Source organism: Bufo gargarizans, unplaced genomic scaffold (assembly GCF_014858855.1).
Source record: "Bufo gargarizans isolate SCDJY-AF-19 unplaced genomic scaffold, ASM1485885v1 original_scaffold_847_pilon, whole genome shotgun sequence".
In the NCBI taxonomy this organism is placed as follows: Eukaryota; Metazoa; Chordata; class Amphibia; order Anura; family Bufonidae; genus Bufo; species Bufo gargarizans.
This window is the reverse complement of record NW_025334726.1, coordinates 1-72,089: the sequence shown is the minus strand read 5'-3', so window position 1 is coordinate 72,089 and position 72,089 is coordinate 1. Positions and strand designations below refer to the sequence as shown.

Sequence of the window (72,089 nt, the reverse complement as noted above, 5' to 3'; positions counted from 1 at the left end):
CCTGTATCCCCGATGTTATATATATATATACAGCTCTGTATACATCACATGACCCGGCCTGTATCCCCGGTGTTATATATATACAGCTCTGTATACATCACATGACCCGGCCTGTATCCCCGGTGTTTATATATATATATATACAGCTCTGTATACATCACATGACCCGGCCTGTATCCCCGGTGTTATATATATATATATACAGCTCTGTACACATCACATGACCCGGCCTGTATCCCCGGTGTTATATATATATACAGCTCTGTATACATCACATGACCCGGCCTGTATCCCCGATGTTATATATATATATATATACACAGCTCTGTACACATCACATGACCCGGCCTGTATCCCCGGTGTTATATATATACAGCTCTGTATACATCACATGACCCGGCCTGTATCCCCGGTGTTTATATATATATATATATATATATATATATATATATACAGCTCTGTATACATCACATGACCCGGCCTGTATCCCCGGTGTTATATATATACAGCTCTGTATACATCACATGACCCGGCCTGTATCCCCGGTGTTATATATATATACAGCTCTGTATACATCACATGACCCGGCCTGTATCCCCGATGTTATATATATATATACAGCTCTGTACACATCACATGACCCGGCCTGTATCCCCGGTGTTATATATATATATACACAGCTCTGTATACATCACATGACCCGGCCTGTATCCCCGGTGTTATATATATATATACACAGCTCTGTATACATCACATGACCCGGCCTGTATCCCCGGTGTTATATATATACAGCTCTGTATACATCACATGACCCGGCCTGTATCCCCGGTGTTATATATATACAGCTCTGTATGACCTGACCATGTGAGCTCTCACCTAAGGACCAGACTGCTGACTGTCTCATTAGACGGTCTCTTCTCTTCCAAGCTGCCTATGAGGATTGGAGGAAATCTTCTGGAGGAGGACGTCCCAGGCTGAGTCTCTTTGATGATGGATGTTCCTCAGATGCTGGATGTCTTCCTAATGTGTGGTTTCTCCAGACTGTCTCTACAATGCTGGATGTCTCCAGGCTGTCTCCATGATGCTGGATGTCTCTACGATGCCAGATGTCTCCAGGCTGTCTCTACGATGCCGGATGTCTCCAGGCTGTCTCTACGATGCCGGATGTCTCCAGGCTGTCTCTACGATGCCGGATGTCTCCAGGCTGTCTCTACGATGCCGGATGTCTCCAGGCTGTCTCTACGATGCCAGATGTCTCCAGGCTGTCTCTACGATGCTAGATGTCTCTAGGCTGTCTCTATGATGCTGGATGTCTCCAGGCTGTCTCTATGATGCTAGATGTTTCTAGGCTGTCTCTACGATGCTGGATGTCTCCAGGCTGTCTCTACGATGCAAGAGGTCTACAGGCTGTCTCTACGATGCAAGAGGTCTACAGGCTCCCCTACGATGCAAGAGGTCTACAGGCTGTCTCTACGATGCTAGAGGTCTACAGGCTGTCTCTACGATGCTAGAGGTCTACAGGCTGTCTCTACGATGCTAGAGGTCTACAGGCTGTCTCTACGATGCTAGAGGTCTCCAGGCTGTCTCTACGATGCTAGAGGTCTACAGGCTGTCTCTACGATGCTAGAGGTCTACAGGCTGTCTCTACGATGCTAGAGGTCTCCAGGCTGTCTCTACGATGCTAGAGGTCTCCAGGCTGTCTCTACGATGCTAGAGGTCTCCAGGCTGTCTCTACGATGCTAGAGGTCTACAGGCTGTCTCTACGATGCTAGAGGTCTACAGGCTGTCTCTACGATGCTAGAGGTCTACAGGCTGTCTCTACAATGCTGAATGTCTCCAGGCTGTCTCTACGATGCGGAATGTCTCTAGGCTCGGTCTCTATGATGCTGGATGTCTCTAGGCTTAGTCTCTATGATGCTGGATGTCTCCAGGCTGTCTCTACGATGCTGGATGTCTCTAGGCTCGGTCTATATGATTTAGGATGTCTCTATGATGCTGGATGTCTCCAGGCTGTCTCTATGATGCTGGATGTCTCTAGGCTTATTCTCTATGATGCTGGATGTCTCTAGGCTGTCTCTATGATGCTGGATGTCTCTAGGCTGTCTCTATGATGCTAGATGCCTCTCTGAAGCTGTATGTCTCTATGATAATGGATGTCTCTATGATACTAGATGGCTCAAGGCTGTCTCTTTGACGTTGGATGCCTCTATACTGTCCGCAGTCTCTCTCATCTAGACGTCCCTTATCTTGCAGTGACAGCCGTGGTGCTGTCTCTCTGAGGGCCGCTCTATCATCACCCATAAAGCGGTCTCTCTAATCTGCCTCTGGTGGGCGGAGCCTCCCTGACAGCTGTCTAAGTCTTCCGGAAGTGGGGCTAATCCGGAAGTGACGCGTCCCTCTTTTGGTTGGCGGATGTACCGGAACTATTGTTCTCTGCGGAGGATTCTGGGAGGGACCGCAACACGTGAGCTCCGAGAAAATGGCCGCTAAATAAACACCAGTCGCTAGAGGCCAAGCAGAGGCCGATAGTAATGGCGGCGCCCTGAAGGGTCACATGAGTGAGAAGAGCCCTGAGAGAGACTACTGCTCGTCAGGCAGATAGAAGCTCGGAGCGGCCGGGACTATGGACGGGGAGCAACAGCAGCTGCGTAACGTGAGGACACCGCGCTCGGGGGGTCACATGACCGAAATAACGTCACATGGCAAACGGTCACCAATCAGATCACCGCTCCCATATATCTGACATAGATGGAGAATGAGAGCAGTGACGGGATTGGATGTTATATGAGGGGGGGGATTGGATGTTATATGAGGGGGGGGGATTGGATGTTATATGAGGGGGGGATTGGATGTTATATGGGGGGGGGTGGATGGGATTGGCTGTTGTAACGGCTACCCTTTGAATGAGAGGGTATCAGCCGTTGGGGACGTCCTCTTTCCTGGCAAGCTGCTGGGTACAAGTACGGCTGGTATAATCCCATCCACGAGTTCCAGAGGTAGAGTCAGGTTCAGCGGTAAAAAGAGCGGCGTAACGATCCCATAGATTCCCCTTTCCAAGAACGAGACGAGGCTCCGTTTAAAGGGTCAAGCAGAACTGACTGTACTTCACGTACAGCCTCTTTTATTCACAAACCACAAACATAGTACTGCCCACAGGGTTTTGAAATACAACCAATCAGTATATTACAACACACACAATGCAGGTACAGCAACCAATCGTTCCCGCCCCCAGAGGACCAGAAGGGAGACTGCGACACAGGACAGATACAACACATCCCCACAATGCATCATGGTTTCCTCCTCTTTGCCTGGGAGACAACCTTGGGCAATCCAATTATCTCTCAGGACAAAGGGAAATCGCCAATACACATGTGGAGACAACAGGACAGACATCACCATTTAAACACACAATGGGACAATAGAACCACACCCACCATATTCCAACTGCGTTCGGTCATATTAATAGTCCAGACCTGCGGCATGGTTCTGTTACACTGCTCCCCTTTTGTGGAACGCTCCGGCAGACCCGGATTGATCCATTTCGGGTCAACTTGGGGCTGTCCAGTCGGCTGTTAAGGTAAAAGTTCAGTTTGTCTGGACAGTCCGTCTGCGTTCCCATTGAACCGGCCAGGGCGTTATTGAATGGAAAAGTTATACGGTTGTAGGGCCAAGCTCCATCTCAGCAATCGTCCGTTGTCCCCAGTCACTCGGTTCAGCCATACCAGGGGGTTGTGGTCTGTGATCAGGGTGAATTCCTGACCGTAAAGGTACGGTGTGAGCTTCTTTAGAGCCCAGACCAGGGCTAGACACTCTTTTTCCACTGCCGCATAGCTCACTTCCCTGGGTAATAGCTTTCTACTCAGGTATGCGACAGGGTGTTCCCCCCCCCCATCTTCTCCGACCTGGCTTAGTACTGCCCCCAGTCCATACATGGAAGCATCTGTGTGGACGACAAATCTTTTGTTAGGGACGGGGGCAGACAAAACGGGTGCGTTGATCAAGACTTGCTTCAGGGTTTGGAAGGCTGCTTCACAGGCGGGAGACCACAGGACTGCCCTAGGTAAATTCTTCTTTGTTAAATCGGTCAGGGGTTTGGCGATGGCACTGTAGTCAGGGACAAATTTCCTGTAGTACCCTGCTGTCCCTAAGAATGCTAACACTTGAGTCTTAGTGTGGGAGGTGGGCCAATTGGCTACGGCCTCCACCTTAGCGGGTTCTGGTCGTTGTTTCCCACACCCCACTCTGTGTCCCAGGTACTGGACCTCAGCCATACCGAAATTACATTTCTCTGGTTTCAGGGTTAGGCCGGCGGCCCTAATCTGATCCAGCACAGCCTCTACGTGTCTCAGGTGCTCCCCCCAAGTCTCACTATAGATCGCAATGTCATCCAGGTATGCGCAAGCGAAATCCTGGAAGCCATCAAGGAGGCGATCCACTAAGCGCTGAAATGTAGCTGGGGCGTTTTTCATCCCGAAGGGCATGACCTTAAACTGGTACAAGCCAAACGGGGTGACAAACGCCGACTTAGGGATAGCGTCCTTGGCCAGGGGAATCTGCCAGTACCCTTTGCACAGATCGATGGTGGTCAGATAGCGTCCCCTGGCAATACGATCTAATAGTTCGTCCACTCGGGGCATGGGGTATGCATCTGTCACGGTTCGGTCATTGAGGCGTCGATAATCGACACAGAACCGGGTCGTTCCGTCCTTTTTGGGGACTAGAACGACTGGGGATGCCCAGGGGCTGTCGGATGGCTCGATAACTCCTAGTTTTAACATCTCCTGAATCTCCTTTCTCATCTCTTCTTTTACGGCTTCGGGGATTCTGTAGGGAGTCTGTCGGAGAGGGTTTTGTCCTGGGGCTTCGACATAATGTGTCGCTAAGGGTGTGTAACCGGGCTCCTGGGAAAACGTCAATCCTTTCTCAGCTAGTCATTGTTGGAGTTGCTCCCTTTCTGTGGAAGTTAATCGCTCCCCTAGCTGCACTGTATTAAGCAGAGTTTTAGGCTCGGATTCGGCTAACAGATCTGGGATGGGGAGGCCGTCTGGGTCTTCAGTGGCCGGGATACATATGGCCGCTATATCTTCGGGTCTTTCTTGGTACTCTTTTAATAAGTTTATATGAAAGGACTTCTGTATCCTTTCGTCCTTGCTACTGGCAATCACATAGGTGGTGTCACAGACCTGGGCCACTACCTTGTAAGGGCCTTGCCAGGAGGTCTGTAATTTGTTCCCTTTAACTGGTCTAAGTACTAGGACTTTCTGCCCTACCTGGAATGTTCTCAGTCTAGTGTCCCGATCGTACCAATGTTTCTGACGCCCCTGGGCCGTCTGGAGGTGTTCTCGGGCCATCCTGGCTAGGTGCCCCATGCGGTCCCGCATCTCCAGCACATAAGGTACGATAGGGACCCCCTCATGTTCTATCTCTCCCTCCCAGTGCTCCCGGACGAGGTCGAGGAGGCCTCGTACCCGCCGTCCATAGAGCAACTCGAAGGGGGAGAACCCTGTGGATTCCTGCGGCACCTCTCGAATTGCGAACAAGAGATGTGGCAAAAATCGCTCCCAGTCTCTGTATTCTGCCATAAAGGTCCGCAGCAATTGCTTTAGGGGACCATTAAAGCGTTCACAGAGACCGTTAGTTTGAGGGTGGTATGGTGAACTAAGCAGGGTTTTGACACCGCAGACTTTCCATAGCTGTTGAGTTAGGTCTGCGGTGAACTGGGTTCCTCGGTCAGATAGGATTTCCCGAGGAAATCCTACCCTGGTGAATATCCCGACTAGGGCACTGGCGACGGTGTCCGTCTGGATATTCGTCAGAGCGACGGCTTCTGGGTAGCGGGTAGCATAGTCCACTACGGTCAGAATGTACTTTTTGCCCGAGGGGCTGGGGTTAGGTAGGGGACCCACTAGGTCGACTGCCACCCTGCTAAATGGTTCCTCGATCACGGGCATAGGTGACAGTCGGGCTTTAGGATGATCCCCTCTCTTTCCTACCTGTTGGCATACGTCACAAGTGCTGCAGTAACGTCGCACATCCCTCGAGATCCCCGGCCAGAAGAAGGTCTGGGTGATCCGCTAGGTGGTGCGGTTACCCCCTAGATGCCCTGCCAACGGAATGTCGTGGCCAATTCGGAGAAGCTCCAACCGGTACTTTCTAGGTACTACTAGTTGGCGCTTCTGCGAAGGGACACAGCCTCTCTTTCTGCCTTCGGTTAGTCTATATAACCTGTCGCCCTCCCATATAAAACGTTCCCGCTCATCCCCTCTACTGTCGGCTAATTCTTGGTCCTGTCTGGTTTCCCTCCCAAACTCTTCTGGGGTGTCCCAAGCTATGGGCCCCTCTGGGGTGTTAGTACTAAGTGCCTGCTGGTGGCTTACCTGGGTCTCCCGACCTGTTGTCGAATCGTCCTCTGTACGGATCTGTGAGTGGGTGGTCACGGGACAAGCAGCAGCAGTCGTGGGTAAAAAGGCTGAGGCTAGAGGGCCAATGTCGTTGCACAGCACGACATCAGCAGGTAAATTGTCCATGATGCCCACTGTGGTCTTTCCCGACCCGACTCCCCACTCCAAGTGTATCCGGGCGGTGGGTAAGCGAAAAACAGACCTCCCTGCGACGCGAACAGCAACGGTACGATTAGATACATGTTCGGGTTTTACCAGATGTTTCTGTACCAAAGTGATGGTAGCACCCATGTCCCTTAGGCCTTGTGCTATCTGTCCATTCACTCGCACCTCCTGGCGGTGATGCTGGCGGTTATCTGGGGAGGCAGCTTGTATGGGGTTGGCCTCATACAAGATTCCCAGACACTCCTCAGGGCTCCCTTCAATTTCCAGGCAGTGAGCAGCCGAGGGGCGCGATGGCGGGGTCTCTGTGTTAGGGTTTGTGCGCCTCCAGTTATTATTGGCTGATCCCAAAGGGCAATAACGGGCAATATGCCCTGGGTTGCCGCAGCGATGACATGTCACTTTGTAAGGTTCCCGGGGCTGGTTGTGAGACCCCTGGGGATGTGGAGGCCCTGGGGGTACTGGAGCTCGAAATTCTGTGCGTGCAGCGTAGGTTGGGGTGCGTGCCTCTGTTCTAGGTGCTGGTCGTGTGGTAGCTTGGCTCACCTTCCTTGTTTAGGCGTATTCATCTGCTAGTCGCGCTGCCTCAGTAAAGTCGGCAGGGCGGCGATCTCTCACCCAGCCCTGTATTTCCGCAGCCAGATCTTGGAAGAAATATTCCATCAGGAACAACTGTAACACCTCCTCTCCGGTGTTGGCGTTGCACCCTCGCACCCAATGTGACGCCACCCTTTGTATCCTGTTTGCCCATTCCATGTGGGAGTCACCAGCCTTCTTTTTGGACTCCCGGAAGCGACGGCGGTAGGCTTCTGGGGTTACGGCATATCGGGTGAACAGCGCCTTTTTAACTTGCTGATATTGTAAAACATCCTCTGGAGTAAGAGCCCAAAAGGCTTCATTGGCTTTGCCCGACAATTTCCCAGACAACATAGGGACCTATTGGTCTGGCGGTACCTGGTGTAGTGAGCACTGCCTCTCAAAGTCCGCCAAATATCCATCGAGTTCCTCCTCACTTTCTACAAAAGCTTTAAATGCAGCGAAGGGTATTTTCTTTCCTGTAGCAGGGGGTGTGGGAGTAGGAACTGCATGTGTAATGGGCTGTCTATTACCAGTTCCAGTTCTTGTCCCCTCTTAGTCTGTATCTCTTCCCTTGCTTCCCGGAACAGTTGGTTTATTAGTTCTGCGGACGTTTCTGGATACAAGGATAATCTCCGCTGTACAATACCCGTAATGGCATCTTCCTCGCTGACAGGTGCCAGGGGCTCCGTTCCTTCCATGGATCCATCCATTCCGTCCAGCTCCAGCAGGTCAGCGATCAGCTCCCTCCGTGGTCTGTTACTGGCACTCCTACCACGACTCTCCAATAAATCCTTCAGTGTGGGCCTTTTCAGCCGGGCGTACTGAGACTCCATGCAGCACTCGCTCGTTGGATAAAAGGACCAATCCCACCGCTGCCACCAATGTAACGGCTACGCTTTGAATGAGAGGGTATCAGCCGTTGGGGACGTCCTCTTTCCTGGCAAGCTGCTGGGTACAAGTACGGCTGGTATAATCCCATCCACGAGTTCCAGAGGTAGAGTCAGGTTCAGCAGTAAAAAGAGCGGCGTAACGATCCCATAGATTCCCCTTTCCAAGAACGAGACGAGGCTCCGTTTAAAGGGTCAAGCAGAACTGACTGTACTTTACGTACAGCCTCTTTTATTCACAAACAAGAAAACATAGTACTGCCCACAGGGTTTTGAAATACAACCAATCAGTATATTACAACACATACACAGCAACCAATCGTTCACGCCCCTAGGGGCCCAGAAGGGAGACTGCGACACAGGACAGATACAACACATCCCCACAATGCATCATGGTTTCCTCCTCTCTGTCCTGGAGACAACCGAGGAGCAATCCAATTATCTCTCAGGACAAAGGGTGATCGCCAATACACATGTGGAGACAACAGGACAGACATCACCATTTAAACACACAATAGAACAATGGGACAATTAGAAACCCACCCAGCATATTCCAACTGCGTTCGGTCATATTAATAGTCCAGACCTGCGGCATAGTTCTGTTACAGATGTTATATGGGGGGTGAGGTGAGGGCAGTGTCGGACTGGGGTGCCTAGAATTCACCAGTAAAATGTATTTTGGGGCCCACCGTACGGATACAGCTCACACAGCAGATGAGGACTATGGGGTCCCTGCAGCAGAAGGCAGGTCCTGGGGAGAAGAGGACCCTGGTGTCTCCTCCTCTGTACCTGAAGTCCTCTCAGCTCTGATCTATAGTAATGGAGGTTCTGGAAGAATCCGGTGTATTATATGGACAGCGGCCGGTGGAGGAGCTGGACATGGGACATGGGATATATGGATGGAGTGCAGGACGTTTGCTGTGTTATGTGCCACTGGTGCAGCAGGGGGTGGGAGACTAGGGGCCACCTTTTTCAGGGTCCCACTGGGGGATTCACCTGTACCCCTGTGGGCCAGTCTGAGCCTGGATGAGGGGCTGCAGTGGGTTGGGCGGTCTGGCACTGGAGAAGGAGACGGGGTCAGGTGAGGGTCTGCAGTGGGTTATGTGGTCCGGCGCTGGAGTAGGGGTCAGGGGGCGGGGTTAGTTGAGGGGCTGCAGTGGGTTGGGCGGTCTGGCGCTTGAGGAGGGGTCAGGTTAGGTGCTGCGGGAGATCGGATGGTTCGGCGGTCTGCCGCCATAGGAGTTGTCAGGGAAGGGGCTGCGATGGATCGAATGGTTGGGCGGTCTGGCACTGGAGGAGGGGTTAGGCTAGGGGCTGCAGTGGGTTGGGTGGGCTGGAGCTGGAGGAGGTGTACGGTGAGGGGCTGCGGTGGGTTATGTGGTCTGGAGCTGGAGGAGGTGTACGGTGGGTTATGTGGTCTGGAGCTGGAGGAGGTGTACAGTGAGGGGCTGCGGTGGGTTATGTGGTCTGGAGGAGCTGTACGGTGAGGGGCTGCGGTGGGTTATGTGGTCTGGCGCTGGAGGAGTCGTCAGGTGAGGGGATGCGGTGGGTTATGTGGTCTGGAGCTGGAGGAGTCGTCAGGTGAGGGGCTGCGGTGGGTTATGTGGTCTGGAGCTGGAGGAGGAGTACGGTGAGGGGCTGCGGTGGGTTATGTAGTCTGGAGCTGGAGTAGGTGTACGGTGAGGGGCTGCAGTGGGTTGGGTGGGCTGGAGCTGGAGGAGGTGTACGGTGAGGGGCTGCGGTGGGTTATGTGGTCTGGAGCTGGAGGAGGTGTACGGTGGGTTATGTGGTCTGGAGCTGGAGGAGGTGTACGGTGAGGGGCTGCGGTGGGTTATGTGGTCTGGAGGAGGTGTACGGTGAGGGGCTGCGGTGGGTTATGTGGTCTGGCGCTGGAGGAGGAGTCAGGTGAGGGGATGCGGTGGGTTATGTGGTCTGGAGCTGGAGGAGTCGTCAGGTGAGGGGCTGCGGTGGGTTATGTGGTCTGGAGCTGGAGGAGGAGTACGGTGAGGGGCTGCGGTGGGTTATGTGGTCTGGAGTAGGTGTACGGTGAGGGGCTGCGGTGGGTTGGGTGGTCTGGAGCTGGAGGAGGAGTCAGGTGAGGGGCTGCAGTGGGTTTTGTGGTCTGGAGCTGGAGGAGGAGTAAGGTGAGGGGCTGCGGTGGGTTATGTGGTCTGGAGGAGGAGTAAGGTGAGGGGCTGCAGTGGGTTATGTGGTCTGGAGGAGGAGTAAGGTGAGGGGCTGCGGTGGGTTATGTGGTCTGGAGGAGGAGTAAGGTGAGGGGCTGCAGTGGGTTATGTGGTCTGGAGGAGGAGTAAGGTGAGGGGCTGCAGTGGGTTATGTGGTCTGGAGCTGGAGGAGGAGTAAGGTGAGGGGCTGCAGTGGGTTATGTGGTCTGGAAGAGGAGTAAGGTGAGGGGCTGCAGTGGGTTAGGTGGTCTGGAGGAGGATTCAGGTGAGGGGCTGTAGTGGGTTGGGTGGTCTGGAGGAGGAGTCAGGTGAGGGGCTGTAGTGGGTTGGGTGGTCTGGAGGAGGAGTCAGGTGAGGGGCTGTAGTGGGTTGGGTGGTCTGGAGGAGGAGTCAGGTGAGGGGCTGTACTGTAGTGGGTTGGGTGGTCTGGAGGAGGAGTCAGGGGAGGGTCTGCGGTGGGTTATGTGGTCTGGAGCTGGAGGTGGTGTACGGTGAGGGGCTGCGGTGGGTTGGGCGGTCTGGCGCTGGAGGAGGGGGCAGGTGAGGGGCTGTGGTGGGTTGGGTGGTCTGGCGCTGGAGGAGGGGGCAGGTGAGGGGCTGCGGTGGGTTGGGTGGTCTGGAGCTGGAGGAGGGGTCAGATGAGGGGCTGCGGTGGGTTGGGCGGTCTGGCGCTGGAGGAGGGGGCAGGTGAGGGGCTGTAGTGGGTTGGGTGGTCTGGAGGAGGAGTCAGGTGAGGGGCTGTAGTGGGTTGGGTGGTCTGGAGGAGGAGTCAGGGGAGGGGCTGCGGTGGGTTATGTGGTCTGGAGCTGGAGGAGGTGTACGGTGAGGGGCTGCGGTGGGTTGGGCGGTCTGGCGCTGGAGGAGGGGGCAGGTGAGGGGCTGTGGTGGGTTGGGTGGTCTGGCGCTGGAGGAGGGGGCAGGTGAGGGGCTGTGGTGGGTTGGGTGGTCTGGAGCTGGAGGAGGAGTCAGGTGAGTAGCTGCGGTGGGTTATGTGGTCCGGCGCTGGAGGAGGGGGCAGGTGAGGGGCTGCGGTGGGTTGGGCAGTCTGGCGCTGGAGGAGGGGTCAGATGAGGGGCTGCGGTGGGTTGGGCGGTCTGGCGCTGGAGGAGGGGGCAGGTGAGGGGCTGCGGTGGGTTAGGTGGTCTGGCGCTGGAGGAGGGGGGCGGGGTCAGGTGAGGGGCTGTGGTGGGTTGGGTGGTCTGGCGCTGGAGGAGGGGGCAGGTGACGGGGGGCTGTGGGGATCGGCAGTGACCGCTCTCTCTCTCTCTCTCTCCCCAGCTCCGGGACTTCCTGCTGGTCTACAATAAGATGACGGAGATGTGTTTTAGCCGCTGCGCCAAGAACCTGAACTACCGCTCGCTGACCATGGAGGAGGTAGGAGGCGGTACAAGCCCCTTGTCATGTGACTGATTTGCTCCGCCCTCCTACAGGCGTGTCATCACTGGAAAAGCTTCCCATAATTCCATGAATCTGGCTTGGAAAGCTGGGATGTACTGCTCGACGGTCACGTGGGGGGAGATGACGGGAGGAGTAGTGCTCGACGGTCATGTGGGTGGGAGATGATGGGAGGAGTAGTGCTCTGGTGCCCTGACTCTCGTCCTTCTTCCTAGGAGCAGTGTCTGGACAGTTGTGCCTCCAAATTCATCCGTTCCAACCACCGCCTGATGGCGTCGTACGTGGGGCTGATGCCGGGGATGGTGCAGCGCAGGATGGCGGATTATGAGAACCAGAACAAAGAGGCGGCGAGTGAGCCAGCGGTCCTGACAGAGAGCAGCGGCAGCACCCCGGAGCAGGGGCCCCCCCAGATATCCGGGGCCCTAGATGCAGCAGTCACCCAACCACCTGTGTAATGAGATGTGACTCCATTATCACTACTTCGGCCCTGGGGCCCCTGTAAAGTGACACAGGATGGTGGGGCTCCTGTGAAGGAACATTCCCCGCAGGGCGGCACGGTAATGCCAGGATAGTGCCGCCACCTGGTGTGCTATGATTTGTGTGGAGGTCCGCCATGTCAGGGAGGCAATAAATCTGCTGACTGCCCAGGTCTCGTCCTTGCAGCATGCCTTGTGTGCCTCAGGAGCGCCCCCTGTCAGCTGGACCTGAGGGCGGCTGACGTGTCTGCCTCGCGGGATTCACGACTTATCGCTGTCCGCTTCAGCCGCGGTGTCCGTTCTGTCAGAGCGCTGTTCTCCCTGGAGGCGGCAAACCATTCCCGGCCTACAGTGTGTGTGAACACGGCCCTAGCGCTGTCCTGCAGAGTCGTCCTGGGGCCCCAGCGGAGGACGGCCACCTACCTGCTGGGGTGTCTCAGGCCCCCACTGTAGCCCTGTCTGCCCCTCTAGTTATCCATCATGAAACGCCAAACCGCATGAGCGTGTGCCACGTGTGTCCTATACCGGGGTATGGGTCACAGAAGTGATAGGGTCTGCATCCGTGATGCGGAATGCCCACGGAACGGTGCCCGTGTATTGTGGATCCGCAATACGGGCACAGAGCGCACATGTTCGTGTGCAATAAGCCTAAGGGCGATCCCAGGGAGGAGGGGGCTCACAGTCATGGCCGCTGGAGACCCTCCGGTTACTGCTTTATGGATATCCCCAAATCCAGCTCCCCGTGTATCCGCCATCCTCCGGGCGACATCCACAACGTAAAGAAAGTGCCAGCACTTAAATCGGTAACAAACTACAGCATGTGGACCCCGCCTCACGCCACCGCACAATTGCTGCGTTTTTAGTAGTAATCGTATGGACTGCGAAACCACCAGGGTCAAGTGGATCCGCTCCCCCCAACCAACTACAGGAGGGGGGGGCGCCTCCCTCCAAAACTGTCATGTGATACAAGATACATGTGTGTAAATCCCACAACGTACAAGATATAAAATACATGATACAGTGTATCGACGGCGGCGCACAGCGTATCGCAGCACAGTGTATCGACGGCGGCGCACAGCGTATCACAGCACAGTGTATCGACGTCGGCGCACAGCGTATCACAGCACAGTGTATCGACGGCGGCGCACAGCGTATCACAGCACAGTGTATCGACGGCGGCGCACAGTGTATCACAGCACAGTGTATCGACGGCGGCGCACAGCGTATCACAGCACAGTGTATCGACGGCGGCGCACAGCGTATCACAGCACAGTGTATCGACGTCGGCGCACAGCGTATCACAGCACAGTGTATCGACGGCGGCGCACAGTGTATCACAGCACAGTGTATCGACGTCGGCGCACAGCGTATCACAGCACAGTGTATCGACGGCGGCGCACAGCGTATCACAGCACAGTGTATCGACGGCGGCGCACAGCGTATCACAGCACAGCGTATCACAGCACAGTGTATCACAGCACAGTGTATCGACGGCGGCGCACAGCGTATCACAGCAAAGTGCATCGACGGCGGCGCACAGCGTATCACAGCAGAGTGCATCGACGGCGGCGCACAGCGTAGCACAGTGTATCGACGGCGGTGCACAGCGTATCGCAGCACAGTGTATCGACGGCGGCGCACAGCGTATCGCAGCACAGTGTATCGACGGCGGCGCACAGCGTATCGCAGCACAGTGTATCGACGGCGGCGCACAGCGTATCGCAGCACAGTGTATCGACGGCGGCGCACAGCGTATCGCAGCACAGTGTATCGACGGCGGCGCACAGCGTATCGCAGCACAGTGTATCGACGGCGGCGCACAGCGTATCGCAGCACAGTGTATCGACGGCGGCGCACAGCGTATCGCAGCACAGTGTATCGACGGCGGCGCACAGCGTATCGCAGCACAGTGTATCGACGGCGGCGCACAGCGTATCGCCGCACGTTGTATCGACGGCGGCGCACAGCGTATCACAGCACGTTGTATCGACGGCGGCGCACAGCGTATCGCAGCACGTTGTATCGACGGCGGCGCACAGCGTATCACAGCACGTTGTATCGACGGCGGCGCACAGCGTATCACAGCACAGTGTATCGACGGAGGCGCACAGCGTAGCACAGCACAGTGTATCGACGGCGGCGCAAAGCGTATCACAGCACAGTGTATCGACGGCGGCGCACAGTGTATCACAGCACAGTGTATCGACGGCGGCGCACAGTGTATCACAGCACAGTGTATCACAGCGCCGCACAGTGTATCACAGCACAGTGTATCACAGCACAGTGTATCACAATCCATGACAGCACTGGTTCTGGATCACAACTCTCACTTCAAATATTTTGAAAAAAACTGCACAGTGTGAATTGGATAAAAATATGCAGCAATTCAGGATACACAGACACAACACATCCCCACAATGCATCATGGTTTCCTCCTCTCTGTCCCAGAGACAACCGAAGGCAATCCAATTATGTCTCAGGACAAAGGGAGATCGCCAATACACATGTGGAGACAACAGGACAGGAATCACCACCCAAACACACAATGGCACACCCCCACAGCAAACACAGACATTTAACATATCCCCAGATAGCTCAAGTCTGAGTGCATATCATTAGGTGAATGGCACTCAGACCACACGAATACAATAATATTAGCTATCTGGGTGCCCTCACATAACATACAATTGTTTTAAAGTTACTATGGGCCATAATCCTGAGGCAAGAGGCTGGTAGCCAGCCCCCTCCAAAACCCAGTGGCGAGGTTGGTTTTGTCACACATCTCCCCCCCCCCCCCCCCCCCCCTCAGGGAAGACTAACCAGATACCTAACCTCACGCCGGTCGGTACCTGAGTTAGTCTGGCAGTCCAACCACAACCCAATACTGGACCTGTTGAACTCTGGGGCCTGGCTCTGTTCTGTATGTCCCCAGCTGTTGAGTGTGCATCTGCTACTCCTTGCTTCCTTGTTGCTCTCTAGCTTGGAGCTGTAGGTACTTGGTGGGCAGAGGCCGACTGCGCTCTGCCCCGATGCCAGCTCTTCCGCTGGGGTATATATGGATTGGATAGAACCGGCACTCAAAACAATCGGATTGTGCGTGGAAATAAATTAAAATTATTTATTAAACAATAAACGCTTAATAAGCTATATTCTGTGTACATCAGGGTAAACTCATAAAAATGACATAAAAGGCATATAAAAATAAAAATAAATATCTCTGATATAGAGAAATCTTAAATGTTGGGCACAGCAAGCTGCATCCGTATCCCCCCCAGTTGGGTAAGGTAATTAGATCGCAGACGTCTGTGACAAAGCAGATTAATGTATTTGAAATATATTCAATAGTCTATATCCCGCTACTTCCGCTGGGGTAGCCTGTGGGATGTCCGGCTCTGGAGAAGAGGATAGGGGAGGCCAGAGGCCGACTGCTCTCTGCCCCGATGCCAGCTCTTCCACTGGGGTAGCCTGTGGAAAGTCAGCCTCTGGAGAAGAGGATAGAGGAGGGCAGAGGCCAACTGCGCTCTGCCCAGATGCCAGCGCTTCCGCTGGGGTAGCCTGTGGGATGTCCGGCTCTGGAGAAGAGGATAGGGGAGGCCAGAGGCCGACTGCTCTCTGCCCCGATGCCAGCTCTTCCACTGGGGTAGCCTGTGGAAAGTCAGCCTCTGGAGAAGAGGATAGAGGAGGGCAGAGGCCAACTGCGCTCTGCCCAGATGCCAGCGCTTCCGCTGGGGTAGCCTGTGGGATGTCCGGCTCTGGAGAAGAGGATAGGGGAGGCCAGAAGCCGACTGCTCTCTGCCCAGATGCCAGCTCTTCCGCTGGGATGTGGTCAGGGAATCCTATCCCCAGGACCTTGTTGCAGATCGGCTGTGGAGAGGAGGAATCGCTTACCTCCTCCTCCTGGCATTCCTGTGGGGTTGGTGGAGGATCTGAACCGGCCGTCCAGCATCCCGGTAGGCCTGGTGCAGAGACTGCGGTCCCGTCTGCACCATCGGAGTTAGGTGTGCTGTCCCCCTGTGGTTGGGGAGAGAGACCGGTTGTCTCCTCTCCCTTCAAAGTACACTGCCGCTGGGGAATGGAGACAATGCTCTCCTCTCCCTGCAAAACATACTGCCGCTGGGAAGCAGGACCGACTGTCCCTACTCCCTGAACCTCCGGCTGCCGTTGGGGATCTGGGCCGACTGCCCAGCATCCCTGTAGGGCCGGTGGAGAGATCTCGGTCCCATCTCCACCTGCCATATGGGTTTCCCCCCAGGACCAGTCTATGAGGTCCCCTACCTCTGTAGCTGGTACTGAAGCAGGGGATACTTCAGTTGGGTACTCTCAGTACACCTTCACAATATCATCCCAGCTGAAGGGCTCTGGACCTGGGTCTGACACTCTGCTCTCTCGCTGAGCCCTCTCAATGGAGTGGAAGAGATCTCGGTAGTCCTGCTCCAGTTCCCATTGCAGGGTTGCTAGGTGAGCCAGGTCTTTCTGTACCTCGTGGGGGTCATCCCAATCCAGCCTAGCCTCCCTCTCGTAGAAAATGTTCTGAAGTCTGGACTGTGCAGGGCTCCCGAAGTCAGGCTCTGCAAAGGACTCCCATAACAAGCCAGGACCATCAAACTCCTCTCCCTCTGGCTTGTCATGCTCAGCTATCCAGGGTATAAACTGTGCCACATACCACCAAAGCGCCTGGTAGGCATCCTCCAGCCATAGCTCCTGCCATACCCGGTGCTGTAGTTCTATCACCCATTCCTCCAGGGGCTGCTCTCCCAAGAGACCCATCCGCATCGCCACACGCTTCTGTAGCTGCTGCTCATAACTGGGGAGACTCTCACCTCGCCGCCGCTGGGCATTTTCCAGGGCATCATACCAGACTTCCTTTCTGTCTGCATCCCTGTAGTCTGCGGCTGCCTCCTCGTCATAGAACGCTGTCCGAAGACTAGCCGATTCCATCCTGCTGTAGCCATGGGCGCTGTACGGATACTAGCGTTGCCCTCAATATACTCCACGAACGGTGTCTCCGAGCTGCTTCTCCTGACACTAGGACGCCATCCCACTGCTTGCCACCAAATGTAACGGAACGCCTGGCACCCCGACCGGGTACCTCCGTCGATAGATGCTCCTAGTGCTTTCCGAGGGCTCCAAGCACTCCACTTGACACCGTACGCACTGAAGACCCCACGAACCGCCAAAGCTTGGTTGAGGTCTCACCGTCTCCTACCCACACTGGACCTACGACAAGGCTCCAGGCTCCAGTGGGTGAACCTCTCCTACAGCCAGAGAGCAGGAACAGCTCTTACAAGAGCTAGTAGTTATGCCAGGGGAGTATAGCAAATCTTCAGCGTATAGCAATCCCCCAGTGTTGATCAGTTACCCAAACACCAGTCTCAACATGATGAAGGGTAAAACAGGAACACTTTATTGAGGGCTACCCGCCCGTATTTATGCAGGTCCCCATCTGGTGGACACGCCCCCAGGGGACCAGAATGGAGACTGCGACACACCGAACAGATACAACACATCCCCACAATGCATCATGGTTTCCTCCTCTCTGCCCCAGAGACAACCGAGGAATAATCCAATTATCTCTCAGGACAAAGGGAGATCGCCAATACACATGTGGGGACAACAGGACAGAAATCACCACCCAAACACACAATGGCACACCCCCACAGCAAACACAGACATGTAACATATCCCCAGATAGCTCAAGTCTGAGTGCATATCATTAGGTGAATGGCACTCAGACCACACGAATACAATTAAACTAGCCATCTGGGTGCCTCACATAACATACAATTTAACCGAACGCATAATAACATAAAACACAATTCTACAGACAGAGTTAAGCTGTGCGGCCGGTCTGTCTTCTCCTTTACAGTTACTATGGGCCATAATCCTGAGGCAAGAGGCCTTCAAACAGCCCCCTCCAAAACCCAGTGGCGAGGTTGGTTTGGTCACAGGCAGCCACCCCGCCCCATGTCATGGCGGCTGAGATCCGACGTCCTGCATGGAATTCATGATGCAGAAAAGGTGAGGACGACTCCGGACCCTCCAACCGGTACCAGGAATAGTGTACAAGACGGTCCAACAGCCGAGACCACCGGAACCAGGCACATGGGACTATACAGTATATACACAGTACACAGGACTATACAGTATATACACAGTACACAGGACTATACAGTATATACACAGCAGTATACAGTATGTACACAGGAGTATACAGTATATACACAGTACACAGGACTATACAGTATATACACAGGAGTATACAGTATATACACAGTACACAGGACTATACAGTATATACACAGTACACAGGACTATACAGTATGTACACAGGAGTATACAGTATATACACAGTACACAGGACTATACAGTATATACACAGTACACAGGACTATACAGTATATACACAGCAGTATACAGTATGTACACAGGAGTATACAGTATATACACAGTACACAGGACTATACAGTATATACACAGGAGTATACAGTATATACACAGTACACAGGACTATACAGTATATACACAGGACTATACAGTATATACACACAGTACACATGACTATACAGTATATACACAGGACTATACAGTATATACACAGGACTATACAGTATATACACAGTACACAGGACTATACAGTATATACACAGGAGTATACAGTATATACACAGTACACAGGACTATACAGTATATACACACAGTACACAGGACTATACAGTATATACACAGGACTATACAGTATATACACACAGTACACAGGACTATACAGTATATACACAGTACACAGGACTATACAGTATATACACACAGTACACAGGACTATACAGTATATACACAGGACTATACAGTATATACACAGGACTATACAGTATATACACAGGAGTATACAGTATATACACAGTACACAGGAGTATACAGTATATACACAGGACTATACAGTATATACACACAGTACACAGGAGTATACAGTATATACACAGTACACAGGACTATACAGTATATACACAGTACACAGGACTATACAGTATATACACAGGACTATACAGTATATACACAGTACACAGGACTATACAGTATATACACAGGACTATACAGTATATACACAGTACACAGGACTATACAGTATATACACAGTACACAGGACTATACAGTATATACACAGGACTATACAGTATATACACAGTACACAGGACTATACAGTATATACACAGTACACAGGACTATACACTATATACACAGTACACAGGACTATACAGTATATACACAGGACTATACAGTATATACACAGTACACAGGACTATACAGTATATACACAGGACTATACAGTATATACACAGTACACAGGACTATACAGTATATACACAGGACTATACAGTATATACACAGTACACAGGACTATACAGTATATACACAGGACTATACAGTATATACAAAGTACACAGGACTATACAGTATATACACAGGACTATACAGTATATACACAGTACACAGGAGTATACAGTATATATACACAGGAGTATACAGTATATACACAGTACACAGGACTATACAGTATATACACACAGTACACAGGACTATACAGTATATACACACAGTACACAGGACTATACAGTATATACACAGTACACAGGACTATACAGTATATACACAGGACTATACACTATATACACAGTACACAGGAGTATACAGTATATACACAGGAGTATACAGTATATACACAGGACTATACAGTATATACACAGTACACAGGACTATACAGTATATACACAGGACTATACAGTATATACACAGTACACAGGACTATACAGTATATACACAGTACACAGGACTATACAGTATATACACAGTACACAGGACTATACAGTATATACACAGGACTATACAGTATATACACAGTACACAGGACTATACAGTATATACACAGGACTATACAGTATATACACACAGTACACAGGACTATACAGTATATACACAGGACTATACAGTATATACACAGTACACAGGAGTATACAGTATATACACAGTACACAGGACTATACAGTATATACACAGGACTATACAGTATATACACAGTACACAGGACTATACAGTATATACACAGGACTATACAGTATATACACAGTACACAGGAGTATACAGTATATACACAGTACACAGGACTATACAGTATATACACAGGACTATACAGTATATACACAGTACACAGGACTATACAGTATATACACAGGAGTATACAGTATATACACAGTACACAGGACTATACAGTATATACACAGGACTATACACTATATACACAGTACACAGGACTATACAGTATATACACAGGACTATACAGTATATACACAGTACACAGGAGTATACAGTATATACACAGTACACAGGACTATACAGTATACACAGGACTATACAGTATATACACACAGTACACAGGACTATACAGTATATACACAGGAGTATACAGTATATACACAGTACACAGGACTATACAGTATATACACAGGACTATACAGTATATACACAGTACACAGGACTATACAGTATATACACAGGACTATACAGTATATACACAGTACACAGGAGTATACAGTATATACACAGGACTATACAGTATATACACAGGACTATACAGTATATACACAGTACACAGGACTATACAGTATATACACAGTACATAGGACTATACAGTATATACACAGGACTATACAGTATATACACAGTACACAGGACTATACAGTATATACACAGGACTATACAGTATACACACAGTACACAGGAGTATACAGTATATATACACAGGACTATACAGTATATACACAGGACTATACAGTATATACACACAGTACACAGGACTATACAGTATATACACACAGTACACAGGACTATACAGTATATACACAGTACACAGGACTATACACTATATACACAGTACACAGGAGTATACAGTATATACACAGGAGTATACAGTATATACACAGGACTATACAGTATATACACAGTACACAGGACTATACAGTATATACACAGGACTATACAGTATATACACAGTACACAGGACTTTACAGTATATACACAGTACACAGGACTATACAGTATATACACAGGACTATACAGTATATACACAGTACACAGGACTATACAGTATATACACAGGACTATACAGTATATACACACAGTACACAGGACTATACAGTATATACACAGGACTATACAGTATATACACAGGACTATACAGTATATACACAGTACACAGGACTATACAGTATATACACAGGACTATACAGTATATACACAGTACACAGGAGTATACAGTATATACACAGTACACAGGACTATACAGTATATACACAGGACTATACAGTATATACACACAGGACTATACAGTATATACACAGGACTATACAGTATATACACAGTACACAGGACTATACAGTATATACACAGGACTATACAGTATATACACACAGTACACAGGACTATACAGTATACACAGGACTATACAGTATATCACAGTACACAGGACTATACAGTATATACAACAGTACACAGGACTATACAGTATATACCAGTACACAGGACTATACAGTATATACACAGGACTATACAGTATATACACAGTACACAGGACTATACAGTATATACACAGTACACAGGACTATACAGTATATACACAGGACTATACAGTATATACAGTACACAGGACTATACAGTATATACACAGTACACAGGACTATACACTATATACACAGTACACAGGACTATACAGTATATACACAGGAGTATACAGTATATACACAGTACACAGGACTATACAGGTATATACACAGTACACAGGACTATACAGTATATACACAGGAGTATACAGTATATACACAGTAAACAGGGACTATACAGTATATACACAGGAGTATACAGTATATACACAGTACACAGGACTATACAGTATATACACAGTACACAGGACTATACAGTATATACACAGTACACAGGACTATACAGTATATACACAGGACTATACACTATATACACAGTACACAGGACTATACAGTATATACACAGTACACAGGACTATACACTATATACACAGTACACAGGACTATACAGTATATACACAGTACACAGGACTATACAGTATATACACAGGACTATACAGTATATACACAGTACACAGGACTATACAGTATATACACAGGAGTATACAGTATATACACAGTACACAGGACTATACACTATATACACAGTACACAGGACTATACAGTATATACACAGGAGTATACAGTATATACACAGTACACAGGACTATACAGTATATACACAGTACACAGGACTATACAGTATATACACAGGAGTATACAGTATATACACAGTACACAGGACTATACAGTATATACACAGGAGTATACAGTATATACACAGTACACAGGACTATACAGTATATACACAGTACACAGGACTATACAGTATATACACAGGACTATACAGTATACACACAGTACATAGGACTATACAGTATATACACAGGACATAGGACTATACAGTATATACACAGGACTATACAGTATATATACACAGCACACAGGACTATACAGTATATACACAGGACTATACAGTATATACACAGTACACAGGACTATACAGTATATACACAGTACACAGGACTATACAGTATATACACACAGTACATAGGACTATACAGTATATACACAGGACTATACAGTATATACACAGTACACAGGACTATACAGTATATACACAGGACTATACAGTATATACACAGGACTATACAGTATATACACAGTACACAGGACTATACAGTATATACACAGGACTATACAGTATATACACAGTACACAGGACTATACAGTATATACACAGTACACAGGACTATACAGTATATACACAGGACTATACTGTATATACACAGTACACAGGACTATACAGTATATACACAGGACTATACAGTATATACACAGTACACAGGACTATACAGTATATACACAGGACTATACAGTATATACACAGTACACAGGACTATACAGTATATACACAGTACACAGGAGTATACAGTATATACACACAGTACACAGGACTATACAGTATATACACAGGACTATACACTATATACACAGTACACAGGACTATACAGTATATACACAGGAGTATACAGTATATACACAGGACATAGGACTATACAGTATATACACAGTACACAGGACTATACAGTATATACACAGGACTATACAGTATATACACAGTACACAGGACTATACAGTATATACACAGTACACAGGACTATACAGTATATACACAGGACTATACAGTATATACACAGTACACAGGACTATACAGTATATACACAGTACACAGGACTATACACTATATACACAGTACACAGGACTATACAGTATATACACAGGAGTATACAGTATATACACAGTACACAGGACTATACAGTATATACACAGTACACAGGACTATACAGTATATACACAGTACACAGGACTATACAGTATATACACAGGAGTATACAGTATATACACAGTACACAGGACTATACAGTATATACACAGGAGTATACAGTATATACACAGTACACAGGACTATACAGTATATACACAGTACACAGGACTATACAGTATATACACAGTACATAGGACTATACAGTATATACACAGGACTATACAGTATATACACAGGACTATACAGTATATACACAGGACTATACAGTATATACACAGTACACAGGACTATACAGTATATACACAGGAGTATACAGTATATACACAGTACACAGGACTATACAGTATATACACAGTACACAGGACTATACAGTATATACACAGGACTATACAGTATATACACAGTACACAGGACTATACAGTATATACACAGGAGTATACAGTATATACACAGTACACAGGACTATACAGTATATACACAGGAGTATACAGTATATACACAGTACACAGGACTATACAATATACACAGTACACAGGACTATACAGTATATACACAGGAGTATACAGTATACACAGTACACAGGACTATACAGTATATACACAGTACACAGGACTATACAGTATATACACAGGAGTATACAGTATATACACAGTACACAGGACTATACAGTATATACACAGGAGTATACAGTATATACACAGTACACAGGACTATACAGTATATACACAGTACACAGGACTATACAGTATATACACAGGAGTATACGTATATACACAGTACACAGGACTATACAGTATATACACAGGAGTATACAGTATATACACAGTACACAGGACTATACAGTATATACACAGGACTATACAGTATATACACAGGACTATACAGTATATACACAGTACACAGGACTATACACTATATACACAGTACACAGGACTATACAGTATATACACAGGAGTATACAGTATATACACAGTACACAGGACTATACAGTATATACACAGTACACAGGACTATACAGTATATACACAGGAGTATACAGTATATACACAGTACACAGGACTATACAGTATATACACAGGAGTATACAGTATATACACAGTACACAGGACTATACAGTATATACACAGTACACAGGACTATACAGTATATACACAGGACTATACAGTATATACACAGTACACAGGACTATACAGTATATACACAGTACACAGGACTATACAGTATATACACACAGTACATAGGACTATACAGTATATACACAGGACTATACAGTATATATACACAGCACACAGGAGTATACAGTATATACACAGGAGTATACAGTATATACACAGTACACAGGACTATACAGTATATACACAGGACTATACAGTATATACACAGGACTATACAGTATATATACACAGCACACAGGAGTATACAGTATATACACAGGACTATACAGTATATACACAGTACACAGGACTATACAGTATATACACAGTACACAGGACTATACAGTATATACACAGGACTATACAGTATATACACAGGAGTATACACTATATACACAGCCTCTCCTCTAGCATCACGTGATCACACTCATGAGCGGTGAAAGGGCGAGGTCTGAATATAATTAGCAGTGGGCGTGTCTCCCCGTAGGCCCCGCCTTCACTACAGTCAGAGTCCTTGGTAACGGAAACAGTTTTAGAGGCAGAAGGAAGACGCCAGTGACCGCGGTGTGTACGAGGACTTATATACAGTACGTGCGACTATAGACAGAGCGAGAGAGACCCTGTGTGCAGGTATTACTGATGACCGGTCTATAGGGGGCTCCTCATGTGTCTGTGTGCAGGTATTACTGATGACCGGTCTATAGGGGGCTCCTCATGTGTCTGTGTGCAGGTATTACTGATGAGTGGTCTATAGAGGGCTCCTCATGTGTCTGTGTGCAGGTATTACTGATGACCTTTCTATAGGGGGCTCCTCATGTGTCTGTGTGCAGGTATTACTGATGACCTTTCTATAGGGGGCTCCTCATGTGTCTGTGTGCAGGTATTACTGATGAGTGGTCTATAGGGGGCTCCTCATGTGTCTGTGTGCAGGTATTACTGATGACCGGTCTATAGGGGGCTCCTCATGTGTCTGTGTGCAGGTATTACTGATGACCTTTCTATAGGGGGCTCCTCATGTGTCTGTGTGCAGGTATTACTGATGACCTTTCTATAGGGGGCTCCTCATGTGTCTGTGTGCAGGTATTACTGATGACCTTTCTATAGGGGGCTCCTCATGTGTCTGTGTGCAGGTATTACTGATGACTGGTCTATAGGGGGCTCCTCATGTGTCTGTGTGCAGGTATTACTGATGAGTGGTCTATAGGGGCTCCTCATGTGTCTGTGTGCAGGTATTACTGATGACCTTTCTATAGGGGGCTTCTCATGTGTCTGTGTGCAGGTATTACTGATGAGTGGTCTATAGGGGGCTCCTCATGTGTCTGTGTGCAGGTATTACTGATGACTGGTCTATAGGGGGCTCCTCATGTGTCTGTGTGCAGGTATTACTGATGAGTGGTCTATAGGGGGCTCCTCATGTGTCTGTGTGCAGGTATTACTGATGACCGGTCTATAGGGGGCTCCTCATGTGTCTGTGTGCAGGTATTACTGATGACCTTTCTATAGGGGGCTCCTCATGTGTCTGTGTGCAGGTATTACTGATGACTGGTCTATAGGGGGCTCCTCATGTGTCTGTGTGCAGGTATTACTGATGGCTGGTCTATAGGGGGCTCCTCATGTGTCTGTGTGCAGGTATTACTGATGACCGGTCTATAGGGGGCTCCTCATGTGTCTGTGTGCAGGTATTACTGATGACTGGTCTATAGGGGGCTCCTCATGTGTCTGTGTGCAGGTATTACTGATGACCGGTCTATAGGGGGCTCCTCATGTGTCTGTGTGCAGGTATTACTGATGACTGGTCTATAGGGGGCTCCTCATGTGTCTGTGTGCAGGTATTACTGATGACTGGTCTATAGGGGGCTCCTCATGTGTCTGTGTGCAGGTATTACTGATGACTGGTCTATAGGGGGCTCCTCATGTGTCTGTGTGCAGGTATTACTGATGACTGGTCTATAGGGGGCTCCTCATGTGTCTGTGTGCAGGTATTACTGATGGCCTTTCTATAGGGGGCTCCTCATGTGTCTGTGTGCAGGTATTACTGATGACTGGTCTATAGGGGGCTCCTCATGTGTCTGTGTGCAGGTATTACTGATGACTGGTCTATAGGGGGCTTCTCATCTGTCTGTGTGTCATGTGTCTGTGTGCAGGTATTACTGATGACCTTTCTATAGGGGGCTCCTCATGTGTCTGTGTGCAGGTATTACTGATGACCTTTCTATAGGGGGCTCCTCATGTGTCTGTGTGCAGGTATTACTGATGACCTTTCTATAGGGGGCTCCTCATGTGTCTGTGTGCAGGTATTACTGATGACTGGTCTATAGGGGGCTCCTCATGTGTCTGTGTGCAGGTATTACTAATGAGTGGTCTATAGGGGGCTCCTCATGTGTCTGTGTGCAGGTATTACTGATGACTGGTCTATAGGGGGCTCCTCGTGTGTCTGTGTGCAGGTATTACTGATGACCTTTCTATAGGGGGCTCCTCATGTGTCTGTGTGCAGGTATTACTGATAACTGGTCTATTCATGTGTCTGTGTGCAGGTATTACTGATGACTGGTCTATAGGGGGCTCCTCGTGTGTCTGTGTGCAGGTATTACTGATGACTGGTCTATAGGGGGCTCCTCATGTGTCTGTGTGCAGGTATTATTGATGACTGGTCTATAGGGGGCTCCTCATGTGTCTGTGTGCAGGTATTACTGATGACTGGTCTATAGGGGGCTCCTCATGTGTCTGTGTGCAGGTATTACTGATGACCTTTCTATAGGGGGCTCCTCATGTGTCTGTGTGCAGGTATTACTGATGACCTTTCTATAGGGGGCTCCTCATGTGTCTGTGTGCAGGTATTACTGATGACCTTTCTATAGGGGGCTCCTCATGTGTCTGTGTGCAGTTTTTACTGATGACTGGTCTATAGGGGGCTCCTCATGTGTCTGTGTGCAGGTATTACTGATGACTGGTCTATAGGGGCTCCTCATGTGTCTGTGTGCAGGTATTACTGATGACGTTTCTATAGGGGGCTCCTCATGTGTCTGTGTGCAGGTATTACTGATAACTGGTCTATAGGGGGCTCCTCATGTGTCTGTGTGCAGGTATTACTGATGACTGGTCTATAGGGGCTCCTCATGTGTCTGTGTGCAGGTATTACTGATGACGTTTCTATAGGGGGCTCCTCATGTGTCTGTGTGCAGGTATTACTGATGACCTTTCTATAGGGGGCTCCTCATGTGTCTGTGTGCAGGTATTACTGATGACTGGTCTATAGGGGGCTCCTCATGTGTCTGTGTGCAGGTATTACTGATGACTGGTCTATAGGGGGCTCCTCGTGTGTCTGTGTGCAGGTATTACTGATGGCCTTTCTATAGGGGGCTCCTCATGTGTCTGTGTGCAGGTATTACTGATTACTGGTCTCCTCATGTGTCTGTGTGCAGGTATTACTGATGACTGGTCTATAGGGGGCTCCTCATGTGTCTGTGTGCAGGTATTACTGATGACTGGTCTATAGAGGGCTCCTCATGTGTCTGTGTGCAGGTATTACTGATGACTGGTCTATAGGGGGCTCCTCATGTGTCTGTGTGCAGGTATTACTGATGACTGGTCTATAGAGGGCTCCTCATGTGTCTGTGTGCAGGTATTACTGATGACTGGTCTATAGGGGGCTCCTCATGTGTCTGTGTGCAGGTATTACTGATGACTGGTCTATAGGGGGCTCCTCATGTGTCTGTGTGCAGGTATTACTGATGACTGGTCTATAGGGGGCTCCTCATGTGTCTGTGTGCAGGTATTACTGATGACCTTTCTATAGGGGGCTCCTCATGTCTGTGTGCAGGTATTACTGATGACTGGTCTATAGGGGGCTCCTCGTGTCTGTGTGCAGGTATTACTGATGTCTGGTCTATAGGGGGCTCCTCATGTGTCTGTGTGCAGGTATTACTGATGACGTTTCTATAGGGGGCTCCTCATGTGTCTGTGTGCAGGTATTACTGATGACCTGTCTATAGGGGGCTCCTCATGTGTCTGTGTGCAGGTATTACTGATGACTGGTCTATAGGGGGCTCCTCGTGTGTCTGTGTGCAGGTATTACTGATGGCCTTTCTATAGGGGGCTCCTCATGTGTCTGTGTGCAGGTATTACTGATGAGTGGTCTATAGAGGGCTCCTCATGTGTCTGTGTGCAGGTATTACTGATGACCTTTCTATAGGCGGCTCCTCATGTGTCTGTGTGCAGGTATTACTGATGACTGGTCTATAGGGGGCTCCTCATGTGTCTGTGTGCAGGTATTACTGATGACCTTTCTATAGGGGGCTCCTCATGTGTCTGTGTGCAGGTATTACTGATGACTGGTCTATAGAGGGCTCCTCATGTGTCTGTGTGCAGGTATTACTGATGACTGGTCTATAGGGGGCTCCTCATGTGTCTGTGTGCAGGTATTACTGATGACTGGTCTATAGGGGGCTCCTCATGTGTCTGTGTGCAGGTATTACTGATGACTGGTCTATAGGGGGCTCCTCATGTGTCTGTGTGCAGGTATTACTGATGACTGGTCTATAGGGGGCTCCTCATGTGTCTGTGTGCAGGTATTACTGATGACCTTTCTATAGGGGGCTCCTCATGTGTCTGTGTGCAGGTATTACTGATGACTGGTCTATAGGGGGCTCCTCGTGTCTGTGTGCAGGTATTACTAATGAGTGGTCTATAGGGGGCTCCTCATGTGTCTGTGTGCAGGTATTACTGATGACTGGTCTATTCATGTGTCTGTGTGCAGGTATTACTGATGACTGGTCTATTCATGTGTCTGTGTGCAGGTATTACTGATGTCTGGTCTATAGGGGGCTTCTCATGTGTCTGTGTGCAGGTATTACTGATGACCTTTCTATAGGGGGCTCCTCATGTGTCTGTGTGCAGGTATTACTGATGACTGGTCTATAGGGGGCTCCTCATGTGTCTGTGTGCAGGTATTACTGATGACCTCTCTATAGGGGGCTCCTCATGTGTCTGTGTGCAGGTATTACTGATGAGTGGTCTATAGGGGCTCCTCATGTGTCTGTGTGCAGGTATTACTGATGACCTCTCTATAGGGGGCTCCTCATGTGTCTGTGTGCAGGTATTACTGATGACCTCTCTATAGGGGGCTCCTCATGTGTCTGTGTGCAGGTATTACTGATGACTGGTCTATAGGGGGCTCCTCGTGTCTGTGTGCAGGTATTACTGATGTCTGGTCTATAGGGGGCTTCTCATGTGTCTGTGTGCAGGTATTACTGATGACCTTTCTATAGGGGGCTCCTCATGTGTCTGTGTGCAGGTATTACTGATGACCTTTCTATAGGGGGCTCCTCATGTGTCTGTGTGCAGGTATTACTGATGACCTTTCTATAGGGGGCTCCTCATGTGTCTGTGTGCAGGTATTACTGATGACGTTTCTATAGGGGGCTCCTCATGTGTCTGTGTGCAGGTATTACTGATGACCTTTCTATAGGGGGCTCCTCATGTGTCTGTGTGCAGGTATTACTGATGACCTTTCTATAGGGGGCTCCTCATGTGTCTGTGTGCAGGTATTACTGATGACTGGTCTATAGGGGGCTCCTCATGTGTCTGTGTGCAGGTATTACTGATGACTGGTCTATAGGGGGCTCCTCATGTGTCTGTGTGCAGGTATTACTGATGAGTGGTCTATAGGGGGCTCCTCATGTGTCTGTGTGCAGGTATTACTGATGACTGGTCTATAGGGGGCTCCTCATGTGTCTGTGTGCAGGTATTACTGATGTCCTTTTTATAGGGGGCTCCTCATGTGTCTGTGTGCAGGTATTACTGATGACCTTTCTATAGGGGGCTCCTCATGTGTCTGTGTGCAGGTATTACTGATGACTGGTCTATAGGGGGCTCCTCATGTGTCTGTGTGCAGGTATTACTGATGACTGGTCTATAGGGGGCTCCTCATGTGTCTGTGTGCAGTTATTACTGATGACTGGTCTATAGGGGGCTCCTCATGTGTCTGTGTGCAGGTATTACTGATGACCGGTCTATAGGGGGCTCCTCATGTGTCTGTGTGCAGGTATTACTGATGACCGGTCTATAGGGGGCTCCTCATGTGTCTGTGTGCAGGTATTACTGATGACTGGTCTATAGGGGCTCCTCATGTGTCTGTGTGCAGGTATTACTGATGACGTTTCTATAGGGGGCTCCTCATGTGTCTGTGTGCAGGTATTACTGATGAGTGGTCTATAGGGGCTCCTCATGTGTCTGTGTGCAGGTATTACTGATGACCTTTCTATAGGGGGCTCCTCATGTGTCTGTGTGCAGGTATTACTGATGACTGGTCTATAGGGGGCTCCTCGTGTGTCTGTGTGCAGGTATTACTGATGACTAGTCTATAGGGGGCTCCTCATGTGTCTGTGTGCAGGTATTACTGATGTCCTTTCTATAGGGGGCTCCTCATGTGTCTGTGTGCAGGTATTACTGATGACTGGTCTATAGGGGGCTGCTGCGCTCGTGTCCCGGCTCTTCTCCAGGTTCTGTGATGGAGTCCTCAGTCCGCTTTCCTCCGCTTCCCGGACGCCTCTCCCGATCCTGCGGTGCTGATGCTCCACATCAACCATCCGGTGAGAAGACAGTTTCATATTAGTGGATGATGGTGCTCATGTCAGTGATGATGAGAGGTGTGATCCGTCTCTGATCATCTGACTTACATTGCGGCTCTTCACCTTTCCTCCAGTCACATCCAGAGCTGCAGTTTGTTCGCCCTCATACTGCAGGACCTCCCTGCTGATTCAGTGCTCTGCTGTGATGCATTCTGGGAGATGTAGTGCACGGTATGGCAGACGTTATTTGTCAGGGGTTTCTCTCTGCAATGTTTGAGGTTTACAGGAGGCAGACTAGTAAGTGCAGCTCTGGATGTGACTGGAGCAGTGGTTCCCAAGTTGTGAGCCTCTCCCTCTGTCTCCGCAGGTCCTCAGGACGGTGGCAGCAGGTCTCCTCTGGCTCAGGATCTCCGCCATCTCCTCTCTCAGCCCTCGGGGGAGGGGTCGGCTCTGGCCGGGGGGCTTCTTCGCTTCCTGACGGGGGCGCCCCAGGGCTTTAGTCGGGAGTGGTGGCTGGAGCTGCTGGATCTTCTCGGACTCTTGCGCCCTTTCCGGGAGCGGCTGGCTGGTGAGCGGGGGCGTCTGCTTCCAGCTCTGGAGCGGCTGAACAGACAGTATGAACGGCACAGGCGTCTCCTCCGCGACCTGGATGTCCCCGGAGCTCTGTGCGCCGCCCTGCCCCCCGACACCTCCACACTCTTCACACTCCCCGCGGACCTGGAGGAGCACTACCGAGCCCAGCAGGCCCCCTTCTATCTGCACGACCTTCCACGTTATGTGGGGGACGTAGGAGCCCAGCTGGCAGCTGCAGAGTCCATGTGGTGCTGTGGCCCTAAAGGTCTCCCCCGGGCCCTCTGCACAGATATCCCCCTGAGGATGCAGCCCCATACAGATCCAGGGTCCCCGTCCAGGTGAGGAAGTGGCTGGAGCAGCGAGACAGCGCGCAGCAGGGGTACACGGAGCGGCGAGACGGCGCGCAGCAGGGGTACACGGAGCGGCGGGACGGCGCGCAGCAGGGGTCCACGGAGCGGCCAGACGGCGCGCACCATGGGTCCATGGAGCGGCCAGACGGCGCGCACCATGGGTCCATGGAGCGGCCAGACGGCGCGCAGCAGGGGTCCACGGAGCGGCGAGACGGCGCGCAGCAGGGGTCCACGGAGCGGCGAGACGGCGCGCAGCAGGGGTCCACGGAGCGGCGAGACGGCGCGCAGCAGGGGTCCACGGAGCGGCGAGACGGCGCGCAGCAGGGGTCCACGGAGCGGCGAGACGGCGCGCAGCAGGGGTCCACGGAGCGGCGAGACGGCGCGCAGCAGGGGTCCACGGAGCGGCGAGACGGCGCGCAGCAGGGGTCCACGGAGCGGCGAGACGGCGCGCAGCAGGGGTCCACGGAGCGGCGAGACGGCGCGCAGCAGGGGTCCACGGAGCGGCGAGACGGCGCGCAGCAGGGGTCCACGGAGCGGCGAGACGGCGCCCGGTCTCGGTATCCTCCCAGGAGTCTCATCCATGTCCATTGCACGGCATGTTAGCAGAAAAGAGGATGTCAGGAGTGAGGTGAGACGCGAGGTTGGTGAGACCTCCAAACATTTCTCTTATTTTGTCTCCTCTTCAGTGGGGCCCCTGAGGTGCTGAACCGACCCCTGGAGCATAAGAAGAGTGTAGGGGCCACAAGTCACCCCCTGTCGGGGTACGAGGCTGCGGAGATCCTGGTGCAGTACCGACACCTCGGCAAAGTTGTTTTCCTGTATCTGAACCGAGCCAGCGGGGTCCGGGACTGGTAAGTACCCCTCGGGGGCCCCGAGTGCTGCGCAGTTATCCTGTGCTCATCCTGAGCTGCCTTATGTTTTATACTGCAGGCAAAGAAATCTACCTGCAGCTCTGGATGTGACTGGAGTATAAAACTAGATACAATTCTGATTGCAGCTCTGTATGTGACTGGAGTATAACACGAGATATAATTCTGATTGCAGCTTTGTATGTGACTGGAGTATACCACGAGATATACTCCAGTCACATACAGAGCTGCAATCAGAATTATATCTCGCGTTATACTCCAGTCACATACAGAGCTGCAATCAGAATTATAACGCGAGATATAATTCTGATTGCAGCTTTGTATGTGACTGGAGTATACCACGAGATATAATTCTAATTGCAGCTCTGTATGTGACTGGAGTTTGACACATGATATAATGGTGACTGTAGTATTATTACATAATGTTGATGTGTGCAGTCACAGCCCCCCACCTGCCTTACCTGTCTCTTCACTACCCCCCCGCCTGCTGTCTCTTCACTACCCCCCCGCCTGCTGTCTCTTCACTACCCCCCCGCCTGCTGTCTCTTCACTACCCCCCCGCCTGCTGTCTCTTCACTACCCCCCCGCCTGCTGTCTCTTCACTACCCCCCCGCCTGCTGTCTCTTCACTACCCCCCGCTGCTGTCTCTTCACTACCCCCGAATGCTGTCTCTTCACTACCCCCCCCGCCTGCTGTCTCTTCACTACCCCCCCCCGCCTGCTGTCTCTTCACTACCCCCCCCCGCCTGCTGTCTCTTCACTACCCCCCCGCCTGCTGTCTCTTCACTACCCCCACCGCCTGCTGTCTCTTCACTACCCCCCCCGCCTGCTGTCTCTTCACTACCCCCCCGCCTGCTGTCTCTTCACTACCCCCCCGCCTGCTGTCTCTTCACTACCCCCCCGCCTGCTGTCTCTTCACTACCCCCCCGCCTGCTGTCTCTTCACTACCCCCCCCGCCTGCTGTCTCTTCACTACCCCCCCCGCCTGCTGTCTCTCACTCCCCCCCCGCCTGCTGTCTCTTCACTACCCCCCCCGCCCTGCTGTCTCTTCACTACCCCCCCCCGCCTGCTGTCTCTTCACTACCCCCCCCCGCCTGCTGTCTCTTCACTACCCCCCCCCGCCTGCTGTCTCTTCACTACCCCCCCCCGCCTGCTGTCTCTTCACTACCCCCCCCCCGCCTGCTGTCTCTTCACTACCCCCCCCCGCCTGCTGTCTCTTCACTACCCCCCCCCGCCTGCTGTCTCTTCACTACCCCCCCCCGCCTGCTGTCTCTTCACTACCCCCCCCGCCTGCTGTCTCTTCACTACCCCCCCCCGCCTGCTGTCTCTTCACTACCCCCCCCGCCTGCTGTCTCTTCACTACCCCCCCGCCTGCTGTCTCTTCACTACCCCCCCCCGCCTGCTGTCTCTTCACTACCCCCCCGCCTGCTGTCTCTTCACTACCCCCCCCCCGCCTGCTGTCTCTTCACTACCCCCCCCCGCCTGCTGTCTCTTCACTACCCCCCCCCCCCGCCTGCTGTCTCTTCACTACCCCCCCCCCCCGCCTGCTGTCTCTTCACTACCCCCCCCCCCCCCGCCTGCTGTCTCTTCACTACCCCCCCCCCCCGCCTGCTGTCTCTTCACTACCCCCCCCCCCCGCCTGCTGTCTCTTCACTACCCCCCCCCCCGCCTGCTGTCTCTTCACTACCCCCCCCCCCGCCTGCTGTCTCTTCACTACCCCCCCCCGCCTGCTGTCTCTTCACTACCCCCCCCCGCCTGCTGTCTCTTCACTACCCCCCCCCCGCCTGCTGTCTCTTCACTACCCCCCCCCCCCGCCTGCTGTCTCTTCACTACCCCCCCCCGCCTGCTGTCTCTCACTACCCCCCCCCCGCCTGCTGTCTCTTCACTACCCCCCCCCCCCCCCCGCCCCGCCGCCTGTGTCTCCAGTGATCTGCAGCTAAGCCTGAGGCCCTGTTCACACTGTGCCTGCGGTGTTGGGGGTTCCTATGGATCAGCTGGCAGTTGCACCAGGACCATCTCGGGATGTAGCGGTCTAGTGGCTTCCCCGTGGATGTAGCGGTCTAGTGGCTTCCCCGTGGATGTAGCGGTCTAGTGGCTTCCTCGTGGATGTAGCGGTCTAGTGGCTTCCCCGTGGATGTAGCGGTCTAGTGGCTTCCCCGTGGCAAAGGCCAGATCCCTAACGCCCTCGGGGATTGGCCTGAAGAGTTGGCACAGTGGGTCCACACTCACTGATCTGTGACCATTCTCTACAGCTTTGGATGTGGCTGGAGAGTAAGACATGACTGCAGCTCTGGATGTGGCTGGAGAGTAAGATAAGACTGTGGCTGCAGCTCTGGATGTGGCTGGAGAGTAAGATAAGACTGTGGCTGCAGCTCTGGATGTGGCTGGAGAGTAAGATAAGACTGTGGCTGCAGCTCTGGATGTGGCTGGAGAGTAAGATAAGACTGTGACTGCAGCTCTGGATGTGGCTGGGGAGTAAGATTAAACTGTGACTGCAGCTCTGGATGTGGCTGGAGAGTAAGATGAGACTGTGGCTGCAGCTCTGATGTGGCTGGAGAGTAAGATGAGACTGACTGCAGCTCTGGATGTGGCTGGAGAGTAAGACATGACTGCAGCTCTGGATGTGGCTGGAGAGTAAGATGAGACTGTGACTGCAGCTCTGGATGTGGCTGGAGAGTAAGACATGACTGCAGCTCTGATGTGGCTGGAGAGTAAGATGAGACTGTGGCTGCAGCTCTGGATGTGGCTGGAGAGTAAGATGAGACTGTGGCTGCAGCTCTGGATGTGGCTGGAGAGTAAGATGAGACTGTGGCTGCAGCTCTGGATGTGGCTGGAGAGTAAGATGAGACTGTGGCTGCAGCTCTGGATGTGGCTGGAGAGTAAGATGAGACTGTGGCTGCAGCTCTGGATGTGGCTGGAGAGTAAGATGAGACTGTGGCTGCAGCTCTGGATGTGGCTGGAGAGTAAGACATGACTGCAGCTCTGGATGTGGCTGGAGAGTAAGATGAGACTGTGGCTGCAGCTCTGGATGTGGCTGGAGAGTAAGATGAGACTGTGGCTGCAGCTCTGGATGTGGCTGGAGAGTAAGATGAGACTGTGGCTGCAGCTCTGGATGTGGCTGGAGAGTAAGATGAGACTGTGGCTGCAGCTCTGGATGTGGCTGGAGAGTAAGATGAGACTGTGGCTGCAGCTCTGGATGTGGCTGGAGAGTAAGATGAGACTGTGGCTGCAGCTCTGGATGTGGCTGGAGAGTAAGATGAGACTGTGGCTGCAGCTCTGGATGTGGCTGGAGAGTAAGATGAGACTGTGGCTGCAGCTCTGGATGTGGCTGGAGAGTAAGATGAGACTGTGGCTGCAGCTCTGGATGTGGCTGGAGAGTAAGATGAGACTGTGGCTGCAGCTCTGGATGTGGCTGGAGAGTAAGATGAGACTGTGGCTGCAGCTCTGGATGTGGCTGGAGAGTAAGATGAGACTGTGGCTGCAGCTCTGGATGTGGCTGGAGAGTAAGACATGACTGCAGCTCTGGATGTGGCTGGAGAGTAAGACATGACTGCAGCTCTGGATGTGGCTGGAGAGTAAGATGAGACTGTGGCTGCAGCTCTGGATGTGGCTGGAGAGTAAGACATGACTGCAGCTCTGGATGTGGCTGGAGAGTAAGACATGACTGCAGCTCTGGATGTGGCTGGAGAGTAAGACATGACTGCAGCTCTGGATGTGGCTGGAGAGTAAGATGAGACTGTGACTGCAGCTCTGGATGTGGCTGGAGAGTAAGATGAGACTGTGACTGCAGCTCTGGATGTGGCTGGAGAGTAAGACATGACTGCAGCTCTGGATGTGGCTGGAGAGTAAGATGAGACTGTGACTGCAGCTCTGGATGTGGCTGGAGAGTAAGACCTGACTGCAGTTCTGGATGTGGCTGGAGAGTAAGACATGACTGCAGTTCTGGATGTGGCTGGAGAGTAAGACATGACTGCAGCTCTGGATGTGGCTGGAGAGTAAGACATGACTGCAGTTCTGGATGTGGCTGGAGAGTAAGACATGACTGCAGTTCTGGATGTGGCTGGAGAGTAAGACATGACTGCAGCTCTGAATGTGGCTGGAGAGTAAAATGAGACTGTGACTGCAGCTCTGGATGTGGCTGGAGAGTAAGATGAGACTGTGACTGCAGCTCTGGATGTGGCTGGAGAGTAAGACATGACTGCAGTTCTGGATGTGGCTGGAGAGTAAGACATGACTGCAGCTCTGGATGTGGCTGGAGAGTAAGACATGACTGCAGTTCTGGATGTGGCTGGAGAGTAAGACATGACTGCAGTTCTGGATGTGGCTGGAGAGTAAGACATGACTGCAGCTCTGGATGTGGCTGGAGAGTAAGATGAGACTGTGGCTGCAGCTCTGGATGTGGCTGGAGAGTAAGATGAGACTGTGGCTGCAGCTCTGGATGTGGCTGGAGAGTAAGATGAGACTGTGACTGCAGCTCTGGATGTGGCTGGAGAGTAAGACATGACTGCAGCTCTGAATGTGGCTGGAGAATAAAATGAGACTGTGACTGCAGCTCTGGATGTGGCTGGAGAGTAAGACATGACTGCAGCTCTGGATGTGGCTGGAGAGTAAGATGAGACTGTGACTGCAGCTCTGGATGTGGCTGGAGAGTAAGACATGACTGCAGTTCTGGATGTGGCTGGAGAGTAAGACATGACTGCAGCTCTGGATGTGGCTGGAGAGTAAGACATGACTGCAGTTCTGGATGTGGCTGGAGAGTAAGACATGACTGCAGCTCTGGATGTGGCTGGAGAGTAAGATGAGACTGTGGCTGCAGCTCTGGATGTGGCTGGAGAGTAAGATGAGACTGTGACTGCAGCTCTGGATGTGGCTGGAGAGTAAGACATGACTGCAGCTCTGGATGTGGCTGGAGAGTAAGATGAGACTGTGGCTGCAGCTCTGGATGTGGCTGGAGAGTAAGACATGACTGCAGCTCTGGATGTGGCTGGAGAGTAAGATGAGACTGTGACTGCAGCTCTGGATGTGGCTGGAGAGTAAGACATGACTGCAGCTCTGGATGTGGCTGGAGAGTAAGACATGACTGCAGCTCTGGATGTGGCTGGAAAGTAAGATAAGACTGTGGCTGCAGCTCTGGATGTGGCTGGAGAGTAAGATGAGACTGTGGCTGCAGCTCTGGATGTGGCTGGAGAGTAAGATGAGACTGTGGCTGCAGCTCTGGATGTGGCTGGAGAGTAAGATGAGACTGTGGCTGCAGCTCTGGATGTGGCTGGAGAGTAAGACATGACTGCAGTTCTGATGTGGCTGGAGAGTAAGATGAGACTGTGACTGCAGCTCTGGATGTGGCTGGAGAGTAAGACATGACTGCAGCTCTGATGTGGCTGGAGAGTAAGATGAGACTGTGGCTGCAGCTCTGGATGTGGCTGGAGAGTAAGACATGACTGCAGCTCTGGATGTGGCTGGAGAGTAAGACATGACTGCAGTTCTGGATGTGGCTGGAGAGTAAGACATGACTGCAGTTCTGGATGTGGCTGGAGAGTAAGACATGACTGCAGCTCTGGATGTGGCTGGAGAGTAAGATGAGACTGTGGCTGCAGCTCTGGATGTGGCTGGAGAGTAAGATGAGACTGTGACTGCAGCTCTGGATGTGGCTGGAGAGTAAGACATGACTGCAGCTCTGGATGTGGCTGGAGAGTAAGACATGACTGCAGCTCTGGATGTGGCTGGAGAGTAAGACATGGCTGCAGCTCTGGATGTGGCTGGAGAGTAAGATGAGACTGTGGCTGCAGCTCTGGATGTGGCTGGAGAGTAAGACATGACTGCAGCTCTGGATGTGGCTGGAGAGTAAGACATGACTGCAGCTCTGGATGTGGCTGGAGAGTAAGATGAGACTGTGGCTGCAGCTCTGGATGTGACTGCAGTAGTAGGGTCTCTCCCTGCGGTGGGGTTGGAGTGCCTCCAGCAGAGATCCACCCCCCCAGATCATGTCTCTTCCCCGCAGCTTCTATGACCTCAGGGTCTCCCCCGTCTCCCGCCGTCACCCGGAGCACTTTCTCTTTTCACCCTTCGGCATTCTCTATGTGAACCCCGGGAGCGGCTCGGAGGTGCAGGAGCTGGGGGCCTGGCACCGGGAGGCCGTCCTGTGCCGCAGCCTGAGGAGGATCCCCTTCTGCCGAGACTTCCTGACCAGGAGAGCCTTCAGATGGTGAGAGCCTGTGGCAACAGCAGCACAGAGCATGTCAGGAGAGGATTGCAAGAGGGCTGGATTCTGTATGCATATAACCGCAGCACAGAGTATGTCAGGAGAGGATTGTGGAGGACGGGGCTGGATTCTGTATGTGTGTAACAGCAGCGCAGAGTATTTCAGGAGAGGATTGTAAAGAGGGCTGGATTCTGTATGCATATAACCGCAGCACAGAGTATTTCAGGAGAGGATTGTGGAGGACAGGGCTGGATTCTGTATGTGTGTAACAGCAGCACACAGCATGTCAGGAGAGGATTGTAAAGAGGGCTGGATTCTGTATGCATATAACCACAGCACAGAGTATTTCAGGAGAGGATTGTGAAGGACAGGGCTGGATTCTGTATGTGTGTAACAGCAGCGCAGAGTATTTCAGGAGAGGATTGTGGAGGACAGGGCTGGATTCTGTATGTGTATAACAGCAGCACAGAGCATGTCAGGAGAGGATTGTACAGAGGGCTGGATTCTGTATGCATATAACCGCAGCACAGAGTATTTCAGGAGAGGATTGTAAAGGACAGGGCTGGATTCTTTATGCGTGTAACAGCAGCGCAGAGTATTTCAGGAGAGGAGTGTAGAGGACAGGGCAGGATTCCGTGTGCGTAGCAGCAGCGCAGAGTATTTCAGGGGGGTCGGGAGTCGCTCTGGATGTTGGTGACTCCTTGTCTTGTGTCTTCAGGTGGAGGAGATGTGTGCGGAGGACGTGTTTTCTCAGGCGCAGCGCCATGTTGAGCCGCAGACTGCTCACCAGCGTCCCCCATTACACCGCCGCCCTGCATCACATCAACAGGTACGTGCAGCACCTCCTGATCCTGCATCCAGAGCTGTGCTCACAATTCTGCTCCGGTATGCGATTGATCATCAGTGTCACATTGTGGGGGGGGTCTGACACCCGACACCCCGCCGATCAGCTCTATGAAGAGACGGCAGCGGTCAGAGCTCTGCCGTCTCCTCCGTTTATCTGCTAGTCATCAGCATTACAGCGCCGCGCAGTGATTACAGCTCAGGCCGTGTTCACCTCACCGCACCCCTCCCTAACATATATGTTGGAGGGGATGGGGTGCAACAGTGCATCGCGCCATCTGGCACAGTCCAGGAAAAAAACGGATACGGGACGCCATAGTGACCAGCGCTGTATGGCATCCGTGAACTTCTGTGGATGGCTCTGTAGTAGCCACCACTAGAGGGAGCTCATCACATACAGATTATACAGCCACCACTAGAGGGAGCTCAATACATACAGATTATACAGCCACCACTAGAGGGAGCTCACTACATACAGATTATACAGCCACCACTAGAGGGAGCTCACTGCATACAGATTATACATCCACCACTAGAGGGAGCTCACTGCATACAGATTATACAGCCACCACTAGAGGGAGCTCACTACATACAGATTATACAGCCACCACTAGAGGGAGGTCACTACATACAGATTATACAGCCACCACTAGAGGGAGCTCACTACATACAGATTATACAGCCACCACTAGAGGGAGCTCACTACATACAGATTATACAGCCACCACTAGAGGGAGCTCACTACATACAGATTATACAGCCACCACTAGAGGGAGCTCACTACATACAGATTATACAGCCACCAGAGGGAGCTCACTACATACAGGTTATACAGCCACCACTAGAGGGAGCTCACTACATACAGAATATACAGTCACCACTAGGGGGATCTCACTACATACAGATTATACAGCCACCACTAGAGGGAGCTCATCACATACAGATTATACAGCCACCACTGAAGGGAGCTCACTACATACAGATATACAGCCACCACTAGAGGGAGCTCACTACATACAGATTATACAGCATCACTAGAGGGAGCTCACTACATACAGATTATACAGCCACCACTAGAGGGAGCTCACTACATACAGATTATACAGCCACCACTAGAGGGAGCTCACTACATACAGATTATACAGCCACCACTAGAGGGAGCTCACTACATACAGATTATACAGCCACCACTAGAGGGAGCTCACTACATACAGAATATACAGCCACCACTAGAGGGAGCTCACTACATACAGATTATACAGCCACCACTAGAGGGAGCTCACTACATACAGAATATACAGTCACCACTAGGGGGATCTCACTACATACAGATTATACAGTCACCACTAGAGGGAGCTCACTGCATACAGATTATACAGCCACCACTAGAGGGAGCTCACTGCATACAGATTATACAGCCACCACTAGAGGGAGCTCACTACATACAGATTATACAGCCACCACTAGAGGGAGCTCACTACATACAGATTATACAGCCACCACTAGAGGGAGCTCACTACATATAGATTATACAGCCACCACTAGAGGGAGCTCATCACATACAGATTATACAGCCACCACTAGGGGGAGCTCACTACATACAGATTATACAGCCACCACTAGAGGGAGCTCACTACATACAGATTATACAGCCACCACTAGAGGGAGCTCACTACATACAGATTATACAGTCACCACTAGGGGGAACTCGCTACATACAGAATATACAGCCACCACTAGAGGGAGCTCAATACATACAGATTATACAGCCACCACTAGAGGGAGCTCACTACATACAGATTATACAGTCACCACTAGAGGGAGCTCACTACATACAGATTATACAGTCACCACTAGAGGGAGCTCACTACATACAGATTATACAGTCTCCACTAGAGGGAGCTCACTACATACAGATTATACAGCCACCACTAGAGGGAGCTCACTACATACAGATTAGGGCCCTTTCACACCTGCGTTATTGTCTTCCGGCATAGAGTTCCGTCGTCGGGGCTCTATGCCGGAAGAATCCTGATCAGGATTATCCTAATGCATTCTGAATGGAGAGAAATCCGTTCAGGATGCATCAGGATGTCTTCAGTTCCGGACCGGAACGTTTTTTGGCCGGAGAAAATACCGCAGCATGCTGCCCTTTTTGCTCCGGCCAAAAATCCTGAAGACTTGCCGCAAGGCCGGATCCGGAATTAATGCCCATTGAAAGGCATTGATCCGGATCCGGCCTTAAGCTAAACGTCGTTTCGGCGCATTGCCGGATCCGACGTTTAGCTTTTTCTGAATGGTTACCATGGCTGCCGGGACGCTAAAGTCCTGGCAGCCATGGTAAAGTGTAGTGGGGAGCGGGGGAGCAGCATACTTACCGTCCGTGCGGCTCCCGGGGCGCTCCAGAGTGACGTCAGGGCGCCCCATGCGCATGGATCACGTGATCGCATGGCACGTCATCCATGCGCATGGGGCGCTCTGACGTCACTCTGGAGCGCCCCGGGATCCGCGCGGACTGTAAGTATACCAGCGCTCCCCGCTCCTACTATGGCAACCAGGACTTTAATAGCGTCCTGGCTGCCATAGTAACACTGAACGCAGACGGATCCGTCTTCAAATGCTTTCCATACACTTGCGTTTTTCCGGATCCGGCGTTTAATTCCGGCAAGTTGAGTACAAGTCGGATCCGGACAACGCAAGTGTGAAAGAGCCCTTATACAGCCACTATTTTTTTTTTTTTTTAAAGTGACATAAATTCCATGTACATCCAGCTGGGGTTACACTGCAAACAAGAAAGGGAGGTAGACCCTGCCCTCAAGAGCTTGCAATCTACAAACCGGATTCCCAAAAAGTTGGGACACTAAACAAATTGTGAATAAAAGCTGAATGCAATGATGTGGAGACGGCAAATGTCAATATGTTATTTGTAATAGAACGTAGATGACGGATCAAACGTTTAATCCGAGTAAATGTATCATTTTAAAGGAAAAATACGTTGATTAAAATTTTCACGGTGTCAACAAATCCCCAAAAAGTTGGGCCAAGTAGCAATAAGAGGCTGGAAAAAGTAAATTTGAGCATAACGAAGAGCTGGAAGACCAATTACCACTAATTAGGTCAATTGGCAACATGATTGGGTATAAAAAGAGCTTCTCGGAGCGGCCGTGTCTCTCAGAAGCCAAGATGGGTAGAGGATCACCAATTCCCACAATGTTGCGCAGAAAGATAGTGGAGCAATATCAGAAAGGTGTTACCCAGCGAAACATTGCAAAGACTTTGCATCTATCATCATCAACTGTGCAGAACATCATCCGAAGATTCAGAGAATCTGGAACAATCTCTGTGCGTAAGGGTCAAGGCCGTAAAACCATACTGGATGCCCGTGATCTCCGGGCCCTTACACGACACTGCACCACAAACAGGAATGCTACTGTAAAGGAAATCCCAGAATGGGCTCAGGAAGACTTCCAGAAACCATTGTCAGTGACCACAATCCACCGTGCCATCCGCCGCTGCCAGCTGAAACTCTACAGTGCAAAGAAGAAGCCATTTCTAAGCAAGATCCACAAGCTCAGGCGTTTTCACTGGGCCAGGGATCATTTACAATGGAGTGTGGCAAAATGGAAGACTGTTCTGTGGTCAGACGAGTCACGATTCCAAGTTCTTTTTGGAAATCTGGGACGACATGTCATCTGGACCAAAGAGGACAAGGACAACCCAAGTTGTTATCAACGCTCAGTTCAGAAGCCGGCATCTCTGATGGTATGGGGTGGCATGAGTGCGTGTGGCATGGGCAGCTTGCATGTCTGGAAAGGCACCATCAATGCAGAAAAATATATTCAGGTTCTAGAACAACATCTGCTCCCATCCAGACGTCATCTCTTTCAGGGAAGACCCTGCATTTTTCCACAAGATAATGCCAGACCACATTCTGCATCAATCACAACATCATGGCTGCGTAGGAGAAGGATCCGGGGACTGAAATGGCCGGTCTGCAGTCCAGATCTTTCACCTATAGAGAACATTCGGCGCATCATAAAGAGGAAGGTGCAACAGAGAAGGCCCAAGACGATGGAACAGTTAGAGGCCTGTATTAGACAAGAATGGGAGAGCATTCCTATTTCTAAACCTGAGAAACTGGTCTCCTCGGTCCCCAGACGTCTGCTGAGTGTTGTAAGAAGAAGGGGAGATGCCACACAGCGGGGAAAATGGCCTTGTCCCAACTTTTTGGGGATTTGTTGACACCATGAAATTCTGATTCAACATATTTTTCCCTTAAAATGGTCCATTTTCTCAGTTTAAACTTTTGTTCCGTGATTTATGTTCTATTCTGAATAAAATATTATAAGTTGGCACCTCCACATCATTGCATTCAGTATTTATTCACGATTTGTATAGTGTCCCAACTTTTTGAGAATCCGGTTTGTACAAGGGAAGGGGAGAACACAGTAGGTTAGGGTATAGAAACATAGAATGTGTCGGCAGATAAGAACCATTTGGCTGCTCTTGTGGCTGTGTGGTGGCAGCATGGTCATTGCAGATGGTGGGCTTTCCTAAAAAGGTGGGTTTTCAGGTTACTCTTGAAGGTTTGGTTGTTGGGGGGAGAGGCTGATGTGCTGGGGGGGAGAGGCTGATGTACTGGGGGGGGGAGGCTGATGTGCTAGGGGGGGAGGCTGATGTGCTGGGGGGGAGAGCAGAGGTGGGTGACGACAAGGTCTAGTGTGTCCCCGTTTCTGCTGGTGGCTGCGGAGGACCACGGTGTGAGGCCAAAGGATGCGGTAAGAGAGGGGAGTTTAGAGGCGTTTGAGTTTTTCGTGTCAATAGGGATGTTGAAATCCCCCATGATGATCGAGGGGATGTTTGCAGAGAGGAAGAGAAGAAGCCAGGCATTGAAATGGTCGAGAAAGGTAGAAGCCATCATCTACCATCCACCAGGCCCTGCTATTTGAAGGTTGCAGGGAGAGAAGATGTGGACGGAGTGGACTTCGAAAGAGGGGAGGTTGTGAAAGGCTGGAGATGGGTTGAAGGAGCAGTTCCCTGATGAGAAGAGGCCGACACCACCACAATGTTGGTCTGGGCGGGGGTGGAGATAAAGAGGTCGTGGATGTAGGAGAGTTTGTTACAAATGGAACGTGAGTTCCGTATTGCTCCAGATAGAGAGGGGGGGGGGGGGGCAGGTGAATGGGTGCAAGGTGAGGGGGGCCTGGATTAGAAGATGTCTCCAGCAACAAGGAGAAGTAGATGGAGGGTTAGCAGGTGAGTGTAGGATAGATGTGGCCGGCCATGTTTAGATGAGCAGATCTGAGTGTGTGAGAGGAGTTGAGCAGAAGTGGCTGTGGAGAGGGTAGTAGGGGCGGTGAGATATAGAGCTGTGTCAGGTTTAGGACTAGTTTAGAACGTCTGGACCCACGAAAGGTCCTCTTTGAATGTGGCACTTAGATGTGCGCACAAATGGCCCACGCTAGAAATGACCACATACCTCTAATATATGCGACTGAATGATCCCAGGAGTGAAGAGCTGGCTGGAGCATTCGCTCTGATTAGCACAGACAGATGCAAGGAAAAAGCCTAAACAGATTGCCTCTACAGGAAGCATTGAGAAAAGCATGGCTGTCAGTTTGGCTGGAGACGGGCTTGTTGGGGTCAGTGGTGCAAGATACACCACTAGGGGGAGCTCACTACATACAGACTATGGGGGATGAGTTTCTTGATATCTCTGAGACTGGGGGTAGTAGTCAGATGTTGGGAGTTGTGGCACCAAGCTGAGGCGTTCCCTCCTCCTGGATTTGGGAGCTTGGAATACCTGCTCACTCTGACAACTCCTATTGCTCAGGGCGCATCTATCCCTGGTCACGAGCTGATTTTCTGACACGGGGCAGTTCCTAGGAGCGCTCCCTCCCCATAATTTACCCGTGTAGAGAGGCCTTTAGCTATAACAGCCAGCAGAACAGATGTGACAGGAGGATTAGACATCATGTAGCTCCTCGGCAGTATAGTCAGATGTTACATGAAGTGGGAGGGTTTATTACATACAAGACGTCACGTATATCCCATGTAGTGTCGCATATAATGGCCTCACTGTCTTGCACTTATCCAGGTTTCTCCAGGAATTGGCGCAGCTGTCCTGGCTTCCTGCACACGTCTCTAATCCAATTACTATAGATCAATTAGACGCAGAGCAAATCCTTAGAAGGTCCACCGCCAAAAGTCACCTGTGCAGCCTCCTGAGCCTCGCCTCCCAGATTCTGGACATGGTAAGATATGAGGAGGATCAGAGGAACGTCCTGTGATTGACGGGTAAGATACCAGAAGGATCAGGGGAACATCCTGGGACTGACTGGTAAGATATTAGGAGGATCAGGGGAACGTCCTGGGACTGACTGGTAAGATATTAGGAGGATCAGGGGAACGTCCTGGGACTGACTGGTAAGATATTAGGAGGATCAGGGGAACGTCCTGGGACTGACGGGTAAGATACGAGGAGGATCAGGGGAACGTCCTGGGACTGACGGGTAAGATACGAGGAGGATCAGGGGAACGTCCTGGGACTGACGGGTAAGATACGAGGAGGATCAGGGGAACGTCCTGGGACTGACTGGTAAGATATTAGGAGGATCAGGGGAACGTCCTGGGACTGACTGGTAAGATATTAGGAGGATCAGGGGAGCGTCCTGGGACTGACTGGTAAGATATTAGGAGGATCAGGGGAACGTCCTGGGACTGACTGGTAAGATACTAGGAGGATCAGGGGAACGTCCTGGGACTGACGGGTAAGATACGAGGAGGATCAGGGGAACGTCCTGGGACTGACGGGTAAGATACGAGGAGGATCAGGGGAACGTCCTGGGACTGACGGGTAAGATACGAGGAGGATCAGGGGAACGTCCTGGGACTGACGGGTAAGATACGAGGAGGATCAGGGGAACGTCCTGGGACTGACGGGTAAGATACGAGGAGGATCAGGGGAACGTCCTGGGACTGACGGGTAAGATATGAGGAGGATCAGAGGAACGTCCTGTGATTGACTGGTAAGATATTAGGAGGATCAGGGGAACGTCCTGGGACTGACTGGTAAGATATTAGGAGGATCAGGGGAACGTCCTGGGACTGACTGGTAAGATATTAGGAGGATCAGGGGAACGTCCTGGGACTGACGGGTAAGATACGAGGAGGATCAGGGGAACGTCCTGGGACTGACGGGTAAGATACGAGGAGGATCAGGGGAACGTCCTGGGACTGACGGGTAAGATACGAGGAGGATCAGGGGAACGTCCTGGGACTGACGGGTAAGATACGAGGAGGATCAGGGGAACGTCCTGGGACTGACGGGTAAGATACGAGGAGGATCAGGGGAACGTCCTGGGACTGACGGGTAAGATACGAGGAGGATCAGGGGAACGTCCTGGGACTGACGGGTAAGATACGAGGAGGATCAGGGGAACGTCCTGGGACTGACGGGTAAGGTACGAGGAGGATCAGGGGAACGTCCTGGGACTGACGGGTAAGGTACGAGGAGGATCAGGGGAACGTCCTGGGACTGACGGGTAAGATACGAGGAGGATCAGGGGAACGTCCTGGGACTGACGGGTAAGATACGAGGAGGATCAGGGGAACGTCCTGGGACTGACGGGTAAGATACGAGGAGGATCAGGGGAACGTCCTGGGACTGACGGGTAAGATACGAGGAGGATCAGGGGAACGTCCTGGGACTGACGGGTAAGATACGAGGAGGATCAGGGGAACGTCCTGGGACTGACGGGTAAGATACGAGGAGGATCAGGGGAACGTCCTGGGACTGACGGGTAAGATACGAGGAGGATCAGGGGAACGTCCTGGGACTGACGGGTAAGATACGAGGAGGATCAGGGGAACGTCCTGGGACTGACGGGTAAGATACGAGGAGGATCAGGGGAACGTCCTGGGACTGACGGGTAAGATACGAGGAGGATCAGGGGAACGTCCTGGGACTGACGGGTAAGATACGAGGAGGATCAGGGGAACGTCCTGGGACTGACTGGTAAGATATTAGGAGGATCAGGGGAACGTCCTGTAGCAGTGGCCAGGTTTGGGGTGGCCTCAACGCTACGCTGGGTCCCCTGGACACCGTCAAGTTGTCACCACGTGTTGCTGCTCTCCGGAAGGGATGGTAATGAATCGTGCACCCCAATGGGAAATAAGTCCAGAGAGTCTGGGTCTGCAGTAACCAGGGTGCTTCTTATTTGGAGGAATTCAGGTGCAAAACAATACAGGCAAGGCATAGGGCTGGCTTCTCCAGTCTCCTCCCTGAGACGAGGCATAGGGTTGGCTTCTCCAGTCTCCTCCCTGAGACTAGGAATAGGGCTGGTTTCTCCAGTCTCCTCCCTGAGACGAGGCATAGGGCTGGCTCCTTCAGTCTCCTCCCTGAGACTAGGCATAGGGCTGGCTTCTCCAGTCTCCTCCCTTAGACTAGGCATAGGGCTGGCTCCTTCAGTCTCCTCCCTGAGACGAGGCATAGGGCTGGTTTCTCCAGTCTCCTCCCTGAGACGAGGCATAGGGCTGGTTTCTCCAGTCTCCTCCCTGAGACGAGGCATAGGGCTGGTTTCTCCAGTCTCCTCCCTGAGACGAGGCATAGGGCTGGTTTCTCCAGTCTCCTCCCTGAGACGAGGCATAGGGCTGGCTCCTTCAGTCTCCTCCCTGAGACGAGGCATAGGGCTGGCTCCTTCAGTCTCCTCCCTGAGACTAGGCATAGGGCTGGCTCCTTCAGTCTCCTCCCTGAGACTAGGCATAGGGCTGGTTTCTCCAGTCTCCTCCCTGAGACGAGGCATAGGGCTGGCTCCTCCAGTCTCCTCCCTGAGACGAGGCATAGGGCTGGCTCCTCCAGTCTCCTCCCTGAGACGAGGCATAGGGCTGGCTCCTCCAGTCTCCTCCCTGAGACTAGGCATAGGGCTGGCTCCTTCAGTCTCCTCCCTGAGACTAGGCATAGGGCTGGTTTCTCCAGTCTCCTCCCTGAGACGAGGCATAGGGCTGGCTCCTCCAGTCTCCTCCCTGAGACGAGGCATAGGGCTGGCTCCTCCAGTCTCCTCCCTGAGACGAGGCATAGGGCTGGCTCCTCCAGTCTCCTCCCTGAGACGAGGCATAGGGCTGGCTCCTCCAGTCTCCTCCCTGAGACGAGGCATAGGGCTGGCTCCTCCAGTCTCCTCCCTGAGACGAGGCATAGGGCTGGCTCCTCCAGTCTCCTCCCTGAGACGAGGCATAGGGCTGGCTCCTCCAGTCTCCTCCCTGAGACGAGGCATAGGGCTGGCTCCTCCAGTCTCCTCCTGAGACGAGGCATAGGGCTGGCTCCTCCAGTCTCCTCCCTGAGACGAGGCATAGGGCTGGCTCCTCCAGTCTCCTCCCTGAGACGAGGCATAGGGCTGGCTCCTCCAGTCTCCTCCCTGAGACGAGGCATAGGGCTGGCTCCTCCAGTCTCCTCCCTGAGACGAGGCATAGGGCTGGCTCCTCCAGTCTCCTCCCTGAGACGAGGCATAGGGCTGGCTCCTCCAGTCTCCTCCCTGAGACGAGGCATAGGGCTGGCTCCTCCAGTCTCCTCCCTGAGACGAGGCATAGGGCTGGCTCCTCCAGTCTCCTCCCTGAGACGAGGCATAGGGCTGGCTCCTCTAGTCTCCTCCCTGAAACGAGGCATAGGGCTGGCTTCTCCAATCTCTTCTGGTCCCTCAGTAGTCCAGCAGAGTCTTCCCCTCCAAGCACTGGTGCCTAACTGCAGCACACTAGGGGCTCTGACTTCTCTCCTTATATTCAGTTTTTGCTAGACTAGAACCTTCTAGTGGGAGGGGTGGAGTGGAGAAACTAAGCACAAACAGATACAATGTTTCAGCTCCTGTCTGTTATAGACGCGCATTAGATCTTCAGTGATACTCAATGGTAATGACACAGCAGGTTTTCCAGACAAAAACAAGTTTCCAGACATAACAGAACTAAAACCAGATATTAACACCTTCAGGACCCTGCCATTTTTCATCTTAAGGGCCAGGCCATTTTATGCAAATCTGACCAGTGTCACTTTATGTGGTAATAACTTTAAAACGCTTTTACTTATTGAGGCCATTCTGAGATTGTTTTCTCATCACATATTGTACTTAATGACACTGGTAAATTTTAGTCAAAATATTTTTTTATTTATAAAAAAAATACCAAATTTGCCAAAAATTTAGAAAAATTCACACTTTTAAAAATTTCTATTTCTCTGCTTTTAAAACAGACGGTGATACCTCCTAAAACAGTTTTTACTTTACATTCCCCATATGTCTACTTCATGTTTGGATCATTCTGTAAATTACATTTTCTTTTTTGGGGACATTAGAGGCTTAGAAGTTTAGAAGCAAATCTTAGAATTTCCAAAACCCAATTTTTAAGGACCCGTTCAGGTCTGAAGTCACTTTGTGAGGCTTACATAATAGAAACCACCCATAAATTGGACATTTTGGAAACTACACCCCTCAAGGTATTCAAAACTGATTTTTACAAACTTTGTTAACCCTTTAGGTGTTGCACAAGAATGAAAGGAAAATATAGATGAAATTTCAGAATTTAACTTTTTTGACAGATTTTCCTTCCCCCCCCCCTCCACTAACAAAGCAAGGGTTAACAGCCAAACAAAACTCTATATTTATGGCCCTGATTCTGTAGTTTACAGAAACACCCCATATGTGGTCGTAAACTGCTGTACGGCCACACAGCGCAGAAGGGAAGGAACGCCATACGGTGTTTGGAAGGCAGATTTCACTGGGATAATTTTAAGCTGCCATGTCACATTTAAAGCCCCCCTGATGCACCACTAGAGAAGAAACTCAAAAAAAGGCCCAATTTTAGAAACTACACCCCTCAATTTATTCAAAACTGATTTTACAAACTTTGTTAACCCTTTAGGCGTTCCAGAAGAATTAATGGAAAATGGAGATGAAATTTCAGAATTTCACTTTTTTGACAGATTTCCCATTTTTAATTAAAAAAAATCCAGTAACAAAGCAAGGGTTAACAGCCAAACAAAACTCTATATTTATGGCCCTGATTCTGTAGTTTACAGAAACCCCCCACATGTGATCGTAAACTGCTGTACGGGCCCACGGCAGGGCGCAGAAGGGAAGGAACGCCATACGGTTTTTGGAAGGCAGATTTCACTGGGATAATTATAAGTTGCCATGTCCCATTTGAAGCCCCCCTGATGCCCCCCTACAGTAGGAACTCCTCCCAAAATTACCCAATTTTGGATACTGGATAAGGTGGCAGTATTGTTGGTACTATTTTAGGGCACATATGATTTTTTGGGTTGCTCTATATTACACTTTTTGTGAGGCAAGGTACCAAAAAATAGCTTTTGGGGTTTTGGCACAGTTTTTATTTTTTGTTATTTACAACATTCATCTGACAGGTTAGATCATGAGGTATTTTTATAGAGCAGGTTGTCACGGACGCGGCGATACCAAATATGACTTTTTGGTGGTTTGTTTCAGTTTTACATAATAAAGCATTTTTGAAAAAAAAAGATTTTTTTCAGTGTCTCCATATTCTGAAAGCCATAGTTTTTTTGTCAGTTTTTTTTTTCTGTTTTGCCACTGTCTTTTGATCGCTTGGTGTTGCACTTTTTGTGGTGTAAGGTGACAAATAATGATTGTTTTAGCATAGTTTTTCTTATTTTTTTTTTTCTACGGCGTTCAGGTGAGGTGGTGGATCATGTGATATTTTTGTAGAGTCGGTCGTTACGGACGTGGCAATACCCAGTATGTATTTTTTATTTTTTTTTACAATTTTATGTGTTTTACAGTATTTTGGGAATTTTTTTTACTTGAAACTATTTTTTTATTTAAAAAAAAAAACACTATATATAATTTTTATATATTTTTTTTGTCCCACTCTGCGGACCCGCACTTCCGGGTCCGCATTTCCATTCCCGAAAAAAATAGAACATGTCTTATAGCGGACAAGAATAGGCATATTCTATTAGTGCCCGGCGATGTGTGGTCTGAAAAATGCGGAACGCACATTGCCGGTGTCCGTGTTTTGCAAATCCGCAAAACACACTACGGACGTTTGAATGGACCCTAAAGGGGCTAGATCTCACAGGCTTCCGCAGAAGGCAGGCCCAGATGCTTATGGAAGGTATCGGGCTGCCATCGGGTCCCCGTCACTGCAGGGTGGGGACCCTATGGGGAAGCGGAGGGCACCCGTACCCTCTGCATGCCATGGGCTGCTTTGACCGCGGCATACAAGGGGTGAACATGCTGGCATCAGTGTTTTCACCGATGCCGGCGTATGCAGCAGGGGCCCGGCTGTCAGTGACTGCTGGGTCTGTGCCCCAGGTCCTCAAGTCACGTCCACCAGCACCGTATATGTACAGTGCGGGTCCTTAAGGGGTTAAAAGGTCAGGCTGTTTGCTTTTTGGTGGTTTTTCCCTCCAAAACATGGTCTCCTTTAACCCCTTCCCGACCAGCGCTATAATAGTAAGGCGCAGCGGGACGTGACTTGCCGCTCCATACTATTACAGCCTCTGATTGGGTGGATGCTGGAGCTGCTCCCCCCCGATCAGCTGCAGGGGACCGGCTGCTCCTGTTACCCGGACCCCTGCTGTATTCTAGACTGTAGATCTAGAAGGATGAGGAGATGTAAGAAGGTGCCGGACGGAAGTCCTGGAGGCCGGATGATCAGCAGAGAGTGCCGCACCGGCATAATGGGATGTGAGTGAGAGGTTCGGCTAAGGGAGGATGATAGGAGTAGATCTGAAGCACATACAGAGGGCAGCATGGGGGGGGGTGAGAAGAAGTACAGGGCGTCTGGGCCCCTATGTCTTACCATCAGTCACATTGCAGGTCAACTTACATAAGGTAATGGATTGTTCTTCACAGGATTATAAATGGAGATCTAGAAAGATGTGGAAAGGTGCAGCATGGTGGACGGCTGTATAGACAGACCTGTTCCACGTTCACATCATTGAGTTCAGAACACCCAGGGCACAAGGATAGGACATCTGTTTTTGGTCTTCGTGAGAATGTCCTAAGATCTGCTGTAAGAGGTACAGGCTGGTGTCGCCCCCTGCACAGTGGTGGAGGGGCGTCCACTGGGCGCTCGCCTTGTCATCCTGTAGACTGTGCCGCAGCCGCCTCCCGGTGTGGTAAGGTTACAGAGCTCCATCCGTGTGCGATCATGAAGAAGATAAAGACGTGATGACCATGTCCTGATCCATGTTCTCTTCTTCCTGAAGGTCAGACAGGACACCTACACGATGGTGCAGACAAGCCAGGAGGACGCCGTGCACTGCCTGGACAAGGCCACCAGGGGGCGACTGGCACACGTTGAGTCATGGCTGCACAGACTGGGGAGTCTCTCGTCTCTTGTAGGATACATCATCTGCGAGAACCTGATGTCCATCCTGCAGCGGGATGTCAGCGGCTTTGTGTCGGGCATCATGCAGGTGGGATGCTCTTACATAGTCCCTTAGTCATAGTCCTCCTTGTACATGCCTCACCTTCCTGCTCCCTGCACAGATGATGTCCACAACTGGAAGGCCTTTCCTGCTTGTCCGCCTGGAGTTTGGGGAAGATGGAGACCTGCGTCTCTGTCCATCGGCCGGTCAGATACAGCAGAGCGTGGAGCAGATGCTGAACTGCGTGCTGGATGATGTGCTGCAGGTAGACCCCTGGCTATGTCCTGTGGGCCCCCCATGGTTTCCTCACTGTTAAGGTGGCTCTCCCGGACCCCATGGGCCCCTCAAACCCACCATAACTGCTGATCTCCTCCTGTCCCCATGTTGTGTAGATTGGCTGCTTGGGAACCTGGTCACGTCCTCTTCTGAAATCCTGCCAACGTCACATCCATTGCCTGGTCTCCAGCCTGGGCTATGGACAGGACATGGGAGGTGCCATGGACAGGGACACAACTCCTGGGACCTCCACATGTTCTGGCCCAGTCCATGGCCGGCCACCCGGTAAAGGACACGACGTCTGAGGGGTAGGGTTATCCACCGAGGAGCAGCCCAACAAGAGTCAGAAAACGGGGATTTAATGGCTCCGTCCAGGAGACGTTCATAACGTCACAAGTCCGAAGTCTGGACTCAGGAATGGTGCAGACCTCACAAAAATGTCAGCACAATATACCGCCCCAGCGGAACCAGATACCACAGTGCAGCACAATATACCGCCCCAGCGGAACCAGATACCACAGTGCAGCACAGTATACTGCCCCAGCAGAACCAGATACCGCAGTGCAGCACAGTATACCGCCCCAGCAGAACCAGATACCGCAGTGCAGCACAATATACCGCCCCAGCAGAACCAGATACCGCAGTGCAGCACAATATACTGCCCCAGCGGAACCAGATACCACAGTGCAGCACAATATACTGCCCCAGCAGAACCAGATACCACAGTGCAGCACAATATACCGCCCCAGCAGAACCAGATACCACAGTGCAGCACAATATACCGCCCCAGCAGAACCAGATACCACAGTGCAGCACAATATACTGCCTCAGCGGAACCAGACACCACAGTGCAGCACAATATACCGCCCCAGCGGAACCAGATACCACAGTGCAGCACAATATACCGCCCCAGCGGAACCAGATACCACAGTGCAGCACAGTATACTGCCCCAGCAGTACCAGATACCACAGTGCAGCACAGTATACTGCCCCAGCAGTACCAGATACCACAGTGCAGCACAGTATACCGCCCCAGCAGAACCAGATACCGCAGTGCAGCACAATATACCGCCCCAGCAGAACTAGATACCATAGTGCAGCACAATATACTGCCCCAGCAGAACCAGATACCACAGTGCAGCACAATATACCGCCCCAGCAGAACCAGGTACCACAGTGCAGCACAATATACCGCCCCAGCAGAACCAGATACCACAGTGCAGCACAATATACTGCCCCAGCAGAACCAGATACCACAGTGCAGCACAATATACCGCCCCAGCAGAACCAGATACCACAGTGCAGCACAATATACCGCCCCAGCAGAACCAGATACCACAGTGCAGCACAATATACTGCCTCAGCGGAACCAGACACCACAGTGCAGCACAATATACCGCCCCAGCGGAACCAGATACCACAGTGCAGCACAATATACCGCCCCAGCGGAACCAGATACCACAGTGCAGCACAGTATACTGCCCCAGCAGTACCAGATACCACAGTGCAGCACAGTATACCGCCCCAGCAGAACCAGATACCGCAGTGCAGCACAATATACCGCCCCAGCAGAACCAGATACCACAGTGCAGCACAATATACCGCCCCAGCAGAACCAGATACCACAGTGCAGCACAATATACCGCCCCAGCAGAACCAGATACCACAGTGCAGCACAATATACTGCCCCAGCAGAACCAGATACCACAGTGCAGCACAATATACTGCCCCAGCAGAACCAGATACCACAGTGCAGCACAATATACTGCCCCAGCAGAACCAGATACCACAGTGCAGCACAATATACCGCCCCAACAGAACCAGATACCACAGTGCAGCACAATATACTGCCCCAGCAGAACCAGATACCACAGTGCAGCACAATATACCGCCCCAGCAGAACCCGATACCACAGTGCAGCACAATATACCGCCCCGGCAGAGCCAGATACCACAGTGCAGCACAATATACTGCCCCAGCGGAACCAGATACCACAGTGCAGCACAATATACCGCCCCAGCAGAACCAGATACCACAGTGCAGCACAATATACTGCCCCAGCAGAACCAGATACCACAGTGCAGCACAATATACCGCCCCAGCAGAACCAGATACCACAGTGCAGCACAATATACCGCCCCAGCCCCGCTGCAGTATTCAGCTGTGTGAGTGCCCTATCGATGGCCATGCAGTATGGTTTCGGAGGGCATCCACCCAATGGTGAAGCTGTGGGGTTCCCTGGCGGGATGTCTTCCCTCGCTCCCTGACCGGCCTCGCCACCTTTTTTTTTTTTGTAATGATTGATGTATTTTTGGAGCATTTAGCGGCTGTCCCGGTCCCATCCCCGCACTGGCACTCTCCAGGCACCGTCCTCGATAACGCTGCAGAACGCACATTGTCAGATCTGTTCTCTTACGTTCTTTGCTGTAAAGTCTAAAAGTCCCCTCCCCGATACATCCAAAAACAAAGTGAAAACTTTCCATGGGACCTGGAACGTGTAATGGTGCGAGGGCTGCGAGAACCACCAAATGACCAGGGATATTGTCTCCCCCCCACAGGTGATGGACGCCGGTGACCAGGAGCCGCCTCAGGTGTCATCCATGATACTTCCTCGCTCAGAGCACGGTAATAACATGTATCAGGCAGGTTTAAGGGTCCACAGTCCTGGTAGAGTATCCCCCCCCCCCCCCCCCATGTTGGGTTAATCCTCTCGATGTCAGAAGGGTCGGTGCCAGGTCCCATCTCCATTGTGTCCGAGGACTGAGGAGCAGATACTGATACGTCCTCGTACATCACACATAGTGCATCATATCTTCTGAGAGTAACTGGGCATGAACTGGAAGGGTTTACAGACTAGGGGGTCTAGAGGAGACTGCGGTGCCCCCTCCTGCCAGGATGTGTAGACTGGGGGGTCTAGAGGAGACTGCGGTGCCCCCTCCTGCCAGGATGTATAGACTGGGGGTCTAGAGGAGACTGCGGTGCCCCCTCCTGCCAGGATGTATAGACTGGGGGGTCTAGAGGAGACTGCGGTGCCCCCTCCTGCCAGGATGTGTAGACTGGGGGTCTAGAGGAGACTGCGGTGCCCCCTCCTGCCAGGATGTATAGACTGGGGGGTCTAGAGGAGACTGCGGTGCCCCCTCCTGCCAGGATGTATAGACTGGGGGGTCTAGAGGAGACTGCAGTGCCCCCTCCTGCCAGGATGTGTAGACTGGGGGTCTATAGGAGACTGCGGTTTGCCCCCTCCTGCCAGGATGTATAGACTGGGGGGTCTAGAGGAGACTGCGGTTGCCCCCTCCTGCCAGGATGTATAGATGGGGGGTCTAGAGGAGACTGCAGTGCCCCTCCTGCCAGGATGTATAGGACTGTGGGGTCTAGAGGAGACTGCGGTGCCCCCTCCTGCCAGGATGTGTAGGACTGGGGGTCTAGAGGAGACTGCGGTGCCCCCTCCTGCCAGGATTTATAGACTGGGGGGTCTATAGGAGACTGCGGTTGCCCCCTCCTGCCAGGGATGTATAGACTGGGGGTCTAGAGGAGACTGCGGTGCCCCCTCCTGCCAGGATGTATAGACTGGGGGGTCTAGAGGAGACTGCGGTGCCCCCTCCTGCCAGGATGTATAGACTGGGGGGTTAGAGGAGACTGCGGTTGCCCCCTCCTGTCAGGATGTATAGACTGGGGGTCTAGAGGAGACTGCGGTGCCCCCTCCTGTCAGGATGTATAGACTGGGGGGGTCTAGAGGAGACTGCGGTGCCCCCTCCTGTCAGGATTATAGACTGGGGGGTCTAGAGGAGACTGCGGTGCCCCCTCCTGTCAGGATGTATAGACTGGTGGGGTCTAGAGGAGACTGCGGTGCCCCCTCCTGTCAGGATGTATAGACTGGGGTGTCTAGAGGAGACTGCGGTGCCCCCTCCTGTCAGGATGTATAGACTGGGGGTCTAGAGGAGACTGCGGTGCCCCCTCCTGTCAGGATGTATAGACTGGGGGGTCTAGAGGAGGACTGCGGTGCCCCCTCCTGTCCAGGATGTATAGACTGGGGGGGTCTAGAGGAGACTGCGGTGCCCCCTCCTGTCCAGGATGTATAGACTGGGGGGTCTAGAGGAGACTGCGGTGCCCCCTCCTGCCAGGATGTATAGACTGGGGGGGTCTATAGGAGGACTGCGGTGCCCCTCCTGCAGGATGTATAGACTGGGGGTCTAGAGGAGACTGCGGTGCCCCCTCCTGCCAGGATGTATAGACTGGGGGGTCTAGAGGAGACTGCGGTGCCCCCTCCTGCCAGGATGTATAGACTGGGGGGTCTAGAGGAGACTGCGGTGCCCCCTCCTGCCAGGATGTATAGACTGGGGGGTCTAGAGGAGACTGCGGTGCCCCCCTCCTTGCCAGGATGTGTAGACTGGGGTCTAGAGGAGACTGCGGTGCCCCCTCCTGGTCAGGATGTATAGACTGGGGGGTCTAGAGGAGACTGCGGTGCCCCCTCCTGTCAGGATGTATAGACTGGGGGTCTAGAGGAGACTGGCGGTGCCCCCTCCTGCCAGGATGTATAGACTGGGGGTCTATAGGAGACGCGGTGCCCCCTCCTGCCAGGATGATAGACTGGGGGGTTCTAGAGGAGACTGCGGTGCCCCCTCCTGCCAGGATGTATAGACTGGGGGGTCTAGAGGAGACTGCGGTGCCCCCTCCTGCCAGGATGTGTAGACTGGGGGGTCTAGAGGAGACTGCGGTGCCCCCTCCTGCCAGGATGTGTAGACTGGGGGGTCTAGAGGAGACTGCGGTGCCCCTCCTGTCAGGATGTATAGACTGGGGGATCTAGAGGAGACTGCGGTGCCCCCTCCTGCAGGATGTATAGACTGGGGGGTCTAGAGGAGACTGCGGTGCCCCCTCCTGCCAGGATGTATAGACTGGGGGTCTAGAGGAGACTGCGGTGCCCCCTCCTGCCAGGATGTATAGACTGGGGGGTCTAAGAGGAGACTGCGGTGCCCCTCCTGCCAGGATGTATAGACTGGGGGGTCTAGAGGGAGACTGCGGTGCCCCCCTCCTGCCAGGATGTATAGACTGGGGGTCTAGAGGAGACTGCGGTGCCCCCTCCTGCCAGGATGTATAGACTGGGGGGTTCTAGAGGAGACTGCGGTGCCCCCTCCTGCCAGGATGTGTAGACTGGGGTGTCTAGAGGAGACTGCGGTGCCCCCTCCTGCCAGGATGTGTAGATGGGGGGTCTAGAGGAGACTGCGGTGCCCCCTCCTGTCAGGATGTATAGACTGGGGGTCTAGAGGAGACCTGCGGGGGGGGGTGGCCCCCGCCTGTCAGGAATGTAGAGACTGGGGGGTCTAGAGGAGACGGCGGTGCCCTCCTGTCAGGAATTGTAAGACTGTGGGGTCTAGAGGAGACTGTGCGGGCCCCTCCTGCCAGGATGTATAGACTGGGGGGGTCTAGAGAACTGGCGGTGCCCCTCCTGGTCAGGATGTTATAGACTGGGGGTCTGAGTAAGACTGCGGTGCCCCTCCTGTCCAGGATGTATAGACTTGGGGGTCCTAGGAGGAGACTGCGGTGCCACCCTCCTGCCAGGATGTATAGACTGGGGGGTCTTAGAGGAGACTGTGGTGCCCCCTCCTGCCAGGATGTATAGACTGGGGGGTCTATAGGAGACTGCGGTGCCCCCTCCTGTCAGGATTTATAGACTGGGGGGTCTAGAGGAGACTGCGGTGCCCCCTCCTGCCAGATTTATAGACTGGGGGGTCTAGAGGAGACTGCGGTGCCCCCATCCTGCCATGATGTATAGACTGGGGGGTCTAGAGAGACTGCGGTGCCCCCTCCTGTCAGGATGTATAGACTGGGGGGTCTAGAGGAGACTGCGGTGCCCCCTCCTGCCAGGATTTATAGACTGGGGGGTCTAGAGGAGACTGCGGTGCCCCTCCTGCCAGGATGTATAGACTGGGGGGTCTAGAGGAGACTGCGGTGCCCCCTCCTGCCAGGATGTGTAGACTGGGGGTCTAGAGGAGACTGCGGTGCCCCCTCCTGTCAGGATGTATAGACTGGGGGTCTAGAGGAGACTGCGGTGCCCCCTCCTGCCAGGATGTATAGACTGGGGGGTCTAGAGGAGACTGCGGTGCCCCCTCCTGCCAGGATGTATAGACTGGGGGTCTAGAGGAGACTGCGGTGCCCCCTCCTGTCAGGATGTATAGACTGGGGGGTCTATAGGAGACTGCGGTGCCCCCTCCTGTCAGGATGTATAGACTGGGGGGCTAGAGGAGACTGCGGTGCCCCCTTCTGCCAGGATGTATAGACTGGGGGTCTAGAGGAGACTGCGGTGCCCCCTCCTGTCAGGATGTATAGACTGGGGGGTCTAGAGGAGACTGCGGTGCCCCCTCCTGCCAGGATGTATAGACTGGGGGGTCTAGAGGAGACTGCGGTGCCCCCTCCTGCCAGGATGTATAGACTAGGGGGTCTAGAGGAGACTGCGGTGCCCCCTCCTGCCAGGATTTATAGACTGGGGGGTCTAGAGGAGACTGCGGTGCCCCCTCCTGCCTGATGATAATGGCCTGGAGACTCCTGGGAGGAGAGGGGTGCCAGGGTCGGGCGGAGGTGATGTTGTCACCCTGAGCTCTGGACACTTACTCACTGCTTCTGTTTTAGGGTCTTCTGTGCTCTCGGGCCTTGGAGGGCAGCATATTCGCCAGGTTGTCCCAGCATCAGCCCTGCCACCTGGTAAATGCCGAGAAATGCCAATGCCTGGAGGACTGAGGATTGAGGGGCACCAGCAGAGGGCGCATTACCTGTCTCTGAACGTTCATTCTCTACGCTACATCCTACACAGTGATGGCTGTATCCAGGAGGCTCTGCGCCAACTGCAGAGTCTGCTCCAGGTGAGGAAGAGACGTCCAGGTGAGGAAGAGACAGGGTTTATGGTCAGGAGAGGCTGCAGAGACGGTTCATGGTCAGGAGAGGCTGCAGAGACGGTTCATGGTCAGGAGAGGCTGCAGAGACGGTTCATGGTCAGGAGAGGCTGCAGAGACGGTTCATGGTCAGGAGAGGCTGCAGAGACGGTTCATGGTCAGGAGAGGCTGCAGAGACGGTTCATGGTCAGGAGCGGCTGCAGAGACGGTTCATGGTCAGGAGAGGCTGCAGAGACGGTTCATGGTCAGGAGAGGCTGCAGAGACGGTTCATGGTCAGGAGAGGTTGCAGAGACGGGGTTTATGGTCAGGAGAGGTTGCAGAGACGGGGTTTATGGTCAGGAGAGGCTGCAGAGACGGTTCATGGTCAGGAGAGGCTGCAGAGACGGTTCATGGTCAGGAGAGGCTGCAGAGACGGTTCATGGTCAGGAGAGGCTGCAGAGACGGTTCATGGTCAGGAGAGGCTGCAGAGACGGTTCATGGTCAGGAGAGGCTGCAGAGACGGTTCATGGTCAGGAGAGGCTGCAGAGACGGTCATGGTCAGGAGAGGCTGCAGAGACGGTTCATGGTCAGGAGAGGCTGCAGAGACGGTTCATGGTCAGGAGAGGCTGCAGAGACGGTTCATGGTCAGGAGAGGCTGCAGAGACGGTTCATGGTCAGGAGAGGCTGCAGAGACGGTTCATGGTCAGGAGAGGCTGCAGAGACGGTTCATGGTCAGGAGAGGCTGCAGAGACGGTTCATGGTCAGGAGAGGCTGCAGAGACGGTTCATGGTCAGGAGAGGCTGCAGAGACGGTTCATGGTCAGGAGAGGCTGCAGAGACGGTTCATGGTCAGGAGAGGCTGCAGAGACGGTTCATGGTCAGGAGAGGCTGCAGAGACGGTTCATGGTCAGGAGAGGCTGCAGAGACGGTTCATGGTCAGGAGAGGCTCAGAGTTGGTTCATTATTTTCTGCAGGACTCCTTTGCAGAGGTGAGGACATTCTGTGAAGACCAGGCCTGGCTGTGTGAGGTCCACCGCTATGTCCAGTCCTGGTCTTCTCATGTCTGGAGACCCTCCGGGGAAGTTCTTCTCGAGATTATGAAGAACTGATCCTTAAACTTCAGCAGTGGGAACAGCGAGTTTGCGGACTGAAGGATTGTGTCAGCACGGCCATGCTGGAGGTCAGCTGTGAGCTCATCCACACACGGACTGGTAAGCTGCACGATTGCTGCTCTGGGGGTTCCATCTGTGGTGACTGATCTGAGTGCTGTCATACACGTGCCCTGGGTTTTATGGAATGTCCTCGTTTTGGAGATTGTTTCATTTGTTGGATGAAGCTTCATTTTTCAAGTTTTTTCAATGGAAAATTTGAAAAAGTAAAATAAAATTCTGTCCTTGTATCTGGCATCACCGAATGCGACCTGAGCAGTACAATGACCGCACCACTTCTCGCTGGGGGATTCCATATATTCTGGTTCTTGTATATAAAAAAAAGAATCAAAAGTGCTGAAAATGTTTTATGTTCCCCAAAATGATACGTATGGAAGCCACACTTTTAGCAAGCAATGAACCTTTAGCAGTGATCCGCTGGGTCACTGCACCCCTCCCTCCAGAAGATTCAAGCCCTGAATCATCACCCTGGTAAAGCCACCGGTGTGCAGCTCGCTTGGCAATAACGAGGGTTTGGCTTACAGAATCGCTTCCATAGGAGGAGAACTGAATACAGTCCTGAAGACGTCGGTGTGAAGGAATCTCGTCTCCATCTGTGGATCTGCGATCCCTTTTTTACCTCTTAGTAGTTGCTGAAGTTCTAGTCCTCCATCTGAAGTCACCTAGCTTTCCCAACCTCACTAGATCAGAGACCATGGAGCACCACAGGCTCCAGTGGTGAGAGCGGCACGTGTCCACACCAGGTTCATACATCTCCAAGGTCCACCACCACCATGTTCTGTGCGTGGACGGCTTTCTTCTGGGGTTGATGTGAAAGCTGGGTGACAGCAGCCAGCACTACTGAGGACATGGTGGCTTCACGATGCCGACTTGCACACACGCAGGTTTTTCTCTGCAGCCGTTCTGATGTTGTGTTATCTGTATAGGCTGCGGCCTGGGCGCCATATTACACGATCTCCTCGCCCTCCTGACCTCAGAGGTGGCTGACAAGTCCCAATCCCTCATCTGGGAGCTATCACGGGCTCTGGAGATCTTCAGAGGAGTCTCAACAGAGATTTCTGCATTTCTCAAGTGCGCTCATCAGGTAAGAGGTCATGGATCCACAGATTACAGGAGCTGGGAAAGGGCAGCGTCCGAGGGAGCGTCGATGTCTACAGGTGGATGGGGGGCCCCAGTATGTACAGGGTGATGGGGGGCCCAGTATGTACAGGGTGTATGGGGGAGCCCCAGTATGCTACAGGGTGATGGGGGAGCCCCAGTATGTACAGGGGGTGGGATGGGGGGCCCCAGTATGTACAGGTGATGGGGGGGCCCCAGTATGTACAGGGTGATGGGGGGGCCCCAGTATGTACAGGGTGATGGGGGGAGCCCCAGTATGTACAGGGTGATGGGGGGAGCCCCAGTATGTACAGGGTGATGGGGGAGCCCCAGTATGTACAGGGTGATGGGGGGAGCCCCTATGTACAGGGTGATGATGGGGAGCCCCAGTATGTACGGGTGATGGGGGGAGCCCCGTATGTACAGGGTGATGGGGAGCCCCAGTATGTACAGGGTGTGGGAGCCCCAGTATGTACAGGGTGATGGGGGGGAGCCCCAGTATGTACAGGGTGATGGGGGGGCCCAGTATGTACAGGGTGAGGGGGGAGCCCCAGTATGTACAGGGTGATGGGGGGAGCCCCAGTATGTACAGGGTGATGGGGGGAGCCCAGTATGTACAGGGTGATGGGGAGCCCCGTATGTACAGGGTGATGGGGGGAGCCCAGTATGTACAGGTGATGGGGGGGAGCCCCAGTATGTACAGGGTGATGATGGGGAGCCCCAGTATGTACAGGGTGATGGGGAGCCCCAGTATGTACAGGGTGATGGGGAGCCCCAGTATGTACAGGGTGATGGGGGGGGGAGCCCAGTAGTACAGGGTGATGATGGGGGCCCCAGTATGTACAGGGTGATGGGGGGAGCCCCAGTATTACAGGGTGATGCGGAGCCCCAGTTCAGGGTGATGGGGGAGCCCCAGTATGTACAGTACAGGGTGATGGGGGGAGCCCCATAGTACAGGGATGATGGGGAGCCCCAGTATGTACAGGGTGATGGGGGGAGCCCCAGTATGTACAGGGTGATGGGGGGAAGCCCCAGTATGTACAGGGTGATGGGGGGCCCCAGTATGTACAGTACAGGGGATGGGGAGCCCCAGTATGTACAGGGTGATGGGGGAGCCCCAGTATGTACAGTACAGGGTGATGGGGGGAGCCCCAGTATGTACAGGGTGATGATGGGCCCCAGTATGTACAGGGTGATGGGGGAGCCCCAGTATGTACAGGGTGATGGGAGCCCCAGTATGTACAGGTGATGGGGGGAGCCCCAGTATGTACAGGGTGATGGGGGAGCCCCAGTATGTACAGGTGATGGGGGGAGCCCCAGTATGTACAGGGTGATGGGGGGAGCCCCAGTATGTACAGGGTGATGGGGAGCCCCAGTATGTACAGGGTGATGGGGAGCCCCAGATGTACAGGGTGATGGGGACCCCAGTATGTACAGGGTGATGATGGGGAGCCCCAGTATGTACAGGGTGATGGGGGGAGCCCCAGTATGTACAGGGTGATGGGCGGAGCCCCAGTATGTACAGGGTGATGGGGAGCCCCAGTATGTAGTACAGGGTGATGGGGGAGCCCCAGTATGTACAGGGTGATGGGGGGAGCCCCAGTATGTACAGTACAGGGTGATGGGGGAGCCCCAGTATGTACAGGGTGATGGGGGGCCCCCAGTATGTACAGGGTGATGGGGGGAGCCCCAGTATGTACAGGGTGATGGGGGGAGCCCCAGTATGTACAGGGTGGGGGAGCCCCAGTATGTACAGGGTGATGGGGAGCCCCAGTATGTACAGGTGATGGGGGGAGCCCCAGTATGTACAGGGTGATGGGGGAGCCCAGTATGTACAGTACAGGGTGATGGGGGGAGCCCCAGTATGTACAGGGTGATGGGGGGAGCCCCAGTATGTACAGGGTGATGGGGGAGAGCCCCAGTATGTACAGGGTGATGGGGGGAGCCCAGTATGTACAGTACAGGTGTGGGGGGAGCCCCAGTATGTACAGGGTGATGGGGGGAGCCCCAGTATGTACAGGGTGATGGGGGGAGCCCCAGTATGTACAGGGTGATGGGGGGGGAGCCCCAGTATGTAGGGTGATGGGGGGAGCCCCAGTATGTACAGGGTGATGGGGGGAGCCCCAGTATGTACAGGGTGATGGGGGGAACCCCAGTATGTACAGGGTGATGGGGGGAGCCCCAGTATGTACAGGGTGATGGGGGGAGCCCCAGTATGTACAGGGTGATGGGGGGAGCCCCAGTATGTACAGGGTGATGGGGGGAGCCCCAGTATGTACAGTACAGGGTGATGGGGGGAGCCCCAGTATGTACAGGGTGATGGGGGGAGCCCCAGTATGTACAGGGTGATGGGGGAGCCCCAGTATGTACAGGGTCATGGGGGAGCCCCAGTATGTACAGGGTGATGGGGGAGCCCCAGTATGTACAGGGTGATGGGGGGCCCCAGTATGTACAGGGTGATGGGGAGCCCCAGTATGTACAGTGATGATGGGGCCCCAGTATGTACAGGTGATGATGGAGCCCCAGTATGTACAGGGTGATGGGAGCCCCAGTATGTACAGGGTGATTGGGGAGCCCCAGTATGTACAGGGTGATGGGGAGCCCCAGTATGTACAGGGTGATGGGGGAGCCCCAGTATGTACAGGGTGATGGGAGCCCCAGTATGTACAGGGTGATGGGGAGCCCCAGTATGTACAGGTGATGGGGAGCCCCAGTATGTACAGGGTGATGGGGGGAGCCCCAGTATGTACAGGGTGATGATGGGGGAGCCCCAGTATGTACAGGGTGATGGGGGGAGCCCCAGTATGTACAGGGTGATGGGCGGAGCCCCAGTATGGTACAGGGTGATGATGGGGAGCCCCAGTATGTACAGGGTGATGGGCGGAGCCCCAGTATGTACAGGGTGATGATGGGGAGCCCCAGTATGTACAGGGTGATGATGGGGAGCCCCAGTATGTACAGGGTGATGATGGGGAGCCCCAGTATGTACAGGGTGATGGGGAGCCCCAGTATGTACAGGGTGATGGGGAGCCCCAGTATGTACAGGGTGATGGGGAGCCCCAGTATGTACAGGGTGATGGGGGGGAGGCCCCAGTATGTACAGGGTGATTGATGGGGGAGCCCCAGTATGTACAGGGTGATGGGGGGAGCCCCCAGTATGTACAGGTGATGGGCGGAGCCCCAGTATGTACAGTACAGGGTGATGGGGGGAGCCCAGTATGTACAGGGTGATGGGGGGAGCCCCAGTATGTACAGGGTGATGGTGGGGGAGCCCCAGTATGTACAGGGTGATGATGGGGAGCCCCAGTATGTACAGTGGTGATGGGGGAGCCCCAGTATGTACAGGGTGATGGGGGGAGCCCCAGTATGTACAGGGTGATGGGGGGAGCCCCAGTATGTACAGGGTGATGGGGGAAGCCCCAGTAGTACAGGGTGATGGGGGGAAGCCCCAGTATGTACAGGGTGATGGGGGGAAGCCCCAGTATGTACAGGGTGATGGGGGGAAGCCCCAGTATGTACAGGGTGATGGGGGGAAGCCCCAGTATGTACAGGATGATGGGGGGGTTCGATGGTGTAGGGTGATGGGGGGAGCCCCAGTATGTACAGGGTGATGGGGGGAGCCCCAGTATGTACAGGGTGATGGGGAGCCCCAGTATGTACAGGGTGATGGGGAGCCCCAGTATGTACAGGGGATGATGGGAGCCCCAGTATGTACAGGGTGATGGGGGAGCCCCAGTATGTACAGGGTGATGGGGGGAGCCCCAGTATGTACAGGGTGATGGGGGGAGCCCAGTATGTACAGGGTGATGGGGGGAGCCCCAGTATGTACAGGGTGATGGGGGGAGCCCCAGTATGTACATGGGTGATGGGGGGAGCCCCAGTATGTACAGGGATGATGGGGAGCCCCAGTATGTACAGGGTGATGGGGGGAGCCCCAGTATGTACAGGGTGATGGGGGGCCCCAGTATGTACAGGGTGATGGGGGGAGCCCCAGTATGTACAGGGGATGGGGGAGCCCCAGTATGTACAGGGTGATGGGGGGAGCCCCAGTATGTACAGGGTGATGGGGGGAGCCCCAGTATGTACAGGGTGATGGGGAGCCCCAGTATGTACAGGGTGATGGGGAGCCCCAGTATGTACAGGGTGATGGGGGGAGAGCCCCAGTATGTACAGGGATGATGGGGGAGCCCCAGTATGTACAGGGTGATGGGGGGAGCCCCAGTATGTACAGGGTGATGGGGGAGCCCCAGTATGTACAGGGTGATGGGGGGAGCCCCAGTATGTACAGTAGGGTGATGGGGGGAGCCCCAGTATGTACAGGGTGATGGGGGGAGCCCCAGTATGTACAGGGTGATGGGGGGAGCCCCAGTATGTACAGGGTGATGGGGGGAGCCCCAGTATGTACAGGGTGATGATGGGGAGCCCCAGTATGTACAGGGTGATGGGGGAGCCCCAGTATGTACAGGGTGATGGGGGGAGCCCCAGTATGTACAGGGTGATGGGGGGAGCCCCAGTATGTACAGGGTGATGGGGGAGCCCCAGTATGTACAGGGTGATGGGGGGAGCCCCAGTATTACAGGGTGATGGGGGGAGCCCCAGTATGTACAGGGTGATGGGGGGAGCCCCAGTATGTACAGGGTGATGGGGGAGCCCCAGTATGTACAGGGTGATGGGGGGAGCCCCAGTATGTACAGGGTGATGGGGAGCCCCAGTATGTACAGGGTGTGATGGGGAGCCCCAGTATGTACAGGGTGATGGGGGGAGCCCCAGTATGTACAGGGTGATGGGGGGAGCCCCAGTATGTACAGGGTGATGGGGGGAGCCCCGTATGTACAGGGTGATGGGGGGAGCCCCAGTATGTACAGGGTGATGGGGGAGCCCCAGTATGTACAGGGTGATGGGGGGAGCCCCAGTATGTACAGGGTGATGGGGGGAGCCCCAGTATGTACAGGGTGATGGGGGGCCCCAGTATGTACAGGGTGATGGGGAGCCCCAGTATGTACAGGGTGATGGGGAGCCCCAGTATGTACAGGGTGATGGGGGGAGCCCCAGTATGTACAGGGTGATGATGGGGGAGCCCCAGTATGTACAGGGTGATGGGGGGAGCCCCAGTATGTACAGGGTGATGGGGGGAGCCCCAGTATGTACAGGGTGATGGGGAGCCCCAGTATGTACAGGGTGATGGGGGGAGCCCCAGTATGTACAGGGTGATGGGGGGAGCCCCTATGTACAGGGTGATGGGGGGAGCCCCAGTAGTACAGGGTGATGGGGGGAGCCCCAGTATGTACAGGGTGATGGGGGGAGCCCAGTATGTACAGTACAGGGTGATGGGGGGAGCCCCAGTATGTACAGGGTGATGGGGGAGCCCCAGTATGTACAGGGTGATGGGGGGAGCCCCAGTATGTACAGGGTGATGGGGGAGCCCCAGTATGTACAGGGTGATGGGGGGAGCCCCAGTATGTACAGGTGATGGGGGGAGCCCCAGTATGTACAGGGTGATGGGGGAGCCCCAGTATGTACAGGGTGATGGGGGGAGCCCCAGTATGTACAGGGTGATGGGGGGAGCCCCAGTATGTACAGGGTGATGGGGGGAGCCCCAGTATGTACAGGGTGATGGGGGGAGCCCCAGTATGTACAGGGTGATGGGGGAGCCCCAGTATGTACAGTGATGGGGGGAGCCCCAGTATGTACAGGGTGATGGGGGGAGCCCCAGTATGTACAGGGTGATGGGGGAGCCCCAGTATGTACAGGGTGATGGGGGAGCCCCAGTATGTACAGGGTGATGGGGGGAGCCCCAGTATGTACAGGGTGATGGGGGAGCCCCAGTATGTACAGGGTGATGGGGGGGCCCCAGTATGTACAGTACAGGGTGATGGGGGAGCCCCAGTATGTACAGGGTGATGGGGGAGCCCCAGTATGTACAGGGTGATGGGGGAGCCCCAGTATGTACAGGGTGATGGGGAGCCCCAGTATGTACAGGGTGATGGGGGAGCCCCAGTTGTACAGTACAGGGTGATGGGGGGAGCCCCAGTATGTACAGGGTGATGGGGGAGCCCCAGTATGTACAGGGTGATGGGGGGAGCCCCAGTATGTACAGGGTGATGGGGGGAGCCCCAGTATGTACAGGGTGATGATGGGGAGCCCCAGTATGTACAGGGTGATGATGGGGAGCCCCAGTATGTACAGGGTTGATGATGGGGAGCCCCAGTATGTACAGGGTGATGGGGGGAGCCCCTATGTACAGTACAGGGTGATGGGGAGCCCCAGTATGTACAGGGTGATGGGGGAGCCCCAGTATGTACAGGGTGATGGGGGGCCCCAGTATGTACAGTAGGGTGATGGGGGAGCCCCAGTATGTACAGGGTGATGGGGAGCCCCAGTATGTACAGGGTGATGGGGGGAGCCCCAGTATGTACAGGGTGATGGGGAGCCCCAGTATGTACAGGGTTATGGGGAGCCCCAGTATGTACAGGGTGATGGGGGAGCCCCAGTATGTACAGGGTGATGATGGGAGCCCCAGTATGTACAGGGTGATGGGGGCCCCAGTATGTACAGGGTGATGGGAGCCCCAGTATGTACAGGGTGATGGGGAGCCCCAGTATGTACAGGGTGATGGGGGGAGCCCCAGTATGTACAGGGTGATGATGGGGAGCCCTATGTACAGGGTGATGGGGGGAGCCCCAGTATGTACAGGGATGGCGGAGCCCCAGTATGTACAGTACAGGGTGATGGGGGGAGCCCCAGTATGTACAGGGTGATGGGGGGAGCCCCAGTATGTACAGGGTGATGGGGGGGAGCCCCAGTATGTACAGGGGATGATGGGGAGCCCCAGTATGTACAGGGTGATGGGGGAGCCCCAGTATGTACAGGGTGATGGGGGAGCCCCAGTATGTACAGGGTGATGGGGGGAGCCCCAGTATGTACAGGTGATGGGGGAAGCCCCAGTATGTACAGGGTGATGGGGGAGCCCCAGTATGTACAGGGTGATGGGGGAAGCCCCAGTATGTACATGATGGGGGCTCGATGTGTAGGGTGATGGGGGGAGCCCCAGTATGTACAGGGTGATGGGGGAGCCCCATATGTACAGGGTGATGGGGGGAGCCCAGTATGTACAGGTGATGGGGGGAGCCCCAGTATGTACAGGGTGATGGGGGGAGCCCCAGTATGTACAGGTGTGATGGGGGGAAGCCCCATATGTACAGGGTGATGGGGGAAGCCCCAGTATGTACAGGGTGATGGGAAGCCCCAGTATGTACAGGATGATGGGGGCTCGATGTGTAGGGTGATGGGGGGAGCCCCAGTATGTACAGGGTGATGGGGGAAGCCCCAGTATGTACAGGGTGATGGGGGGAAGCCCCAGTATGTACAGGGTGATGGGGGGAAGCCCAGTATGTACAGGTGATGGGGGGGAAGCCCCAGTATGTACAGGGTGATGGGGGAAGCCCCAGTATGTACAGGATGATGGGGGCTCGATGTGTAGGGTGATGGGGGGGCCCCAGTATGTACAGGGTAATGGGGGGGCTCGATGTGTAGGTTGATGGGGGGACACATGGGCTGGGATCTTGTAGTCCTACCCCTGGGTTCGCTTGCTTCTGCCATTATCACATTTCCTAGTCATCTTCCCATTATCACACCTCCAGCCCCCCAATGTCTTCTCATTCCTCCCGTGTCCTCAGTTTCTGATCTCCTCTTCCTGTCCATCCCACGTTCCTTCATGTGGTGCCCAGGTTTCCCTCCATATGTAATGCCCCCCAATGTCTCCTCATTCTTCCCCTGTGTCCTCAGCCTCTGATCTCCTCATCCTCGGATCACTCATGTTCCTCTTCTCATCCATCCCACATTCCTTTGTGTGGTGTGTAGGTTTTCATGGAGGAGTTCTGCAGCTGTCTTGCGGGTTTATTCTTTTCATATGAGCTGTGGACATTATTTTTCATAGGTTGCTGAGTACAAAGTGAGAAAATGTGAATTAGAAGAGCAAGTGGAACATGTCCGCTCCCTCCGCGAGGTCATCCGCATGAACTACAGACAACAGACAGCAGAAGAGCAGAAGGTGAATAACGAGGTAAGAGGACTCTTCATGTGAAGGCTGCTGCCGCTGAACACTGGCCCATGTTCTGTAGAACCTTCTGGTGGGATTAGACGTGTGGTGTTCTTAGTTGACAGAAACCTGGGACATGTTCCAGCATTTCCTGAAGACTTCATCTAAGTTCCTGAGCAGTCACCTCTCCTCCATGTCCAGCAGCCTGGAGCATTCATTCCAGGCCTGTTATAAAGAGACAGAAGATCTGATCGCAGCGTCCTCCTCTGATCATTACAGAGACCCCGACCAGAACGTGGCTGTAATTCTGAGTGATCTGGGAACTCTGCACCACAAGTTGTGTTCTTCTCTGTCTCAGCTGCGAGACTTTAGTCACTCCCGTCAGGTCCTACAAGGTGAGGAAGCAATAGCTATCTCCATGTTCTTCTGTCTCCATGTCTCATTCTCTCCATATCTTCCTGTGTCTGTCCCATTGTCTTATGTCTCACTCATCTGTGTCACATTACCTCCCTGTCCCTATGTCTCTACATCTCCTTTATCTCTGTGCTCCCTCATCTCTACATCCCCTTTATCTCTGTGCTCCCTCATCTCTTCATCCCCTTTATCTCTGTGTTCCCTCATCTCTACATCCCCTTTATCTCTGTGCTCCCTCATCTCTACATCCCCTTTTATCTCTGTGCTCCCTCATCTCTACATCCCCTTTTATCTCTGTGCTCCCTCATCTCTACATCCCCTTTTATCTCTGTGCTCCCTCTCTCTACATCCCCTTTATCTCTGTGCCCCTCATCTCTACATCCCCTTTATCTCTGTGCTCCCTCATCTCTACATCCCCTTTTATCTCTGTGCTCCCTCATCTCTACATCCCCTTTTATCTCTGTGCCCTCATCTCTACATCCCCTTTATCTCTGTGCTCCCTCATCTCTACATCCCCTTTATCTCTGTGCTCCCTCATCTCTACATCCCCTTTATTGCTGTGTTGTTGAAGACATTATCTGATTCTTGGAACCAGAATGTTGTATGAAAGTTACTACCAGATAATTGGAGAAGAAAGAGTCCATCACTACCACCGCCGGGTAACATCCAGGACAGATGCCCCCGGTTCTTTTCCGGAGATGAAGCTTTGTTTAGATCATCAGTTCCAGAGACAACGAGTG

General features: G+C 52.6%; 3 protein-coding genes across 5 annotated transcripts in view; 2 read left to right on the top strand and 1 right to left on the bottom strand.

Annotated features, from left to right (window-relative positions):
• Nucleotides 1-2,359, bottom strand: part of ARFIP2 (ADP ribosylation factor interacting protein 2) — a 79,442-nt gene extending 77,083 nt beyond the window's left edge. Inside the window, exon 1 of one of the 2 annotated variants that reach the window (XM_044275074.1) lies at nucleotides 877-2,359. The gene's annotated coding sequence lies outside the window, so the exon portion shown is untranslated. The remainder of the gene's footprint in view (nucleotides 1-876) is intronic. The other variant, XM_044275076.1, reaches the window with a different exon arrangement.
• Nucleotides 2,360-2,435: 76 nt separating this feature from the next.
• Nucleotides 2,436-12,255, top strand: TIMM10B (translocase of inner mitochondrial membrane 10B). 2 transcript variants are annotated; one of them, XM_044275080.1, is made up of 3 exons: nucleotides 2,436-2,653; nucleotides 11,494-11,589; nucleotides 11,832-12,255. In XM_044275080.1, exons 1-3 carry the CDS (start codon nucleotides 2,624-2,626, stop codon nucleotides 12,063-12,065), a joined length of 360 nt encoding a protein of 119 aa, XP_044131015.1. In that variant the 5' UTR covers nucleotides 2,436-2,623; the 3' UTR covers nucleotides 12,066-12,255. The 2 variants fall into 2 exon arrangements, with proteins under 2 accessions (XP_044131015.1, XP_044131014.1); XM_044275079.1 differs by having other exon boundaries at nucleotides 2,443-2,653; nucleotides 11,826-12,255.
• Nucleotides 12,256-31,165: 18,910 nt separating this feature from the next.
• On the top strand, nucleotides 31,166-61,739 carry LOC122924144 (dynein heavy chain domain-containing protein 1-like). The gene is made up of 11 exons (XM_044275081.1): nucleotides 31,166-31,284; nucleotides 31,631-32,174; nucleotides 32,873-33,037; nucleotides 39,052-39,255; nucleotides 39,971-40,081; nucleotides 46,193-46,349; nucleotides 53,330-53,539; nucleotides 53,613-53,756; nucleotides 56,326-56,392; nucleotides 60,392-60,621; nucleotides 61,605-61,739. Exons 1-11 carry the CDS (start codon nucleotides 31,203-31,205, stop codon nucleotides 61,737-61,739), a joined length of 2,049 nt encoding a protein of 682 aa, XP_044131016.1. The 5' UTR covers nucleotides 31,166-31,202.
• The last annotated feature ends 10,350 nt before the right edge of the window (nucleotides 61,740-72,089 follow it).

What these genes read in the sequence shown, in the direction of transcription:
- TIMM10B (XM_044275079.1), top strand. Translation starts at nt 2,624, where the DNA reads ATGGACGGGGAGCAACAGCAGCTGCGTAAC. An exon ending in AGCAACAGCAGCTGCGTAAC is followed by an intron (nt 2,654 to 11,493) that starts GTGAGGACACCG and finishes CTCTCTCCCCAG; the next exon opens with CTCCGGGACTTCCTGCTGGT. An exon ending in GCTCGCTGACCATGGAGGAG is followed by an intron (nt 11,590 to 11,825) that starts GTAGGAGGCGGT and finishes CCTTCTTCCTAG; the next exon opens with GAGCAGTGTCTGGACAGTTG.
- LOC122924144 (XM_044275081.1), top strand. Translation starts at nt 31,203, where the DNA reads ATGGAGTCCTCAGTCCGCTTTCCTCCGCTTCCCGGACGCCTCTCCCGA. An exon ending in GATCCAGGGTCCCCGTCCAG is followed by an intron (nt 32,175 to 32,872) that starts GTGAGGAAGTGG and finishes TCTCCTCTTCAG; the next exon opens with TGGGGCCCCTGAGGTGCTGA. An exon ending in ACTTCCTCGCTCAGAGCACG is followed by an intron (nt 56,393 to 60,391) that starts GTAATAACATGT and finishes CTTCTGTTTTAG; the next exon opens with GGTCTTCTGTGCTCTCGGGC.